The sequence below is a fragment of the Myxine glutinosa genome, chromosome 1 (genome assembly GCF_964187855.1).
Source record: "Myxine glutinosa chromosome 1, kmMyxGlut1.1, whole genome shotgun sequence".
NCBI classification, from domain to species: Eukaryota; Metazoa; Chordata; class Myxini; order Myxiniformes; family Myxinidae; genus Myxine; species Myxine glutinosa.
This window is the reverse complement of record NC_136261.1, coordinates 238,344,306-238,416,394: the sequence shown is the minus strand read 5'-3', so window position 1 is coordinate 238,416,394 and position 72,089 is coordinate 238,344,306. Positions and strand designations below refer to the sequence as shown.

Genomic DNA, 72,089 nt, shown 5'->3' with positions numbered 1-72,089 from the left:
CATGGAGCCAATATCAACGTTTGAGGAGTAGTCAGTGTTCGGATTGTAACTGAATGCAGCCTTCTCCCATGCAATGGCCGTCTGCCTGATGGTTGCCAGTTGTTGAGTCGTTTTTGGCGCTGTTCTTCTGTCTCCTGCTGTCTGGCCCTCGCCAGACGTTGTTGATTGGCGTTTAGACGTGCCTCTGTCTCATCTTCTGTCTCTCGCTGTCTGGCCCTCGCCAGACGTTGTTGATTGGCGTTTAGACGTGCTTCTGTCTCATCTTCTGTCTCTCACTGTCTGGCCCTCGCCAGACATTGTTGATTGGCGTTTAGACGTGCCTCTGTCTCATCTTCTGTCTCTCGCTGTCTGGCCCTCACCAGACGTTGTTGATTGGCGTTTAGACGTGCCCCTGTCTCATCTTCTGTCTCTCGCTGTCTGGCCCTCGCCAGACATTGTTGATTGGCGTTTAGACGTGCCTCTGTCTCATCTTCTGTCTCTCGCTGTCTCAATCTTGAGACACGTTCTTGATTGGCTTGTCGATGGAGAAAAGTATCTTCATCGGCTTCATGGAGTCTCCGATCAGCGATTTACCTTGCTCGGGAGGTTGAACGTGACAAATTTCTTTTCTTCGGTGCCATTTGCTTTATCACAGTCAGTCTTCCAATCACTCACTCGTAGACAAATTCAAAATACCAAATTCAAAATACTCGTAGACAAAATACCACGTTTACACGTGGTAAGAAACGACGCAAACGCACGATTGCAACTCTGCGTCGTGTCGTGGGCATGGCCAACGTGGCCTCATGCTCCCAGGTGATTGGCTAACTCGAGCTCGAGAGAGCCATAATGCGCTACGTTATGGCAAAAAATATGGATCTAAAGATGAAAGAAAAAAAAACCTATGTGGTGTGAATGGCAATGTTCCTCGCTGAAATGTGAAAAAACGCAATCGCGCGGCAAGGAACATCACGTGATCGCTCTGATCGAATCAGCGCGCTGCTCTGCCACGGCCTCAGATTCAGTGTATAATATTTCTCGCTGAAAAAAAATCTATGTGAAACATGCTACTATCTATGCTAAAACATGATAAATCATGCTAAATGCTAATCATGCTAAAATCTATGCTACTTGCTGTGAGTTTATGGCGGGAAGGAACATCATGTGATCGCTCTGAGCGAATCAGCGCGCTGCTCTGCCATCGCCTCAGATTCCCTGTATAATATTCCTCGCTGAAAAAAAATATGGATCTAAAGATGATGAAAGATGAAAGAAAAAGATAAAGATGAAAGAAAAAAAAACCTATGTGGTGTAAATGGCAATGTTCCTCGCTGAAATGTGAAAAAAGGCAATCGCTTTTCGCTCTGAAATACGTGCGAACGCGTAACTGAGTTAATGGCGGCAAAGAACATCACGTGATCGCTCTGAGCGAATCAGCGCGCTGCTCTGCCACCGGTCAGATTCCGTGCATAATATTCCTCGCTGAAATGCGCTGAGGTAAAAATATGGTAAAGAAATATTATGAAATAAATATTTTTAAGTCGGCCATGTTCTTCCCAGGCTCAATGGCCATGTCTGTGCCAAATATCAAGTATGTGAGCCTCTCCGTTTAGGAGTCTATCGGTAACATTACACACACACACACACACACACACACACAAACTATGTTTTAGATATATATATATATATATATATATATATATATATATATATATATATATATATATATTGTTGCGGATATGAGGACTGTATTTTTTTTGATTGTGTGTATTATTATTATTGTTATTATTATTCTGCGCCTCCTGCCTCCGGAGCTGTGTAAAGGTCAAAGGGCGTCCCATAATTAGTCCATAAAGCATCCACAGCACAGCCAATCATAGAATACCCCTGTTCAACAGTTATATCTTATTATGTGTTTTAGGGTAAGGCTGTGTCTCCCATGAATTGAAATACTCCATTGCACCAGTGAAAGAGATAGATTCCCTTCATTCCCACTCCCAAAACCTCCATTCCCCCTTTCGTCGATTGGAAACTACCTCTGCTCCAACAATTGCCGCCATTGACCACGAGGCAGGGTTGGGGAAGAAAGGCGGGTCCCCACCTCGTCATAGAGGGGAGGAGTGAGTCAGCCCCACTCAACCAACCACGAACAAGGGGTTGGACTTGGAGAGGGTGTGGAAAGAAACATCGAGGAGGTTCGCGAAGGTTGAGGGGTGGGGCCTATATAACCCACGGCAGGGCGTTTCCCAGCAGCAGACAAGGGAGATGAGCTTTGACGACAGAGAGACGAGAAGAAGTCCAGGGTTGAACTGCAGCTCGAGCCACCAAAACTGCACTCACTGCAGCTCGAGCCACCAAAACTGCACTTGCTGCAGCTCGAGCCACTGAAACTGCATTTGCTGCAGCTGGAGCCGCCGAAACTGCAGCCACAGCAGCGTGAGGCCTGGACGGCAGTTTGGAGCAGGGCCACGAAGGAGCGGCGGCTGCCCACGAGTCGATCAGCTGCAGAACTAGTTGGACCTCCCTATCCCGCCAGCCATCCACCAGCCACCCACCTGCCATCCCTATCATCATTCCCCGTGTAAGTGTGCTCGTAGTCTGTCTTTTGTCTTGTCCCTGGGTAGTAACAATAAGTCTGTATAAGCTAGTATTTTCACTGTGTCACCTGCGTCTCATGTGCTTGTAAATAAACGTGACTGCTGTCTTTTTGCTTATGTGTGTGAATCGTAAATAAATTTAGTAGTATTTCCAAACCTTTCTTTGCCTTCGTTTTCCTCTTTGCATTCGGTCGCTTTAGAGTTTTCCCGATTGAATAGCGGTGGCGCGATCCGGCCAAAGTTTGGGGCAAATCGGGTATTATTCGGGGAATAACTGTTCGGTCACGGTAATACCAACCGCTCGGTAAATAACATCTTTAACCGCGTCCGTAACAATTGGTGTCGAGGAGTGAGATACAGACCCGAAGCGCGCTTAACGCGTTCAAAATTACAAGCTGCTGGAAATTTGTGTTGTAAAGCAAAACCCGAATTTTGAAATCGCGCCATGGCTGGTCAAGGCGATCGGATGCCGGTGGGTGAGCTAGAGGAGGGGTTAGGAGTAACCCAGGATCAGAGGGACGAAGTAGAGGAGAACATTGGCAATGTGGTTGAGGGAGTATCAGACGCACAAAATGGCGTCCTCGCGCACGTGGGTGTAGTGGCACCAAATTTTGCCGCGCCCGCGACCGTAGCAGCGCCACTGGTGGATTTGAACCTTTTTATGATGCAAATGAAGGCCCATATGGAAAAGAATAGTGAGCAATTGGGAGACCAAATTAGAGGGTTGAAAAGCAGTATGGGACAAATGGGGAACCGGATGGATGCTCAGAGTGAGCAAATGGGAGCAATGAGGGACGAATTGGGGGGCAAAATGGGCGGAATGGGGGGCGAAATGGGGGGCAAAATGGGAGAAATGGGGGCAAAATGGGGGAACGGCTAGAAGCTAAAATTGAGGGGTTAGACAATAATCTTAAGGGATTAGACAAGAAATTTGAGGGGTTAGACAATGGGATAGAAGGGGTGAAAGATGGGTTAACGGGGGTGGAAAATAGAATGGCTGCCCAGGAGAATCAGTTAGAGGGGGTGAAAAATGGGTTAATGGGGTTAGAAAATAGGATGGAAGACAAATTGCGGGAAATAGGGGAGCAATCCGCCCGGGAAATCGAACAGATGGGGAACCAGATAGAGGAGGTGAGAATCGGGGTAGAAACCAAACTGGATGCTCAGAGGGATGAATTGGGACAGATGAGGGTAGCATCTACAAAAGAGAGGGAGGAGATGAAAGAGGAGATACGACGAGGTGTAAGTGAGGAGGTCTCGGGGGTACGCGAGGAGGTAAAGCGAGGCGAAAAGCGTATCGAGAAAGAGGTGAGGAATAATACGGCTAGGTTACAGCGGGGCATAGAGGGTCTGACGAAGGGAGTAGAACAGCTGACAGTGGGACAAAAGGAACTAGTGGACCAGGTGGAAAAGAACACGGCAATAATCGGGGGTTAAAAGCGACACAAAAAGACATTAAGAACGAATTAATAGCGACACAAAAGGAATGTCAGATGGTACATGAGGGGTTGACGAAGAAGTTGGAGGAGGTGACAGAAGTAATGGAGACAAAGGACAGAGAGGTGAGGACGCACATAGAAACGGTTAAAGTGGCGTTAGAGGAAGAGATAGAGGGGGCGCACAGGGAGATGAAGGAGGTAAAGGAAAAATTAGAGGAGGTGGAAGAAGGGGTGAGTGAAATTAAGAAGAGACGAAGGGAAACTAAAAAGGAAATAAAGGAGGAGGTGATGGAATTGGTACAAGGTCTGTGCTCGAATCGTGATGAGGTGCTCACTAACCAAATAAAGAGTTTGCAGGTGGCAGAGGAGGTGCGGAGACGAGGTGTCAAGGTGAGTGGCGATATATTCGGAAATGTATATGATGTGAGGGGAGCTTCAGTCGGCTTGGGGGTTGATTTAGACCCGGGTGTTCGTGAGGGACCAATGGTGAGGTGTATGACTGGTCCGGAGTGTGTGGAAAGAGGAGGTGTGCGAGAATGTCCGACTCTGGGGTGTGTGAAGAAAAAGTGCGCGCCAAGGAGTGAGTGTGCTGTCAAGAGTGAGTCGGTCGTAGCGCGTGTGCGAGGGGGCACATGGAAGCGCGGTGTGGTGAGTGTTACGGAGGAAGTAACGAAAGAGTGTGCACAAGAGGATGCGCGAGAAAGGTGTGTAACGGACGGGTGCATGGGGAAAGAGTGCGCTGTCAAGAGTAAGGGAGGATGCACACCTGTGGTGAGTGTTACAGAGGAAGTAACGAGAGAGTGTGTGCAAGAGTGTGCGCGAGAAAGGTGTGTAACGGACGGGTGCATGGGGAAAGAGTGCGCTGTCGAGAGTAAGGGTGAGTGCGCTGTCAAGAGTGGTGGTGAAAGTAGTGAGAGTGACACGGAGCGTGAGTTGGTTGTGACATGTGAGCGAGGATGTACACCTGGAATGGAAGGATGCACACCTGGAATGGAAGAGCGTGTGTGGGAATGCACACTTGAGTTGGTCGTGAGGCACGTGGTTGGGTGTGCGAGTGAGAGCACACCTGTGATTGTCACAGAGGAGGTGACCGAGGAGGGGGCGCGAAGAGGTGTGTTGGTGAGGTGTGCGAGCGACGAATGTGTGCCAAGGTGTTCGGTGGTCAGGTGTGTGACCAAGTCTGTGAGCGGAATGAGTGTACCGAGGTGTGTAAGGAAAGGTACGAGGAGCATGGGAACAGCTGGAGGTATGAGCAAGAAAGGGGTAGCGTATGCGTGTAAGCATGCAGGTGAGGCATCGACGGTAACCGGGTTAGCGGTTAGAACGACATTTAGCCGAATCGGGCCCTCGGTGCGTGCCGGGCTTCGCGTGCCGCGAGAACCAGCGGGGATCCGAGCCACGGCGGGTTCGAAAGGACCGCCGTACGCGATCCACGCTGGGCCTCGCTTTGAACGGCCGCGTCCGTGCTCCACTAGGCGGAGCGGGCAGCCCGATAGGAAGGGTCGTCATGGTGACCACTTTTTATTGAGACGTTCCGGCAGGTCGAGATCGGGCAATTGGATGGCTCCGCGCCGAGGTGGTGCGTGGGATCTCGGCACGGGTAAGCCCCCGTCCCTGCACCGAGTGCCGGACGCATCCAGCCGCCGGCACCAAAGAACCCGCGTTCATTGCTCGTCTGTACGAAGCCGGGCTGTAGACGTGAATTGGCGCACCGAGAGGATCTAATAAGTAGACGGGTAATGAGGTTAGTGTTTTGGACCCAAAATTAGAAAAAGGCAAAATTTGATGATTGGTACAGTGATTGGCAGTAATTGGAAAATTTTGGATTTGTTGGATTTGGTGAGCAAAATTGATAGTGGGACGCCCCCGATGTGGTGGGATGGCCAATCCACCATCCCTCACAGACGGGGGGGCAAAGGAGCACTAGTTTATGGGGTTGATGGCAGTGAAAACTAGCCCGGGTGGGTTAGGATATTGTGTGTAGGGATCTAGCGATGATGACATTAGGTAACGTTAAGATTAGTTAGTGACAAGGATACCTGTAGTGGGGATGCAGGTAGATTAGAGTGGATGATAATGACGTGGTATGTGCTTAGTTTAAAGGGAAGACGGGGAGCACTAAGTTAGCAGGGTAACAGGTAGATGAGATGATGCCGTGTGTTTGAGGATTGAACAGGTGTGATTGAACAGGTGTGATTGCACAGGTGTGCAACTGAACAGGTGAATGGAGCAGTGTTTGAGTGATAGTAGTGGTGATGTGTATTGTGATGACCAAATGGTCCAGGAAGAGAAGGAGGGTGCAGGTGGCACCAGGTGTGAGTGCACAGGTGTGCAACAACAGGTATGAGGAACAGGTGTATGGAATAAATGGTAGTGTGGAATATCTGGAGTATTAGAATGGATGGTCGTGGAGTGAGTAGGATGGAAACTATGGAGTGGAGTGGATGGTGCGAAGGTGTGAATGGGGGAAGAGTGGACCCCCATCACAAATACCCGGGGCGGGTAGTGTAAGTGTTAGGTAGAGGGTATAGGTAAATTGTGGTTGGATATTGGCATCTGTGGTGCGAGGTGAAAGAATGGTATTTGGATGGGTGCATTAGTGTTGTGGAAATGGCTGGGCGTGTAGCCTGTTAGTGTGTGTAGTTGGTTTGGGCACTCCACCACTGTGAGGATGTCGGCCAGGTGAGGCCGCAGGTGGGCTCTGGGAGCCGGTAGTTGTTGTGGATGGGGCCTGAGGATCCGGAGGACGGACCCGGGTAGCCCAGTGCCAGAGGGCACCGAGTGGGGTGACAGAGCCAGGAGGGGCCTTCCCCAGTTAGTTAGGTTAGGGTGAGGAGCTAGATAAGCTCGGGTGGCAACTGCAGTGGTGGAGGTGTGCAGGTGGGTAGACCTGCTGGGAGAGCTACACGTCACAGCCCAGAAATTGTGCAAGGGCACCGGGAGATGAATCGGGGGAGTGAGACCCCAAATTGAGCAGCACCACAGTTTGGGCAATGGGAATTGGTTATTAGAACCCATAGTGTAAGTGGCCAATGGATTGGCAGGGAAAGACCCCGGGTAGTGTAAAGTGTGTTAATGTCATTTAGAGGATAGTTAGGATTGGAGTCTCCTCGCACCATCTGCATCCACTCACCTGAGGTGACAGGTACTCCACACCATGCCAGGTTGTTTGATTATTTTTTATGATGCAAATGTTTGGATTGTGAGACGCATCATGACGTGGGTGTGACATTGTGCTTGATGTTCCATCTCTTCCTCCTTATGAGGATTGATGACGAATTGGGTGATGGCAAATTTTGGTTAGAGGGATTGTGGTGACGAATTTGGTGTTGGAGAAATATGGGGAGACGAGACATTAGCGACGAATTTGTAAATGTGTAGATTTTTGTACATATGGGGTAAGGGCAAGGGTAGTGTAGGTGACAGGGGGGTGACGTACGGTAGGGACGAGCTTTCTCACTTCGCCCTCCGTACGCATTTCGCCTTGCATTGCCTTATTGATGTGTACCCTTGTGACCTTACCCCTCGCTCATTTGTCTCTTTTGTCTCCCACATGACCTGTGCGCCATTGGGCGCCGAGGGGAGCGTGCGTGAGTCCTCCATTGTGCGCCTGAAATTCCCAGAATCAGCTGTCTGCATCGATGCACCACATTATGGACCACATGCCTGTGGCCGAGCACCACTGATGGACCCCATGGGTTGGGGCATGGCCCCTCTGCTGGAACCGGCCATGAGGGCCCAAAATCTTGCTGGCGGACCTTGGCCACAGGGCACCGATGCCCCACAGGTGAACCACACATAGTCGGCCCTGTGGGCCATAAATAAAATAAATAAAAAGGACACATTGGGTGCATTTTTCAGTCACATAGGCCGCCAGTAAGACAATGAAAGAAAGACAACATCTGGAAGAACAAATAATAATAGCCAGCAGAGGGAGCCGAAGAGCAAGAGATCACCTGCAGGGTTAGGGGTTGTTTGGTTATTTTTTATTGTTGAACATTGATGAACAGTGATGACTGCACCGATTGGTGCTTGGGGGTGTATTGGTGCGTTTTTGGGTGCTTTCATGGTGCGTCGATGTAGAGCACACTGTCTCCCCCCCAGAAAGAACAATTACAGGTCCTGGGTTAGTCTTGTAAATAAAAGTAGTGTCAATTGTAAATAATGCTCCCCACCGTCAGTGTGTAGTTTGAAGACCAATTCCGCAATTCGGTTAACTGTGGGCGTAAGTCTGTTAGGCAGGGTGCAATGGAGCAGCGGGACACATTTATTTATGTTTTAAAAACTGTCGCACTCAGGGTCAGGTTAAAAGTAGAGGGAACTACACCTACGTGTCACACTAAATAAAAGTTGTAGGCCCGGGTCATGCCTAAGAGGAGGAGGGTGCAGTGTTGCGGATATGAGGACTGTATTTTTTTTGATTGTGTGTATTATTATTATTGTTATTATTATTCTGCGCCTCCTGCCTCCGGAGCTGTGTAAAGGTCAAAGGGCGTCCCATAATTAGTCCATAAAGCATCCACACCACAGCCAATCATAGAATACCCCTGTTCAACAGTTATATCTTATTATGTGTTTTAGGGTAAGGCTGTGTCTCCCATTAATTGAAATACTCCATTGCACCAGTGAAAGAGATAGATTCCCTTCATTCCCACTCCCAAAACCTCCATTCCCCCTTTCGTCGATTGGAAACTACCTCCGCTCCAACAATTGCCGCCATTGACCACGAGGCAGGGTTGGGGAAGAAAGGCGGGTCCCCACCTCGTCATAGAGGGGAGGAGTGAGTCAGCCCCACTCAACCAACCACGAACAAGGGGTTGGACTTGGAGAGGGTGTGGAAAGAAACATCGAGGAGGTTCACGAAGGTTGAGGGGTGGGGCCTATATAACCCACGGCAGGGCGTTTCCCAGCAGCAGACAAGGGAGATGAGCTTTGACGACAGAGAGACGAGAAGAAGTCCAGGGTTGAACTGCAGCTCGAGCCACCGAAACTGCACTCACTGCAGCTCGAGCCACCGAAACTGCACTTGCTGCAGCTCGAGCCACTGAAACTGCATTTGCTGCAGCTGGAGCCGCCGAAACTGCAGCCACAGCAGCGTGAGGCCTGGACGGCAGTTTGGAGCAGGGCCGCGAAGGAGCGGCGGCTGCCCACGAGTCGATCAGCTGCAGAACTAGTTGGACCTCCCTATCCCGCCAGCCATCCACCAGCCACCCACCTACCATCCCTATCATCATTCCCCGTGTAAGTGTGCTCATAGTCTGTCTTTTGTCTTGTCCCTGGGTAGTAACAATAAGTCTGTATAAGCTAGTATTTTCACTGTGTCACCTGCGTCTCATGTGCTTGTAAATAAACGTGACTGCTGTCTTTTTGCTTATGTGTGTGACTAGTAAATAAATTTAGTAGTATTTCCAAACCTTTCTTTGCCTTCGTTTTCCTCTTTGCATTCGGTCGCTTTAGAGTTTTCCCGATTGAATAGCGGTGGCGCGATCCGGCTAAAGTTTGGGGCAAATCGGGTATTAGTCGGGGAATAACTGTTCGGTCGCGGTAATACCAACCGCTCGGTAAATAACATCTTTAACCGCGTCCGTAACAATATATATATATATATATATATTATATATATTGTTACGGATCTCGAAGTACGGCGCTCCCCTTACCGAGGGGGGGTTAATCCCCTCATCTATTAAGCTGGCCGTCTCCGGTCCTGGAGCTATGACTTCTCTTCCGGTCAGCACTGAATAGGGTGGTAGGCCAATTGTTCCTATCACCTAATTACCAGTGCCTTCCGGTAAGCGAGGAAATGAGCCCCGCCCGAGCCGCGGCTGTAATGGACACGCCGAGCGAAGCGAGCCACGACTCAGGCCATTAACAAAAGGACTAAACCCGATTATAGCGTTTGGCCAAATCGTGCCACAGGTACTCAATTGGGGACAGGATGCAAGCGATCGGATGAGAGGAACCAAAGAATAAGAAGGGTAAAGGAAGGAAAAATATGATTTATTACTATCTAAAAGAGGAAACGAAAGAAGGGAATATACAAGAAGAGGAAACAAAAGGACAGAGGGCAACCTTAGACACTCTTATACAGTCATGTGAAAAAGTAAGTACACCCCATGTAAAGTTTTGACTTTTTCAACATATTTCAACATACAGCTATTTGATCTTCATTTCAACAATATTGACAGATAAAGGTGATATAATATAACAAATATCATGAAACATTTACATTTTGTAGTCCATTGTATAATTTAAATAAACGTAAATGCAAATTTCGCATGTGGAAAAAGTAAGTACACCCCCACATTTATCACTACTTCAAATACCTAAAATTAGAATCAGGTGCACCAGCTCAGGTGCAAATGTTTGAACATCGTTAGAGAGGTTCTTGGAGGAACCTGTCTTATTTAAACCTCAGACATTTAGTTTGGTTTGCTCTTTGTTGTTGAAGTGTGCGGCGTCACCATGCCTAGATCAAAAGAGCTCTCTGAGGCCTTCAGAAAGAAGGTTATGGATGCCTACGAGTCTTGGCAGGGATTTTAAAAGATCTCCAAACTATTTGAAATCAATCATTTGACTGTCCAGAAGATCATTTACAAGTGGAGAAGATTCCAAACAACTGCCAACTTGTTCAGGCCAGGCCGCCCCAGCAAGTTCAGCCCGAGAGCAGACCGCAAGATGCTGAAGGAAGTCTCTAAGAACCCCCAGAATGTCATCACGGGACCTACAGGTAGCTCTTGCCACTGTTGATGTCAAAGTGCACGAGTCTGCCATTAGAAAGAGGCTGCACAAATTTGATCTACATGGGAGGTGTGCCAGGAGGAAACCTTTGCTGTCCAGAAAGAACATCAGGGCAAGACTAAAGTTTGCCAATGAACACCTAGGCAAAGGCCAGGCCTTCTGGGACAATGTGCTCTGGACAGATGAGTCAAAGGTAGAGCTATTTGGCCACAGTACCAGATGACATATTTGGCGAAAACCAAAGACAGCATTTGACCACAAGAACCTGATACCAACTGTTAAGCATGGTTGTGGAAATATTATGGTTTGGGGCAGATTTGCTGCATCAGGGCCTGGGCAGCTCACCATCATAGAATCCACTATTAATTCTTCATTGTACCAGAGGGTGCTTGAGGATAATGTGAGGCCATCTGTCAGATAGTTGAAGCTCCACCAAAGGTAGACCTTGCAATATGACAATGACCCTAAACATACCAGTAAATCCACCAAGGAATGGCTGAAAAGAAAGAAATGGAGGGTTCTGGGATGGCCAAGTTAAAGCCCGGGTCTAAATCCCATCGAGATGTTGTGGGGGGATTTGAAACGAGCTGTGCATGCAAGAAACCCCTCAAACATCACACAGCTGAAAGAATTCTGCAGGGAGGAGTGGGCACAAATTTCTCCCAGTCGAAGTCAGAGACTGGTAGACAGTTATAACTTATAAGAAACGCCTACTTGAGGTTGTTTCTGCCAAAGGGGGCAATACCACCTATTAGAGCCAAGGGTGTACTTACTTTTTCCACATGCGAAATTTGCATTTATGTTTATTTAAATTATACAATGGACTACAAAATGTAAATGTTTCATGATATTTGTTGTATTATATCACCTTTATCTATCAATATTGTTGAAATGAAGATCAAATATCTGTATGTTGAAATATGTTGAAAAAGTCAAAACTTTACATGGGGTGTACTTACTTTTTCACGTGACTGTATAATATGCCCAGGACAAACAGACAGACTCACACGAAAGGTAGATGGTAGGGGACGACGGTCCAGGCAGATGGTTCCAGGCTCCGGGTCCGCCGCGAAGAATGGCAGGCAGCTGGCGTCGTTGGCGCTCGACTGGACCTTACAAATGCGAGGGGCTGGAATGCGCGTACGTATAGCGTGCCGAACGCTCTCAAAACCATGGCAGTTCGTATCGAAAAGGATTGTCCCAAACGATCCTCTGCGCAATGTTCTTGTATTCGCCGCCTCTGCGCTGTTCTCTCGCATCTGCTCCCTGCGCATCTGCTCTCTCGTTCATCTCCGTGAAAAGGCTTTGCGCTCGCGCTTTTATTGCAAGCTTCACATATTAAGCCACGTCCGCTTTGCTCCGCCTACCGGTGAACACGCCTCGGCCCGGATTGGTCACGAGGGTTCATCAGTACCTCCCCCTGTGACGCGTTGATGGGGCCACGCCTGTGTTCCTGGCCGCTCCTCCATTTTTCTCCCACTCTGACCACGTGCGTAATGGCGGCGGGCAGGAACAAACCAAAAGGGAGCGATGCTGCTGGCAATGGCGGCTTGGGGCGAGCCATAGCTCCAAGGCAGCGAACGCTGCAATACGGCTACTGGCACTTTGGAGAGAGAGAGAGAAATTGGGGATAATTGAAGGGGCCTAGGTTATTTGATTAATACAACGCAGAGTCAAACTATTGGAAACAGATTCTCAACTGAAACATAGACTAATGAAATAACTAAAGAAGATCCTATCGTGTCCTTCGTGTTGTACATGGCCTAACTAGGGTGTAACCTTTACAAAGGGGGATATTTACAAGAATTATTATTTTACAAAGTGAAGGTTCTAAAAACCGTAACACAGCACCCATCTCTCCTCCAGGCACGTCCCGTGCCGACAAAAATTTTAACTTAATGTGACACTCAGGTGTCGTAACCCGCTACTATTAACCTTACCCTGAGTGCGACAGTTTTAAAACAATTAAGTATGTCCCACCTTCTGCATTGCATTCTATCTAACAGATTTATGCCCACAGGATAACCGAATCACGGAATTAATTCTCAAAACTACACATTGACGGTGGGGAGCATTATTTACAAAGACACACTATTTGGTATTTACAAAACTAAACCCAGGACCTGTTCTTTTGGGAAACAAAAGCAGAGTTTTTGGAAAGAGGAAAGGTCATGCACTGCACCGGTACACCATACCCACGGGTGCTCCGAGACCCACAATTGATATTGCAGTGCAATCTCAGAGCACCAAAAGCACCACCATAAAGCACCCAATAAAAAAACACAAAGCACCATCCAGTGCACAGTTATACAGTTCAAAAAGTCACACTGGCGTCCTCGCTGCACAGCCGATGTTCTGCTGGGGTCGATGTTCTGGGTGACTTCTTGACTTGCTGCCTATTTGAGAGATAACAAAAACACAAAAAGGGCACAAAAGCATCCACTTTTTTGTTTAATTACGGCCAGCAGGGGCCAACTAGGGTGGTCCACCTGCTTGGCATAGGTGCCACCTTTACCGTGGTCCACAAGCAAGATTCCCCAGCAGTGGCCATGCGTGTGGTCCATAAGTGGGCTTGGCCACAAACGTGTGGTCCATAAGTGGTGTACCGGTCCAGGCAGGCAGGCAGCGGAGGTGCGGGCACACAACTGCGGCGCCTGCACGCTTTCCCCTCAGTGCCCAGAGAGCACGGTCCATAGGTGGGGAAGGAAGACAAAGCAGAGTTAGCGGGGTGCAAGGCCGCAAGGGTACACATCAACACGAGGTAATGCAGAGGTGAAGTGCGCAGGAGAGCGAGCGGAGAAAGCTCGTCCCTACTGTACGCCCCCCCCCCCCCTGTCACCTAATCTACCCTTGCCCTTACTTACCCCATATTTACACAATTTACAAATTCGTCGCTACGTCTTGTCTTCCCCATATCTCCCCTAATTCCACATTCGTCAACAATCCCTCTAACCAAATTTGCCATAAAGCCCAATTTCTCATCAATCCCTCCTAAGGAGGAAGAGATGGAACATCAGCACAATGTCACCCCCACGTCATGATGCGTCTTACATTCCAAATGTCTGCAAACAACGGTGGTGTGGAGTCCTATCACCCTGGTGAGTGGATGTAGATGGTGCGAAGAGATTCCAATCCTAACTATACTCTAAATGACTTTAACACACTTACTCTACCTGGGGTCTTTCCCTGCAAAACCATTGGCCATCTTACACTATGTGGTTCTAAGAACCGAACTCCCGTAGACCAAACTGTGGTGCTCACCAATTTGTGGTCTCACTCCCCCGATTCTACTCCCTGTGCCCTCGCACAATTTCCGGGCTGGGTCGTGTGGCGCTCCCAGCAGGTCCGCTCACCTGCACACCTCTGCCACTGCAGTTGTCTCCGAGCTTACCTGCTCCTTACCCTAACCTACCTGGGGAAGGCCCTCTGGCGCTCTCACCCCCTACCGCCCTCTCTGGTGTCGGGCTACCCGGGTCCATCCTCCAGATCCTCGGGCCCCATTGAACAACTCTACTGGCTCCCAGAGCCTACCTGCGGCCTTACCTGGCCGACATACTAACAGTGGCAGAGTGCCCAACCAATCACACTCACTAACAGGCCACACGCCCAGCCAATTGACTCCACTAATGCACCCAACACAACACTTCCGTGCAACTACTCGCACCACAGATGCCAATATCCAACCACAATTTACCTACTCCCTCTACCTACTTTTAAACTACCCTCCCCGGGTACTCGTGAAGGGGTCCATCTTCCCCATCCACTCCTTTCGCACCAACCACTCCACTCCACGTATTCCACACTACTCACTCCACACCATCCATTCCATATTCCATACCATCTATTCCATACTCCATTCACTCCATGCTCCATTCACTCCAGACCATCTATTCCATACTCCATATACTCCATACCAGCTATTCCACACAACCATTCTTCGTTCACCTGTACTTGCACACCTTGTGCCCACACACCTGGTGGCACCTGCACACCTGGTGGCACTTGCACCCTCTTTCCCTCCAGGCGCATTCATTCAATACAATGCACAATCACACTTTTCACAATACTCTGCTCAATACACTTTCTTCACACACACTGCATCATCTGATCTAACTACTCCCTTCTGAAACTCGCGCTCCCCGTCTTCCCTTATACTAAGCGCTCCCACGTCGTTATAATCCATCTAAGCTATTCTGCGTCCCCTACTACCTGTACAAAAGTCACTACTTAAATCTAACGTTACCTATGGTCATTTCTAAACCCTAACATTATAACCTAACCCTCCCGGGCTAGTTTTCACAGCCATACCCCATAAATACTATAGCTCCTTTGCCCCCAATGATGTGAGGTGAATGGTAAAGCTACCTTTCGCCATCACTATCACTACTACCATCAGTCCATTAAACTGCGAGCCTCGGTGCGTCATTACATTTTCAAAGCTCGGCTTCGCAAAGCCGAGCAATGAATACGGGTGGTTTGTCGCCTGTGGTTGGGTCCGTCTGGCATTCGGTTCAGGGGAGGAGGTTTACTCAGGCCAAGGCTCCAAGCACCATCCCGGCGAGGGCCTTGCGCTCCCAAACGCGATGGCTCAGCCTTGCCCGGGTGGAGCGCCGCCACCACAAGGGGGCGCCGCGCCGACCCCTCCTCCTTCCTCTCGAACCGGGCCGCCCGCTTTGCCTGGCAAAGCACGGAACCGACAGTGCAGGGCGGAGCCCGGCGCGGATCGCGCATGGCGGTTTTTTTGAAACCGCCGTGATTACGACCCTCGCCGGTTCCCGCAGTACACAAAGCCCGGCACGGACCGGGGGCTCGCGTCGACTATCCGTCAGCCTAAACGCTGCCCTGGTCAGCGTCGATGCCCTACTCGCATGCTCACATCCACATGCGACTCCGCCCATACTCACAAATTCTCACGCGCCAACGCCTTTCGTACATCCCGCACACTTTGTCACAGCACTCGCTCGTGCATACCCCTTTCTTATGCACTCTGTTATGCACCACTCCTCTCGCACGCCTTCTTGCACACTCATCCTACTTGCACACTCCATTGCACACCACTCCTCTGTTATGTACTCCATAACACTCACGGGTGTGTACCTCTGCACATACCCACTCACGCGCTCTGATGTGCCCTTCCGCACTTGCGTCACAACCAACCCACTCTCCGTGTCACTCTCATCACACATACACTCCGACGTGCATTCTCGCTCGCACTCGGTTTCACTTCCATATTCTGTCGTGCACTCTCTCTCGCTCTTGGTAACACACTCGCGCTCTGACGCCATTCGTACACGCGTGCCGTTCACCTTCACATACCTTTTCCTCACATGCGCGCCATTGCCATTCACACAGCGCACCACGGACCTTTTACGAGCGCCCGGGTTACGCTGGAATCCCAAGCGCGCGAACATTCCTTTCGCGACAAACACTTTCCCGCAAAATCTTTTTGCACCATATACCACCTTACTCACCTTTGGGATGCTCCTCTCCACACGCACCTGCAAATCTTTATAAGGATTAGCAAGTACGGCATCAGGATGTGAATTCAGACTTTGTATGCATTCCATCTCAATCTCCGATTTAATTCCTCTCTCTGCCGTCTCTCCAATCCCAATTTCAACTATTTCTTTGCTTTTAATTGCTTTTTCCTCGACGGCCGCCTGTTCTAATAAAATAAAATTCTCCACTTCGGCGGTCGCCGGCTTCCCCATACCCCGAGTCGCGATCTCTATACCCGTCCAGTTACCTGCGCCTTGCTCCAGCTCGCTTCTCCCGTGCTCCTCGAGTCGCGCTACCCCATCGTGTACAAATGCGCTCCTCCCGCCCGACTAGCGGTCTCTCTCCCTCTCACACTCTTTTGTAACATACCTGGCTTTCCCCCTCGCTAGTCCCTCATTTACTTCCCGGGCTTGGCTTCCCAATTCCCCAATTTGACTTCCCATCCCATTTCTTAATTCACCAATTTGGCTTCCCATCTCAGTTTTTAATCCACCAATTTGGCTTCCCAATTGTTCACCCATTCTAGTTTCCATTCCCTCACTATCGGCCCTCATTTCTCCCATATCCTTCCTCAATCCCCCAATTTGGCTTCCCATATCATTTTTTAATTCCTCATTCCCCATTCGTATGGCTGCATAGATCTGCGCCATGAGGTCCTGCACATTCATTCCCCTGATTTGTGCAGTGGGCGCGGCTACCGCGGCCACGTGCGAGGCACCGCCATCTTGTGCTGCCGTGACCACGTGCGAGGCGCCGCCATCTTGTGCACCTGCAACCCCCTCTACTGCACCTTCTTCAACCTCCTCCTCTATCTCCCCCATCTCCTCCCTGGGGTCCTAGGTCGACTCTAACTCCTCATCTATCTCCACCACCGGCATCCGACCGCCTTGATCATCCATGGCACGATTATAATTTGGATATCATAATAAAATTTCGGCCGCTCGTAATTTTGACCAAATTTTTTCAGATGTTAAAAATTTGGTTCAGGCTTCAAATCCCACTCCTGACACCAATTGTTACGGATCTCGAAGTACGGCGCTCCCCTTACCGAGGGGGGGTTAATCCCCTTGTCTATTAAGCTGGCCGTCTCTGGTCCTGGAGCTATGACGTCACTTCCGGTCAGCGCTGAATAGGGTGGTAGGCCAATTGTTCCTATTACCTAATTACCAGCACCTTCCGGTAAGCGAGGAAATGAGCCCCGTCCGAGCCACGGCTGTAATGGACACGCCGAGCGAAGCGAGCCACAACTCAGGCCGTTAACAAAAGGACTAAACCTGATTATAGCGGTTGGCCAAATCGTGCCACAGGTACTCAATTGGGGACAGGACGCAAGCGATCGGATGAGAGGAACCAAAGAATAAGAAGGGTAAAGGAAGAACAAATATGATTTATTACTATTTAAAAGAGGAAACGAACGAAGGGAATATACAAGAAGAGGAAACAAAAGGACATCGGGCAACCTTAGACACTCTTATATAACACGCCCAGGACAAACAGACAGACTCACATGAAAGGTAGCTGGTAAGGGAGGAAGGTCCAGGCAGATGGTTCCAGGCTCCGGATCTGCCGTGAAGAATGGCAGGAAGCTGGCGTCCTTGGCGCTCGACCGGACCTTACAAATGCGAGGGGCTGGAATGCGCGTACGTATAGAGTGCCGAACGCTCTCAAAACCACGGCAGTTCATATCAAAAACGATCGTCCCAAACGATCCTCCGCGCAATGTTCTTGTATTCGCCGCCTCTGCGCTGTTCTCTCGCATCTGCTCTCTGCGCAGCTGCTCTCTCGTCCATCTCCATGAAAAGGCTTTGCGCTCAAGCTTTTATTGCAAGCTTCGTGTATTAAGCCGCGTCCGCTTTGCTCCGCCTACCGGTGAACACGCCTCGGCCCGGATTGGTCACGAGGGTTCATCAGTACCTCCCCTCGTGACGCGTTGATGGGGCCATGCCTGTGTTCCTGGCCACTCCTCCCTTTTTCTCCCACTCTGACCGCGTGCGTAATTGCGGTGGGCAGGAACAAACCAAAAGGGAGCGATGCTGCTGGCAATGGCGGCTTGGGGCGAGCTTTAGCTCCAAGGCAGCGAATGCTGCAATACGGCTCCTGGCACTTTGGAGAGAGAGAGAGATTGGGGATAATTGAAGGGGCCTTGGTTATTTGATTAATACAACGCAGAGTCAAACTATTGGAAACAGATCCTTAACTGAAACATAGACTAATGAAATAACTAAAGAAGATCCTATGGTGTCCTACGTGTTGTACATGGCCTAACTAGGGTGCAACCTTTACAAAGGGGGATATTTACAAGAATTATTATTTTACAAAGTGAAGGTTCTAAAAACCGTAACAATATATAGTTGAATGTAATAGTTTTTCACGAATTGCATTGGCCTGTCGAGCATCACCATCCCACATGTTGCCAAATTAAATATAAGAATAATGGTTTAATGCTGAAATTAAGTGATGCTGTAGACATAAGCAGGTTATCAAAAAGTGACCTTAATAATGCTGGTAAAAGCATTCTGGGTAAAATAAAGATGGCAGACGGCAAAGTCACGTATGCTATGGGACATACAGGGATAGTATATCCTGAAGTTATTTGTGAAGAAAATCAAACTATCCGTAATTCAGAGGATACTGCCTGCAGAATTTGATCATGCATGTATGTCTTTTATGTATTTGAGCAAGGAGTCCCTAAATGGTCGTGAACTAGCAAGGGAACTTGAGCATTTTCATGTGCAACTGTCTGTTGCTCTCAAGTAAACATTGAATGTATATAAAAAGTAATGTTGGATAATCGTACGATGATTTATGAGTAAGATGTGCAGAATTGTGATCAGTGGTGCAAATGTGGAAACAATCATTAATTTTCACTGGCAGCTTAAAAGGGTTTTGGGTACCAAAGGATCTCATGTTTGATGAATAGGCAACCCGTGTAGTCATTGCAAACATTGCTCCTGGAATGCTACCAGAGGGAGGGAGATTATTTCTTGAGAAAGATTGTGACATGTGATTAGACTTTGGTCTGTCATTTCGTGCCAGAATTAAACCAAGCCAGCATGAAGTGGAGACATTGCTCCTCATCACCAAAAAGTTCAACATTCTTGATCCAAACCACCAAAATATTCAAGGCTCAGCCATAAGATAAAAAGCTTATGGAAATAGTCTTTTGAGGTTTTAAGGGTTTAATTGATGAGGAATTTATTGAATGTGCGGAAAACCCATAATTCGAAAAGTACTATCGTGAATTGAAACACATCCCTCCATTGTAATTAGATCACACATCTTGGGATGTCACTTACTCGGTGTGTAATGATGCCCGTTTCAAATGTACTCACCAAATATGGGGTTCTCACACTCAAACGTACAGCAGCTTTTATTGGCCAATGATATGATGTGTTACAATTCACCGATGATTCACACTGCATAAAAGTGTGTGTGTGCGTGTTATATACATGGCTGACGCAAGAATGTACTAACAGGAAAAGTTACGAGCCCAATTCCTCTCTCTTCCAGGTATATTTCTGGTGTTCCGATAATTACATGAGTCCAGTTTGCATTCAGGAACAGAACTATTATGGTTAATAATTTCGAAATTGCCACTCTTTCGTCTAAATGATGAAAATTATGTTTAAAAGACTATTTGAATCACAGATTTCACAGTGGCAACGGCAGGTTAAAAGTGCCCGGTGAGCCGAACCGAATCAGTGTAAACACAAACACAGCACATGTGCAAAAGGCCTCATTAAGCATTCATACGCCATTTTGAAAGTCACGTATTGGCCGAGTTGTGACTAGGATATCATGAAAAGGAGAAAAATTGTCAACTGGTTGAAATGAGGAATTCATCAGTTGAAAAATAATGACACATGACACAAATGCAGGCAACTATTTTTGGGACAAAGCCATGTGGGAATTCTCATCACCTGAACTGAAAGATGTGGGAATGTACATGCAAATTGTAATTGACTTCCGCTTCCGGTTTTGCCAGCGAGGTTGTGTTTTTTCGAAGCTGTCCACGCTCTCCATGCTATCAACTTAAATAATTATTCCGTTTGTATTTTTGTCAAAACTGTATTTTTATTTTACGGTTTGTGTACCTACTGTGTGTCTCCAGGAAAATCTCAGTGTAAATCGTGCATACCTGTATAAAATAGTTGGTTATTTCCTGCTGCGTTTTTGAGGCCTGGTTTTTAAGTTTCCTGCCTTGAGGCCTTGTGTTCTCTCAGCGGTCGTTTGTGGTCCATTTACTTTCGTTATCTCACAGTTTTCCCCAGTCTTATTTTCACCCCATACTTCCCCGAACATCTTACCCTTTTGTTTAAAATCTTAATTTAAAAAAAATTAAATCTTTCCTTCTTTGTTTGTGTTCGTTCCTTCTTCGACCACGTGTTTCACCCCCATTTCCCCAGATAGTTTTCACAGTTTAGTTTTAAAATGTTTAAACTTTCCCCTGAACTGTTGTATTCTGTCATATTATGACACATTTTTCTTCTTCTTTAAAAGGTTGCTTTCGACTTATTCACCAAACTCTTCATTTCAAAGAAAAATTACATCTCTTACTTCCTTCCTACATTCCTGAAACTCACCTGCATTCCACCCCTCCTCCAACGTTTGCAAACGGATCTCTGACTCAAAAATCACAAGAAACTCATTTTGCAAGAAATGTTCGTTTTCCATGAATCGTCCAACACTTTCTAAAATCCAAACTCATCCCTCCCCTCATAATCTCCCCCATCACCCATCCCTTTCAAATCTCCCTCCTTGCCCCTTCCCTCCTAAACTCCCTCCTAAACACCCCCTCACCCCTCCTAAACTACCTCCTCCCTCCTCCCCTCCAAAACTACCTCTTCCCCTCCTAAACTCCCCCCTCCACTCGTAAACTCCCCTTCACTCCTCCCCTCCAAAACTCCACCCTCGCCCCTCCCAAGTTCCCCCCTCACCTCACCCCTCCCCTTCAAAACTCCCCCTCCCTTCTCCCCTTCAAATCTCCCCACCCTCCTTTTTTCTCCAATTCTCCCCTCTCTCCCCTTCTCCTCCAAGCGTCCTCCCAGGTTCCTCTCCATTCCAACTCTCACCTCCATCTCCTCCAACCCTCTTCCTCGCTCTGCCCCCCTAAAACAACACCTCACTGTTCCTCATCCAATCACCATCAAACCTTTTGTCCTCCTCTCCTTCCCTTTCTCCTAGCTATTCTGAAATCTCTAACACACTATCAACAGCTCTCCCTACCCCCTCCTCCTCCTCTTCCACATCTTACCCCTCCACTCCCCTGTCCTGTATCCGATGCTCCCCCTTCCTCTTCATTAACGGTATGAACCTCAAACATCCGGGGCCTTCGCTCAAACTTGACTGATCTCTCCATACAGGTTGCTTCTGACAAACCAGACTTGATCTGCTTACATCATGATGTCTCTGATTCCTTAATATCTCTCCAAGGTTACTCCCTCCACTGGTATGATAGACCTGAGCCTCGTCCTGCAGGTGGGGTTGCTATCTTTATTAAAAACTCTCTTCCTCACTCTCCCTGCACTGCCCTCTCTCCACTTCACCCACAGGAGTACCTCTGGATACGGCTTCCCCTTCTCTCCCACCTTTTGTTCAATGTGTGTTGTACCATCCACCAAACAGTGATGACTCCATCCACAACGCGCTGTCTGATAACATGGACCAACTTCTATCTACCCATCCAAACTCTCTCTTCCTCATAGGTGGTGATTTCAATTGTCGTCATGCCAGCTGGCTGGGTGTGGGTACCTCTCTCACCAGCCATGGCTTCTCAGCAAAGGACTTCTGCGACTCATTGGGACTGACACAATCTGTCCATTTCCCGACCCGGATCTCAGTCAACGGAGCATCTTCTCTTCTAGACTTGGTTATGACAAGCTTCCCTGAAAACGTCTGCTGCTCTTCTTCTGCTCCAATCGGTTAATCTGACCATATGCTTGTTAAAGTGGACATCTCTCTGGCCATTCCCAGAGAGCCTCCTCAGCGTCGACGAGTCTGGCATTTCACTCAGGCCAACTGGCACAGTCTTCAAGCAGCCATCAATTATCTGGACTGGTCTCCCATCTCCACTGCCTCTGACATCAACTCATCCAGGGAATTCTTCCAAAGTAAATTGCTCTCTCTCGTGCACAGATTTATCCCATCTCGTCTTCAATTGTCATACCCTTCCCTCCCGCCCATGGTGCATGGAATCTTGTGGTGAGGCTGTTGCCCTGAAACACCTTGCCTTCGCCTCCTGGAAGGAAAATCCAACGGAAGGAAATCTCATTTCTTTTCACAAAGCCCGGAACAAGTGTGTGTCTACCCTCAGGAGAGCCAGGAAACAATATCTCTCTACTCTCAAGACTGAGAAACACAACGGGGACCAACAAAAACAACAACAACCACGGTGCCCGAAAAAGGCCAACCCCTGCTTTGCGGGGAAAAATGGCCTCTAAAGGTGTTTTTTTTTTTTTTTTTCCTCAAGACTGAACTCTCAAGCCTGTCTCCTTCCTCTAAATCATGGTGGCATCTGGTCAAATCTGTTTCTGGTGTTTGTTCCCCTTCCATCTCCTCCCTTACCTCAAACGGCTACACAGCTGACTCCGGTCCGGATCAAGACTCCACACGTGAAAAAGCTGAATGCCTCAACTCTGTGTTTGCCTCAAAATCTTTTGTCCCAAACCCGTCCCTCTCTGTACCCACCATACCCAGTCATACCCAGCTGCTCCTGGACTCTGTGTCCTTCTCTCCTGACAAAGTGGAGAAGTTTCTATCAATCCTCGACTCTGATTCTGCAACTGGACCAGAGGACATCAGGGGTCCTAAAATCCTGCTCTGCCGCTCTTTCACAGCCTCTCTCTGTTCCCTTCAACCCTCTCTTTTGCTCAAGGTCATCTGCCATCTGCTTGGAAATCAGCCAACATTTCCACTTTGCACAAAAAAGGTGCAAAAACAGATCCTTGCAACTACAGACCAATCAGCCTGCTCCCAATTATCAGCAAAGTCATGGAATCCATCATTGCTTCGGATATCAAAACCTTCCTCTTCTCCTATGGCTTGATCTCTGATCATCAATTTGGATTCAGACGAGGTCACTCTACTCTGGACATGCTGCTTCTGCTGTCCCAACAATGGATGGAGGTCCTCAATGTCCAACAGGAAATTAGTGCTGTCTCCCTTGACATATCATGTGCCTTCGATATGGTCTGGCACCTCGCTCTGCTCACCAAACTCTCCTCCTATGGTTTCCATGGAAATCACCACGCACGCTTGCGGACTTCCTCTCTGGTCGTAGTCAATGTGTGGCCTTGAATGAGGTTCTCTCATCTCCCCTTCTTGTTCAGGCTGAAGTTCCCCAAAGGCAGTGTTCTGGGCCCTGTGCTTTTTCTGGTCTTCATCAATGATCTCTCTGACTCTCTGGAAAATCCTCTTTATCTCTTTGCTGATGATTCCACCCTATGCCGCTCCATTCCTCATCCATCAGATCGGCAGTCTGCAGCCTCCTCACTCTCTGCAGACCTGGACAAAATCACAGACTGGTCAAACAAGTGGAACATGTCTTTCAATCCTGACAAATCTCACGCTCTTACTATGTCTCTCCGAAAAGACCGACTGGACAACCCTCCAATCTACTTTCTGAACAATCCTCTCCATTAAGTTCTGTCACTCAAGCTTTTGGGTCGCAATATCTGCCATGATCTTTCCTGGGAAAACCACATTTCCAAGCTGGCCTCCAAAGCCAGTTGGCGACTGGGCATCCTCCGTCGTGTGAAGTCCTTCCTTGGCACATCTAAGCTCCTCACCACATACAAGGCTTTCATCCGCAGCTCAATGGAATACTGTTCTCCCCTCTGGGCTGGTGCTACTGCCTCACACCTAGCTCGGCTTCACGCTGTTGAAACCAAAGCTTTCAGAATCATTGGAATCTCCCGCGATGAAGCTAACTCCGAGGAACTTTCACTCACTCACCACAGGCAGGTTGGTGGCCTTTCTATCTTTTACCGACTCCTATCCAATCCTAGCTCCTCCAGCTCTCTCTGTGCTCTGTCCCCCAAATATTCCTACAGGTCGCACAAGATCTGCCAGCAACCCTCTTCTGGTGAAATTGCCAAAATCAAAACTCTGCTCACCTTCACACCTTTATTCCTCTTTACTCCCACCTCTGGAACAAAATCCCTCACTCTCTTCAATTCCACTCCTCCCTCCAGGTCTTTAAAACAACTGTTCACCACCATCTCTTATCTTCCCCCATCCAAAACCTTGATCTCTTCTACCCCCGTTAATTCACCCCCAGATCCACTTTTATTGAAATACCAACCTCTTTCCTGGACGTCCTTGCAGTGTCCACTGTCCATGTGTTTTATACCTATCCCACCTCCCCCCCCCCCCCCCCCGCCTTCCCATGCCTCCTCCCCCCAAGCCCCCTCCCTCCCACAGATCTCCCGATGTCCTTGTTCTCTGCTGTTGTACTTGTGTGCTTCCCTCTCTCTCCCTATTTTGTCTCCCCCTCCCTTTGTTGTATGTTTTGTGTGTCCGTTTTTTTTTTTGTGATCAATGTTAGCTCTTACACGAGCCTCGATCTTGTATACAAAAAATAAATAAATAAATAAATAAATCACGCCTCCGACATAATCTGTGTACGATATAGGTCAATACCCTCTATAGATTGTACACACCATGTGGTCTCAGTCGGGAATGACTCGGCATCATTTAAAACCATACGAGTTATCTTATGCCATCAGGATTGTTCAAGGGTGGATGACATGGACTGCCTTTACTTCTCAGTACAATGTGTTGTGGGGTCATTTCTAGGCCATTGCGCTGGCAAGGTATCATCCGAATGGACAATTTATGGAGAGACCTCATTCAGGTCACGCAACGGTTAGAACCCCTCGTGAGGATTGTTATCTTGTCACCTTTAGTGGAAGGAGCTGCTTTCAACAGCAGGATTTCTCCAGAATAACCTGCAAAGAGCAATCACCACAAGTTTTGGCCCAGACATTTCAGAACAGGCTTGAGGCCAGTGGCATGCGGTCCAGAATAGCACGTTAATCCCTCTAGCAGTGCTATCAACAGCAGCGGATGAAATGGGTGACATCACAATTGAAGGGGGACCAATGTGTCTTGTACTTTTCAACATTGCATCCATATTCTTCCTGGATTTATATGATGGACATGTTGGAGTTTGGAGATGTGGGGAGAGTTTTGTAAATTGCGACATTTAAATGCAGCACGAGTGGTTTGGGGGGAGCAGTCTGATGGTAGGGATTGGAAATTTAACTGAAGAGCTGATCTTGTCATAGGGTGGAGGGGGTTGGGGGAGGCAGGCAAAGGGAGGTGAGGGGGTAAGGGTCGGGATGATATGATTGGTATTAGATACATTGATAGGATCAATACATGTACAATTGACCCATCAACAAGGCACTAAATTAATCTTCATGGATGATGATACCTAACCACACTATGCACCTATTACTGTTGCCCTTCAGGACTACAACAGTCACATACAATGGCCTACATGATGTACAGAACCACACCCAATTGAAAATGCTTTTGACATCCTAAGGAAAATTTGTCGTCGCCAACTTCAGACAAGCACAGCCAATGAGCTTGAGAGAAGTGATGTCTCTTCCTAAAGCACCCTGGGTATCAGCAACACAATATTTTTCTGATATCACTTTATCTCCACAATCAATGACGTAATTACGTTGGAATTTGCTCCTTCCCCTTGCTGCTGACCATTGGGGTTTGTCTGTGCTATATCCTTTAAGTGCTGAATGTCAATCACGGACACATGCACACATTGCTTTTTTAAGTGTTCTCTCCACACTGAGAGCGGACACTCTTACCATTATGCCAGTGTCTGGTCTTCTTCAACCAGAATTTGCACTCGGTCATATTATATGAGCACACGTTTGGTACTTGTTGTGTATGATGACGTGGGCCTGTGTCAAATTCATATCAGGAAATGAGTGAAGCACTTCGAGGACAGCAAAACAGACGTTGACAAACCTTGCAGTGGCCGACTAAAACTGCATCAAATGAAGAGAAGGTCGAAGCAGAGATTAAATTAAAAAGCCTCAGGCCTTTTGTGAGTCATTTATAAATATATAATCAAAGAGAAAAGTTATGCTTTGAGATGGGTTGATGTTTAATTTTAGAAGAGTGGACCATTTTAAAATTATCATTGCAGGGATAGTCCAGGGCTGGAATTTGCAGGTGTAAGCAGACACAATGACCTACCTTTTTTTTTAAGGTAATAATTTTTTTTAAACAAAAAGATTCAAGCATGAACAGACTGGACTGCCAGGTTAATGTCACGTCTTTAAGGTACAACACACTATCCATTATGCTGTTTGCAGAGAATCAGAAAGTTTCATTGTCACATTATATTACATCCATCCCGAGGCAAAAGGAGATGCAAAGTCTGGTAAGCTACCTGTCATTCCATATTTACCTGCCAGGATGGTGGAGGTAGCACACTTGCCTTTGAGCCATCTAGTCTGGATTATATCCTTGATCTGAATATCAACCATTAAACTGGTACTTCATAGGCAAGGCGTTACATGCACAAGTGCATCATCCGTCAGACGGACGACATATATCTTATGAATCAACAGAAGAAAACAATCGAGTCAAAGAACAGGTTTTCGTTTATATAATAAATATATAGTTTGAAGTAAAAAAAGAAAAGAAAAAAAAAGAAAGATTCACCCTCAAAAGAAATAAACATCTTATGTGCATTGATGAAACGAGACAGGATTTGAACGAAACAACTCTCGAATAAGACAAAATGCTTCCACCATTACAGAATACGAGTCTGGTGTAAACACCGATGTAGAAATCCTCTTTCTTTAAGGCAAAAGTGGTACAGGTGTTACAGTACCTGCAAGGAATTTTATAGAAACGCAAGTACACGTGCAAGAGATCCTCGGACAAGCATCGACAGGGCATAGAAAAGAAAATCAGGGAAAATCGCTGTTAAAGGGACGGCCTTTTCTAGGATTGAAGAGAACCTTGTCTTTTCTAGCTCTGAGAGAAACAATTTCACAAACATCGAAAAGTGGATCTCATTCAATCCAGTCTGCCTTTCGAAAAACTTCAAATAAATACAGAACAAATCATTCTTAAGTGCGACAAAACTCAACTTGAGCAATATAAATACATATAAATATTTTTTATAATGCAATAAATATAACAGTTGTTAGCAATACATTGGTCACTGCACGTACACAAAAGGCACACCTTCCCAAGAGTGGTATTTTTGAACCAATCTCAGATTGTAGTAAGTTATCAGCTTAATAATACAGACTGCCAGTGTTACACACACGCGCACGCACACAATATCTCTCACCGCCTGAGAACACAAGGGGCTTTCGGTCCACAATGACTGCAAAATGGTGCTTTTTTAATCAAAGAAAATCCAAGAAAGAGCTGACTGTGTGGTCAAGTGGTTAAGGACTGCTGGCCTACTTCTCCACTGGCGTGTGCTCCATAGCTCACTCTGCTCACTCTTGCCAAAGCTCACTTGCTAAGCAAACTGAGTATGCCAAACGACCCTCAAATTGACTTTACTGAGGCCTAAGTTTGCAGTGGACTGCAATATGCGCTCGTTTGAGGTTTTGAATCCCAGCTCAACAAGAGAATTTACAGAAGAATTCGGAATGGGATGACATGTTATAGATTCCCCATTAATACCACAACTGTGTCATGTAAGCAGCAAATGAGTTCCTCCTATCTCGCACACCGTTCACCACTTTACTTGAATGGAAATCAAAATGCCCGAGTGTTTGACGTCACGATTCTTAAAATCAGGCTTGGCAAAATGACACAAATTTGGCCATAAGTTAACAATATTTTCTGCTTCTGTTTAAGTAACAGCAGTAACAGCTAACACTAAGACTGAAACAACCAAAACACTCGCTTGAGGTTAACACTGTAGCCAAACTATCAGTACTTCATAAAAAAGCAACATGTACAATAAATAATAAATAAATACATCCGCATTACTTGAAAATAAGGCACCATTAAGTACTGAAAAAAACCCACTAAAGTAAAGTGGCGACTTGACTCAAAAATACTCTTTCCCTCTTCTCTCCTCTCCTCTCCTCCGCACTCTCATCGCCACCAGGCTCCACTCTCCTTCCCCACCCTCACCAGATAAAACAAGAAAAATTAGTTACCCAGAAAATGACCCGGCACCTAGACTAGGCGGATGTACAAAATATTCCACCAACAAGGGTGTTTTTCTCACCCCAAGTCACAAGGTGAGTTTAGCAACAGTTGGCAAACCGTGACGTCAGAAGCCAGAGTCCAAGCTTTTCATGGCGCCATGTGACTTGTTGATCACCAACACAAACTCATTGCATCGAGTCCCTTTCACCCTGACATATAGTGAACCAGTTTTCTGTTTGGTAAAAGCAAAAACAGTACTGTGTCTGAATTATGATGCTTTGTACTAATGACCCTAATTTATGATTATGCTGTTAAAGGTCATCTACATATTACATATGCACAGTTTGGAGTGGATAGAAGGAGAGTAGAAAAACAGGTAAGGGGGAGGTGTAAGGGAAAAGATGGCATAAGAGTTTGGAAACATGGGAGAAACAAGGAAAGAAGCAATGACAGAGGAAGAAGAGTTGGAGGAAATACATTAAGAAGGGGTTGGGGGAGGGGAGAATCAAATTTTTCTCCATTTGATGTGTAATATGTTGATACACTTTAAAAACAATAGCTGTACAAAGAAGGCTTCGTTCCACACTCACGAGTAGCTTCAGCCAAGATCCAATCTGCAGGTTGAGATAGCAAATTGGGCTTCGCCCATAGTTTGATATCAAAATAGAATCTAAAATTAAAAAGTTTGACAAGCCTGCGCAAGGGAACAATTTCCGCTCTACGGGCAGTTGAGCAAAGGAGTCTGGAGGCCTACGCCCACAAAGCCATAATCAACTTTCGTAGAGTGGAGGTCTCAATGGTGGTTAAATCCCAATATAAGTAAGTCTATCAGGACTGTGCCATAGTCACAGAAAATAGCAGTGGACTATAATGTGATAAAATATGATTAGTATATTGCCACACACTTGTCATTTACCCAGCCGCCCTAGAAAGTCTTTTCCTTCTTCAATCCACTTGCCCAATATTCATGGTACCGATGGTCTGTGAAGAGTTCGACCCAAGTATCTAAGCAGCTCATTCCCCTTCTCGCTCGCTCTGAGCAGCAATAACGTTCAGTGGAAGACTTCAGTTCCTCTGTGGTGGTCGGCCGGCCATCTCAAGCAGTGATTCTCACAAAGCAGAGTCTCAGGGTCAGAGTACATTGACCCCATTATTTCATCCCTGTTGTTCCACATTGGGCAGCTCAAGCCACCAATACCGCAAACATCACCTTCTGGGTCTTTCACATCTAATAGGCAGAGAATACAAAAAATTAATTAGAGATGTTGTTAAACTAAATTATGATGCCATAATAGTCACTTGGTAAATTGTTTACATATTAGCAATTCAAGAATACCTTTTTGGAAATAGAGGTTATTTAACCGTAACTGCACTGGGACGGGGCCTCGGTGGCCCCCTCGACATTTTTCGCAATTTTTTTCCGCAAAAGGTGGGTATTTCGAATTCTCCTCTAATGACTTTTTTCGCTAGGGTCTTGCGCACATTTTGATACAACATACATCCGAATCGGACTTGCCGTTCAGGTGTCACATGACAATTAGTAAGTGTCATATGTCCTAAAATGCAATTTTTGCATATGTTTATGTACAACGAACGCATGTGAATAAGCGTTACATGCATTAGGACATTGATGGTGTAAATTAATTGGCCTGTAATCTCTTCTGAGTGTTTTAGCATGTTGTCCAAGACATACTGAATAATTGTACAACAATATAATTAGGCAATAATTAGACAAACTTACATATGGAAAAAATAAAAATTTTACAAATGCGTTCATTACATGATGATCTATGCGTGTGCAAATTTTCAAGTTCATCGGACCATTGACGGCCAAGATCAGTCAGGGAAAGCTAAAAATCATCCAGGGTTTAGATACTTATTATACCATGCCAAATTTGGCCAGATGAAATGTACCACAAAGCCACCACATCAACAATGTAAAAAATAAATAAATAATATTGGCCATCTTATCTTCTTATGATCCTTCCCCACCTCAATATCCCCATAATGGTTAAGTGACATGTCATGTGACTCACCGGCAGTGGTGTCTGTTGTGCACTTGTTTGTGTCTGCAGGTGATGTTACAAGTACAGGCACAGGTTTTGGTGTCTAGTACAAAATTTGGTTTGAGGCAAGGCTTGCATCTGCAAGGAAAGGCAGCAGAATAATGTTTATATGGATGGAAAACACAGCCAAAGGATCACATAAATTGAAGAGTATCATTGGCTGATATTTTGCACTTTTCAACATGCGATGTGACATTTTCAACATGCGATGCGACATTTTCAACATGCGATGCGACATTTTCAACATGCGATGCGACATTTTCAACATGCGATGCGACATTTTCAACATGCGATGTGACATTTTCAACATGCGATGTGACATTTTCAACATGCGATGTGACATTTTCAACATGCGATGTGACATTTTCAACATGCGATGCGACATTTTCAACATGCGATGCGACATTTTCAACATGCGATGTGACATTTTCAACATGCGAAGCGACATTTTCAACATGCGATGTGACATTTTCAACATGCGAAGCGACATTTTCAACATGCGATGCGACATTTTCAACATGCGAGGCGACATTTTCAACATACGATGCGACATTTTCAACATGCGATGTGACATTTTCAACATGCGATGTGACATTTTCAACATGCGATGTGACATTTTCAACATGCGATGTGACATTTTCAACATGCGATGTGACATTTTCAACATGCGATGTGACATTTTCAACATGCGATGCGACATTTTCGACATGCGATGCGACATTTTCAACATGCGATGCGATGCATTTTGGTACCTGCATTTACACTTCGTGTGCAGTGCAAATGACATCACAACAGGCTGGACTCTGTCGAAACTGGTCTTGATCAACTGCACATCAGAGAAAAAGTCATCCGATTTACAATAATATTTAAATCATACAATGCATACACCAGAGGTTGGCTACAATAACAGTTTTGCTCATTTTAAATGAACAATTAGCAAAAGAAAAATAAATTTCCTAACACTAAATAAGACGTTGATGTGTTCAAGGAATCAAGACAGTCAGCTTTAGAAGACTACCAGACTATGGCAAGCCACAACCTGTCTGAGCAGCACAGAGCAAGAACAATGTTAAAGAGTAAAATAATGTGGATTTGAGACCAGCAACTTCACAGGGCCTTTTAACACACAATGCCCTCAGAGGCAGACAGCGGAAATCCAACCCAAAGCCACCAACAACAGTACCAATTACTCGTCTCGTGCGATCGTTTAAAGTTGTGGTAATGGCCGCTGTTTGTGCCACCCCTACAAACGGACAAAACCTTAGCGCCGGCTATTTGCGGTGAGAATGTCGCCATGGGTGCAGACCTGTGTTTTTTGGTTGGGTGTAACCGTGGCACAGACAAAGCAAAAAAGGGGTAAAAAAACAACAACCCAAAACAAAACAAAAACAAACAACAACATTCAGCCACATTGGACAGTAGGTTGTGAAAGACCTCTGCTTGCTGGTCTGCTCTTAAAGCAAATACATGGCAAGTACCTTGTTTGAGCTGACAATGCTTATTCTTACCCTACATGACATCACAACTGCCGAAGGGGTTTTATTTTTTAAGATCAAGCGAAGGGTTTAATTCAATCATTCAGAACGACCTCCTACACCTACAACGAGGGAAATAAGAGTGAATCACGGTCAGTCGACTACCCTGAGTGACGTCAATGAGTGGCATGCCAGCTCTCCTGATACCAACTCAACATCCATGAAGCTTAGAACCCAATTCCTTAATACTGCTGCTTTCAGTTGGATTTGAACCCACAACATGCGGCATGGCAATCTTCATCAATAAGTCACCCCTGCACCTGAGTAAAAGGGTACCCTCAATGGTGAAACGAGTCCATTTCCAAACCCAAATTCCTCAACCACACGAGAAATCTTCAAACATCACCCAGAAATGATAACATTTACAAAAGGTCAAAAGCATTATTTTGTGTGGATCAAGCCATAACATCATACAACTCTTGGGGAGAAGGAAACACGAAGCATTATTTTGTGTGGATCAAGCCATACATCATACAACTCTTGGGGAGAAGGGAACACTAACCACCAACAAGCTCTTTCACTTAAGAAGCGAATACAACATATTTTCTGGAGTTTAAATCATGGAGCATGCGATCTACATGTACCTCAACAAAGCTTATCCCATTGTTTGCAACCTCACCATTTTTTCCTTATTTTTGGTTCGTGGACAAGACCCTTTGCGGTTTTGCACAGCTGTCCACATACAGCCAGGCATCCGACCTACAATTAACCACCCATGCCAAAAGTAGAATGCAAATCATTGTGTGGATTTCCGCCAGCTGTGCACCACCTCTGGAATAATTAGTACAGCTGAGTGTAGCATTTTATGTGGCTTTGTCATTACATGTAATGAAGGTGCCACGGTGGGCTCTGTGATGTGATGAAAACTGCAAGAGGTGCAAGTATTCATTTTTGTCCAGGCTGGCCTTGTGTCTGTGCTGTAGTAGCGAAATCGATCTTCCCACGTAAAGATCAATAATCAACATAGCTCGTACAACTATTGGGGACCCCTCTTCGTGGTGGTTGTACCCCCACTCCCAACACAAGTCGGGGGCCAAATCCTCCCCATTCTTCCCTGCTGCCCAGATTTGGCAGGACAGCGCGGCCATGGTCAGAGTGCCGATCAGTCCCCATGGACCGGCCCTATCCCTCTTATCTCTTTCTCCCTCTGTTTCTCTCTCTAACTGTCGTGGCCCTGACTTCGTGAAGGTGGGGTACATTATCCTGGATGTGAGGCATCTCTGGTTCGCTCCTGGGAGATCGATCGGCTGGGTCCGTGCCCTCAAGCTTGTTCGAGAGAACTGTCCGGGGCTATACAACAACAACATATCATTTGTTTTACATAACCCTCAAACTAGCAACACCTTCAATCTCGTCCAAGTTTTGTCTTTGGAAACAACATGAGTGACCACATGGTGTTGGTGGTGACCCCTACATGCTACAGCCCACAGAACAATTGATGGAGTGCCAAATAATTCCCTCGTTCCCAGCCACACACACACACACGTTTGCACAAGACTTGTTTGAACTTAAACTTTGTCAAGCACGCTTCGTCATCTTTCCTTCAAGTATCGGCACGTCATGATAAACAAAGTTGACACGAGATAAAGCGGGGTCGAAATAGCGTATCTTGTCATGAATCGAGACCGCTCAAGTTATGTGGGAGAATTGAAAACGCAATGCTCGTGTCTCATGCTGAGAGGCAACTTCCGGAGGTATCTGCAACAAATTGTGAAGGGGAGTGACCCATGCATTTTTTTGTTGACTCATCGTGTATCAATAAGCAAACATGCTCACCTCAATGCTCACGTTTCTACTGTGCACGGCGATGCACTCCCTCTGGTGGTCTGTGCAGCATCCCCCACAGCGTTGTACCGGCACCCCAGATGGCCGAAAGGTGAAAGAAGATTCGTGTGGGTACTCCGTGGCGATTTCAACAATGGCATCGCGTGGTTGGCATTTGGTCAACCGGATTGCGTCCTTGAGCTTCATGACTGTAGGCAGAACCGAGGAGGAAGAGTGGAGGTGTAACTTCCTTGTAGAACTTAACTTGCACAGTTAGACATACTTCAGATAGATTCCCCACCTACCAAGGAAATGGCGCAGCAAAAGCTGGGCACATAAAATCACCAGGATGTATGGAGTTTTCCTACAAAAAGGAAAGAATTAGGGTCAACGACTGATTTTATTACCTTTTTTTTGTTTGTCTAATTCAGCCGAAGACACGACCTACTGCCACGCTGATCTTTGTTTTATTTTATTTGTGCTGCTCTTGTGTTTGACCTTTTGCCCACTGACTTGCCATTTCTTTCTATCTACAACCTCGTGTGTACATAAAGTGTTCAATGATCACGCCAGGACACGAGGTTTCTTGCAGCATTTTGAAAAGTAGGTAAATGGTTAAATGTGTTTCCAGGGGGCAACGCACTACCCTGTTCAGCTTTGCTCGTCTGCCAAAAAAACGCAGCGTCGGCGCCTGTTCGCGCGTGTCAAGGGGAGTTGCAGACCCGGAGCGACCTTGGCAGTTTGGAATTCGGAACGGGTGCAGGAAAGGGGTGGGAGAGGGGGTGGGCGGGGGGTAGTGGGAGTACGTGCCGCAATGCCAATCTCGCCAGCACTCATGGCAACAGCAACAGCCCACCCGGCTCGAGCGCATTCCCATGGACATAAGCCTTATTGCGTGCGTGTACCGCTAAAGTCAACCAAAGTTGATTAAAAGTTTGGGGGAAAAAAAAATTAATGAAGAAGCGTAGGTGCCAAGAATTGTCACGAAGAGCATGCATGCGGAAAAGTATGTCTGCGGATATCCATGACGAACATACTAAATCTCAATTTACCAAATACAAAGCAGCATTTACAGCTTTAGCATGCTCGAGATGTGTTAATACAGACAGGTAAAGATTCATAACTGATCCAGATTGGCGACGCATTCCAATGCAAGGGGATGTGCACAAGGGCGATGAAACGCAGAACGGGACGGACATGCATCATGGAGCTGGCTGGACATGTACTGGTCCATCCCGCTCCATGATGCATTCTTTTTTGGAACCCTGGGTTACCCCATGAGAAAAAGTACTGCCGTACTGAGAAATACAAATAAAGGTGGAAATTGAACACATGGCGCAGGTACAGCCCTTCAGTTGGGACGCCAATCGGGCTGTTCCGTCCCTGCTCGTGCTCGTGCATCCTGGAGATCTTACTTTTCATTTAAACGAAATAAATAGTGTTCGCTATTGCGTCCTGTCACCATGACAACAATTAAACTTTCCTCCCTCCCTAGTGCTTAGCTATTTACTAAGACTGACATATATCTGCATCAAAGATGCCAGTGTCTGACTAGCAAGGCTATAAACAACATCAACCTCAGAACAATAACATAGTAACATCATTTTTTGATACAAGTGATGCCCTGATGGATTAAAAATTCCATTGGATAAACAAACAAAAAAATTCCCATTTTGGGGTCGAGTGCAAAAGACTCCTTTTTCCTCGTTAGAACCCTTTGCAGAGGACACAACAGCAATCCCATGAGAACCCATGAATGGCAAAGCTCAGACATTAAAATAAAACAAACAAGTTGCAAACTTTGTTTTTTCTCAAATTTTGCATCCCCTTCGATTTGGTCTTCAATTCTCACACAGCCTGTTATTCCTCCCCAAAGATCCTGGATGTAGTGCCAAATGGAAATATCTGTTACTATAGTGCAACACCAATATCCAGTCTCCTCCAACCCTTCTTGATTGGGCGAGACTATTGATTGGACTAGACTATTAATTGGGCTACACTATTGATTGGGCTACACTATTGATTGGGCTACACTATTGATTGGGCTAGACTATTCATTGGGCTACACTATTGATTGGGCTGCACTATGAATTGGGCTACACTATTGATTGGGCTGCACTATTCATTGGGCTACACTATTGATTGGGCTGCACTATTGATTGGACTAGACTATTGATTGGGCTGCACTATTAATTGGGCTAGACTATTGATTGGGCTAGACTATTGATTGGACTAGACTATTGATTGGGCTGCACTATTAATTGGGCTAGACTATTGATTGGGCTAGACTATTGATTGGACTAGACTATTGATTGGGCTACACTGTTCATTGGGCTACACTATTCATTGGGCTACAGTATTGATCCGGCTTGCTCCGCTAGTCCTTTGGCTTATTGAGATTGTTCATCGGTAACAGAAACAATACGTCACGTGGTCCAGGCAAGCAGGTGCAATGGAAGCGTGTCTTACGTGCGTAGACCCACCTTCGTTTGCTGAGCTCAGGGAATCCCACGCAGATACGCTCATCGTCTGCCAAAAAGGGAACAAACAACATGCGAACAAGATGAGTAACTTATATCGGCCACAGGAGGACGAGCAGGCCGCGGCGTCTATCTTTAAACGTACCTGTACAGCTGGCGTCAAGAGCGCCAGTAAGAAGTACGCAGGGAGCATAGTCCCACGCAACCGCTCGTAGTAGTAGTTTTAGTGCTGGTGGTAGTGGTCACAGCGGCAGCACAGTAAGTAGTAGCTGAAAGTCCCACAGGGTAGTACTAGTATTGAGAGAGAGGTTACCCTGCTCGAACGCGCATCATGTCACGAGCAGATTGGGTCTTCGACAAACCCAGCACGAGAAACGCAGGTGAGGGATTCCGTTCCGCCTTCACCTTACGCCGTCTAATTCAAGAACTAATGGATGTATCTTCCGTCGTGCTCTTCTTCTTCCTTGCTCTTGTTGATATGGCGATACGACCTTGCGAGGCTGGCGAGATGGACACGAGCGAGATGAAAGCCGCATGGAGCGCGCGCACGTTGTGCCTCTGCTTCTGTCTGTCACGCGCTTTATATTTGTGCGGCGAGCACCGCCGCCTGGCGGAGACGCACGCCGCGCATTATTCATTAATATGTGGAAAACGCCGTCACAGAATGCGTAAAACACGTAAAAACATGGACACAAACATACACTTCATTTTTGGGGACGTGTGCACTTGAAAATATGTATTCTTTAATCCATTGTGTATTTTCATGGGATTTATTGAAATTCCTCGGAAGTGGAACAGACTCAACTTTGATTTTGAACGTCGAGTCGAGGTCAAAGGGAGTGCACCGAGTTGGACGGTCTCCTGACGGTAGTCGGTGGGCGTTGTAGATCCCGGCATGCCTTGCACGAAGAGTTGACAAGTTATCGCGCCGACCCCCTGAAAAAAATTATAAACTCCCGCCAACTTGAATCGAACGCCAAGCCTGGTCAGCCAGTTCGTGAAGGGCTTGGGACAAGCACGCGCTACGAGCCGTCGACTCCAACGTTATGGGAATTGTCGTAAAGGGAGAGATTCCTAGTGTTAACTGGGATGAAATCCGACTGTAAATTACCGTCCTCGTGTTGTGCACACAGACCTTCACATCATAAAGATGTCAAAAGCATGTCAAGCTTTTCATTCTACAGTGAAGCAATATGTGTCCAGCATTTCACTTGTATACATATTACGTACATTACAGGTGCTTTGACGACAAAAGGAAAATAATATACATTCGTTTCCGGTAGACTTCAGACAACATTCCAAACTCCTGCCCTGTTTGAGGGAGGCTTCGGAGGGTGCGGAGATCTGTCCAGGATTTATCCTCAAGCCTGGAACATCATCATGGGTGTGTCTACTACTAATACTATTACGACTCGTATTACTACTACCACAACTACTATTGCTACTACTACTACAACTACTATTGCTACTACTAGTACTACTACTACTATATTACAACTACTATTACTACTATATTACTACTACAACTACTAGGTCTACTACTACTATTAGCACTATTACATTACTACCAATACTACTATTACTAATATATTACTACGACAATTACTATCACTACTACTAGCACCACTAGTACAACTACCACTACTACAACTACTATTATATTACTACTACTATTACTGCTATATTACTACTACAATTACCATCACTACTACTAGCGACTACTACCTCTACTACCACTACAGTTACTACTACTACTACTACCGGTACTACTACAACAACTACTATTACTATCATACTACTACTGCAACTACTATTATTATTATACTACGACTACTACTAATATATTACTACTACTATTGCAACTACTACTGGTACTACTAAAAGTTACTGCTACTATTCCAACTACTATTACTACAAAGGCCCCAATTAGTCCCGCCTATTTGTGGGGTCGGCTGAGGAATGTTTTTGGCCAAAGTCTTTCACGAACCAGCTGGCCAGACATAACGTTCGACTGAAGGTGTAAGGAATTTGTAATTTGTTCAAGGTGTCGCGGGTAACTCGCCAACTCTTAGCGAAAGACACCATGACATGTTTAACGTGTAGTAACTACAGTTCTGGTAGACGCAGACGGGTCCTCTAGCTCAAGGTCCTTCCAATGGACGACGCACGCATCAAGTGAAACACCAAGATGACGTTTTTATAGTTGAGTCGAGATTCGAACTCAGGCGAGACGGTTCAAACCTCTCAGCTATCCTGGCAGCCATTGTTTGTGTATAATGGCTCGCTTTGACATACACACATGCATCCTGTATATACTATATAGTACCGTACATATAGTAATAAGGCACCCACCCAATTTACAATGTTTTAATATGACATTTATATCATACACTCCTTTTATTTGTAAATACACTATATAAGGTATTGTACTTTAAAGTTCACACACAACTTTATATAGTGCTTCTTCTTCTTCTTAAGCTTGCAGAACGAAGCTGCAGGGTCGCATCAATGGCTGAGAGTGCTGCTGTGCTGCTGTGCTGCTGTGCTGCCTTTGGTTAGAGCAAGGCTTTGTACTTTGTTCATGGTGCCGGTGATAGCTCGCCTACTCTTCGCGAAGGACACAGTGCAATCTTTAACCTTCACCAAGTTCAGCAACAAATTCCGGCAGATGGGACGCCCAGTTTAGGGGTGTGAGGGGGCACACACACAATGATGAATCAACCTGACTATGAAACACCAGGATGACAGTTTATAGCTGGGTCGGGATTCGAACCCAGGCTAGGCAGCATATCAGGTGAGTGTGCAGTGAGTGCGCCTATATTATAGGCTACCATTTCACGCAATCTCGACCAATCAAATATTCTGCACGCGTTCCAGCCTTGGGGGAATATCGAGATTCAGACAAAAATTGTGACTCATGCAAAACGTTCTCCAACCCCACATATCCAAATCCAATTTGTTCAGATCAGTTACAAAATATGAAAGTATTTCTTTTTCCTCCCTTCTCGTTTCCCAGCGTCACACAACCTTTTGCGTGACGCTGACATAAATAATGTCTAAATGCCGGACAATAGTGATTGTGTAAATAAATAATGGAAATAAATAAAGAATAAATAATATATAATAAATATGTATATAATATATAATAAAAAAATAAAAAAATATATAATAATAAATAATAAATAAATGTGTAAATAAATAAATAATATATAATAAATATGTATATAATATACTGTATAATAATAATATATATATAATATATATTAATATATAATAAATAAATATGTGTAAATAAATAAATAATAAATATGTATATAATATATAATAATAATACATATAATATATTAATATATAATAAATAAATATGAGTAAATAAATAAATAATAAATAATAAATATGTATATAATATATAATAATAATATATATATATATATATATATATATATATATATATATATAATATATATTAATATACAATAAATAAATATGTGTAAGTAAATAAATAATATATAATAAATATGTATATAATATATAATAATAATAGATATAATATATATTAATATATAATAAATAAATATGTGTAAATAAATAAATAATAAATAAGTATATAATATATAATAATAATATATATAATATATATTAATATATAATAAATAAATGTGTAAATAAATAAATAATAAATAATATATAATAAAGATGTATATAATATATAATAATATATATAATATATATTAATATATAATAAATAAATATGTGTAAATAAATAAATAATAAATGAATAAATAAAATGTAAATAAATAATGTGACACAAAAAATTCATGATGATAAAACGACAAAAAAAGCTATTAATACTATACAAGCTTTAATTAATACTATACAATACTATACAAAAGTATGGGATTAAGCAGTTATGGATTACAACAAAAGTAACAATTTTTTCACCGTCACCATTCGACTCTCATACCATGAGACTGAGTTTGCAACAAATGCTTGAGAAATCGTGCTGCAAGGCCTGGGACAGTTTAAAATGCTTTGCATGAAATAATCAGCAAATATAATCATAATAGCACAAAAGTGCAGCAAATCGTGCAAATTTTGATCACAATGATTCCTTTTTAGTTTGGGAGTTTAAACAATTTACTTTCAAATGCAAACAGTGTGCAATAAAGACAGTGAGCAAAGTACAAACCGTTGAAATCTGCCAACGCCAAAACATTCCATACAAATCCAATTTGTTCAGATCCCCGTTCAGATAAATTAGCCAAAAATGCATCTTCAAAGGGTCCTTTAATTCGGAACTATGGAATGTGGTTAAAATATCGACTTAGAGTCCACATGACACACTTTGTAAATGCTGCAAATTTTTGCACTCACAAAGCAATCTTTTAGCTTCAACCACTAGAATGTAGGTATTTGGGAGTGGTTACCTGTGAACAGGGCCCTAATCGATCAGGGCACAAGATCAATCGCCTATTGTTTATTGAAAAAAACGATATTTACAAGATATTTACGACATTTCATGATTGTGAAATAAATGTATAATTAAGGATGGCATCGTGTTACAAAAAGCTGCACACCTCTGTGCCTTACAAATTGCAACCTGAATGTTGAACCGAAAGAATAAATTAATAACACAATTTGAAAAATATCACGTTCATTTTATATTCAAAATGACCGAATCCTATGAGTAATGCACACACACACACACACACACACACACACACGCGCGCGCGCATGCACGTACACACACACACACACACACACACACACACACACACACACACACACACACAAGTAGAAGAGGGCCAAAGACATTCGTCATAAAAATGGGCGAAACAATTACCAAAGAACACCTGCGTAGAACGAGGCTGATCCTGAAAACATACCTATCTTCAAGGAATATAATCAAAGCCATAAACCAACAAGAAGAAAAAGACACGAAATGTCATAGCCCACATGGTTTTAGTAATTTGTATAGCTTTATAGATTTAAAATAGAATTATACTCACCATTATGTTTTCCAATAAATTAGTTATATACACTACATGGCCAAAAGTATGTGGACACCAGAACATCACAACCATATGTGCTCATCGAACATCTCATTCCAAAATCATGGGCATTAATATGGAGTTGGTCACCCCCTTTGCTGCTATAACATCCTCCACTCTTCTGGGAAGGTTTCTCATGACATGTTGGAACATTGCTGTGGGGATTTGCTTCCATTCAGCCACAAGAGCATTAGTGAGGTCGGGCACTGATGTTGGGTGCTTAGGCCTGGCTCGCAGTCGGCATTCCAATTCATCCCAAAGGTGTTCAATGGGGTTGAGGTCAGGGCTCTGTGCAGGCCAGTCAAGTTCTTCCACACAGATCTCGACAAACAATTTCTGTATGGACTTCACTTTGTGCACAGGGACATTGTCATGCTGAAACAGGAAAGAGCCTTCCCCAAACTGTTGCCACATATATGGAAGCACAGAATCGTCTAGAATGTCATTGTTGTGCTGTAGCGTTAAGATTTCCCTTCACTGGAACTAAGCAGCCTAGCTCGAACCATGAAAAACAGCCCCAGACCATTATTCATCCTCCACCAAACTTTACAGTTGGCACTATGCATTCGGGCAGGTAGCGTTCTCCTAGCATCCGCCAAACCTAGCTTCATCCGTCGGACTGCCAGATGGTGAAGCGTTATTCATCACTCCAGAGAACGCGTTTCCACTGATCCAGACTCCAATGGCGGTGAGCTTTACACCACTCCAGCCGACGCTTGACATTGCGAATGATGATCTTAGGCTTGTGTGCGGCTGCTCAGCCATGGAAACTCATTTCATGAAGCTCCCGACGAACAATTCTTGTGCTGAAGTTGCTTCCAGAGACATTTTGGAACTCGGTAGTGAGTGCTGCAACCGAGGACAAACTATTTTTACGCACTCAGCGCTTCAGCACCCAGCAGTCCCGTTCTGTGAGCTTGTATGGCCTACCACTCCATGGCTGAGCTGTTGTTGCTCTTCGACGTTTCCAGTTCACAATAACAGTACTTACAGTTGACCGGGGCAGCACTAGCAGGGCAGATATTTGATGAACTCACTTGTTGGAAAGGTGGCATCCTACGATGGTGCCAAGTTGAAAGTCACTGAGCTCTTCAGTACGGCCCATTTTACAGCCAATGTTTATCTATACACAAAGAATTAAGTTAAGCACCCCCCCCCCCCCGTTTTTTTACAACCTCGCACATTACAAGTTTGTTGTCGTCAAAACAGTGTAATATACCCATGATATTGCTATATTTTCTGGAGAAGTGATATTATGGTCACATAAAAACATAACAATCATGCCGTTTTCAATATTTTATTCTGAATAATTTAAGGTGAAATTTTTTGGGAATTTTAGGCATATTTTCACCTCAATTTAAGTATGGAGCTATAGGTCCATCACGGACAGTGTGGATGACGTTTATGTTTTCTAACGTACAGTCATTGTTCTGAGAAGACCTCTAGCGATCTTTGCGTCAATAACGTGTGTAGGACCCACGTGATCGGATCACTGACTCAACCAATCACTTTTTTTCACTTTGATCACTCAATTTCATCAATGGATAATTGCTAATGTCATACCAATCATTATTTGATCTCACATACCTTAGAATATATGCCAATGTATACATATACACAAAGAATATATATTAGGGGGTGCTTACCTTAATTCGTTGTGTATATGTAGATTGCATGGCTGTGTGCTTGATTATATATACCTGTCAGCAATGGGTGTGGCTGAAACAGCTGAATCCACTAATTAGAAGGGGTGCTCGCATATGTTTGGCCATGTAGTGTACATCAACAAAATGGCCGTCACTCAGCGACCTTTGATCAGATTGCGAAAAAAATATGAAATGCAATGGCCGCCATTTGGCCATCTTTGTTCGGATTAAAAAAGAAAATCTTCAGCTTATGTATGCGCGCATGTATTGTCTTTGTGCCAAATTTGAACAGAATTGGTCCAATTATGTCCGAGAAATGGTTGGTGACACATTTAAGTAACAAAATGGCCACCAGTCGGCAATCTTGAATCTGATCTGGAAAATAAACTTACATCCATATGTAAGCCATCATTCATTATCTATGTGCCCAGTTTAAACAACATCGGTAAATGGATGTCCAAGAAATGGTTGAGGACATATTAAACATCAGGTTTTTATTACAACTAAAATGACCACCAATCGGTCATCTTTGATAGCATCGCGTAACAAAATGATGTGCATATGTATACCGTCATGCATTGTCTTTCTGCCAAGTATGAACAAAATCGGTTCATACATCTCGGAGATATGGCTGCTTAGTGATGGATGGACAGACGGACGGACAGATAGACGACAACCAATCCATAAGCCCTCCTTTCGGACTAAGTCCAACATGGGCTAACTAACAGTACCAATGTTCCAGCATAGCTGAAGAATAGTAAACTGATCACAAGCGGATATCAAAAAACTAGACATGAAATCAAGGAAATTCCTCACTATCCACAAAATGTTCTACAAAAATCAGTGCATCCCAAGAATGTACCTGCCAAGGAAAAAAGGAGTTGACAGCCTGATGGAACTCAATCAAGTGCACAGAGCGACGACTAGGATTAGCAGAGTACGTGAAAAGCTCAACAGACTACCGAGTACAATGTGTACAAGCATGAATACAACAAACTAGAAAATGTATCTCTCACTCACTTTGTAAAAAACTTTCAAAAACAGGTGCGAGCTTTCGGTGAAGTTTGGTTTCGATGAAGAAAACGATTGGTGAAGAATCACGTAAAAATTCTAGTGTCCGGATCTTCACCAAAATATAATAATTTCGTCCTTGCCACACACCCAACCCCTCCACCAAGTTTCATCCAAATCCGTCCGCAACTTTTTGAGTTATCTTGTTCACAAACAGACAAACAGACAGGAAGGTGTCAGGCGGCAGGTAGCCTGACATGTATGACGAAAATCGAGAGAAACAATAATTGATTGATTAATTGCACAACTAAAATGAATGAATGAATGAATGAATGAATGATCGTTGTAAGGCCATTTTCCCCGCTAGAGCGTGGGTTAGCCTTGCGGGCCCCATGACAATCATGGTTCCCTGTTTGAGGCAATGTTTTTTTTTTATGGCCGGATGCCCTTCCTGGCGCCAACCCTTAGTCGCCTCTTACGATGCGCAGGGATACGGTGTACCCGGTGTACCTATTCTAAACTGGAGTACACACAGGGATCATTAATCCCAGCAAGCTGGTATTCAATTTGCACGACCTCGGAAGGATGACGGGCTGAGTCAACCCCCCTGGTGTTCATTTAGCGATCGACAGGGATTACGAACCCAGGATCCGAGGATCCCAAGCCGGCACCCTAACCGCTAAGCCAACACCAGGCTATTTCTTAATAAGTGAATAGTAATCGTAAAATAATTAATTTCTTAATCAATTGACTAATAGCAAACCGAAACCACCACTGCTTCATTCGAATCTGTAACTTTTTGAAAATTAAATAATCACGTAATTAATCGAAAAAATAAATAATTAATCGATTAATTGATTAATCAATGAATCCAAAATACCCTTTATAGCCAAATCACTTGGTCACTACCATGTCCAAACATCAGCTTCCTAGCTCAAAGGATGGCCGAGATATCGCCCGAACAAACGAGATAACTTTGACCTTGACCTTTGACCTATATAGTCAAAAAAACATTGGCGGCCTCACTTTTGTCCTTCAGAATCATCCGGTAAACTTTGAAGATGATAGCGGAAAGCCTTCGCGAGTTATCGCACTCTCAGACATACAAACGAGACAGACCGACATGACGAATTTTTTTTCCAATTTTTGTCAAAACAAACAAACACACAGACAGGGGTGAAAACATAACCTTCATCCACCTTCGGTGGCGGAGGCAATTATGAAGTGGGTACAATGAATCCCCATTATCTTGTGAACCTTCTACACAACACGTTCTCATACAATGGAAGCTACGACTTGGCAGGTTTGTCTGTATTACACACCGGACAATCTTCCTGGATCGTTCCAATTTCTGAACATTCTCTGTTGACAAATTAACAAATGTGCATATCAGGGTTGGCAGGAGGGCATCGTGGTACACGCACTCACCTCTCAGCCACGTAGCCTGGGTTTGAATCCTGACTCAGCTATGAACTGTCATCCCGGGTGTTTTACAGGTATGGCGATTCATCAATGTGTGCCGTCCTTCGGATGGACATTAAACCGGACGGCCTGTCTTCCGGCATTAGTTGGTGGACGTTAAAGATCCCGAGGTGTCCTTCGCAAAGAGTGGGTGAGCTATCGTCAGAACCATGACCAAGTTCCAAATCCCCGCCTAACTACTTCGTCGAACATGAGGCCTGGCCAGCCAGTTCATGAAAGTCTTGGGCCAAGCTTCCTCCAGCAACCCACACAAGAACGTGGTTATAATTGTGACCGTTAAAGAAGAAAAGACCAAATGTACATATCAAATTGAAAAAGGAATACCGGTAGGTTGAATCAAGGACTGACAGAAAATAACCAAAATGCTATTCTGTCCATGAAACCTTTTCAATTCCTTTAAACATACAATCCTTGGTTTGTTTTTCCAGTCAACACTTGGGAATTCTTGCTCTTGCTCCAGTTCAATTTGTTATATACTAGGGCATTGCCCGTACGTGGGTGCCCGTTCCTTGCCAAAAAAAAAAAAAAACGCTACCCGTACGCTCTACCCCGCCCGTACGCCCGTAAACAAAAAAAAACAACGCTCTTCGCTTCCGCCCTTCGCTCTGACTGAATTGGGAGAAATAATGCGCATAAGAAATCGAATTACGTACCGTAATGGCGGTCAGCTCGTAACGCGCTCAGCTCCGCTCGTCTCACATCGGCCACGCCTACGCAACAAAGCGTTCTGTGATTGGATGCCGGAAAGCGTGCTGCCGGACAGTCTTCACTGTCCGGAAGTTCGCAAATCGCAGTTACGATGAATCGTTTTAATTTAATCGCAGTTTGAATTCGTTTTAAAACATAGTTTAACGGCAACATAGTTTTCCAACGTGAAATAAATGAATACGCTGTCAAATGTGCCGTCCGAGGCAGAGTCTGATCGCCACGTTCGGCACACGTGATAGCTCGCTGCTCTCTGATTGGTTGAATCGTTTTTTGGACATAGCTCGGTAAGTAATTGTCCGATTAATATGAAACCTTGAAAAGGCACATCCTCGGGTCCCCAGCAATATACCTGGCAAGTTTAAAGTATATCGGACCCGTGGTTGTCGAGAAACAGCGGTCACAGACACACAGACACACAGACACACAGACACACAGACACACAGACACACAGACACACAGACACACAGACACACAGAGATTACTGGAATTATAGATAGATAACTGCGCCCCAACACTTTTGCTCAGAAACCTGTTTTACACAAATATGGCCATGAATACTTAATAAAAGGGTCATCACCACCTGCTAAGAGGCAAACATCAAAAATCATTTCCTTTGTCTTGTTAGCATTAATGACTAAACAGAGACGGTCACACCAGTCTATAAACTTCTGAACTTCGTTCACATATACATGCTAATCATTCAGGAGGAACACACTAATTACTGTGTCATCAGCATATTGCATAAGCCTGGTGTTGCCTTCACGTTTATGTGGCTGGCTTAAGACTGGGTCTTGAGTTCATCCCTGTTGGCTGGGCCTTGAATTCATCCCTTTTGGCTAGGTCTTGAGTTCATCGCTGTTAACTTAGTCTTGAGTTCATCCCTGTTGGCTGGGCCTTGAATTCATCCCTTTTGGCTAGGTCTTGAGTTCATCGCTGTTAACTTAGTCTTGAATTCATCCCTTTTGGCTAGGTCTTGAGTTCATCGCTGTTAACTTAGTCTTGAGTTCATCCCTGTTGGCTGGGTCTTGAGTTCATCCCTGTTGGCTGGGCCTTGAGTTCATCCCTGTTGGCTAGGTCTTGAATTCATCCCTGATGGCTAGGTCTTGAGTTCATCCCTGTTGGCTAGGTCTTGAGTTCATCCCTGTTGGCTAGGTCTTGAGTGCATTCCTGTTGGCTAGGTCTTGAGTTCATCCCTGTTGGCTAGGTCTTGAGTTCATCCCTGTTGGCTAGGTCTTGAGTGCATTCCTATTGGCTAGGTCTTGAGTTCATCCCTGATGGCTAGGTCTTGAATTCATCCCTGTTGGCTAGGTCTTGAGTTCATCCCTCATCGCTGGGTCTTGAGTTCATCCCAATTGGTTCGGTCTTCAGTGCATTCCTGTTCGCTCGGTCTTGAGTTCATCCCTATTGGCTAGGTCGTGAGTGCATTCCTGTTCGCTCGGTCTTGAGTTCATCCCCATTGGCTGGGTCTTGAATTCATCCCAATTGGTTCGGTCTCCAGTTCATCCCTGTTGGCTAGGTCTTGAGTTCATCCATGTTGGCTAGGTCTTGAGTTCATCCCTCATGGCTGGGCCTTGAGTTCATCCCTGTTGGCTAGGTCTTGAGTGCATCCCTGTTGGCTAGGTCTTGAGTTCATTCCTGTTGGCTAGGTCTTGAGTGCATCCCTGTTGGCTAGGTCTTGAATTCATCCCTCATGGCTGGGCCTTGAGTTCATCGCTGTTGGCTAGGTCTTGAATTCATCCCTCATGGCTGGGTCTTGAGTTCATCCCTGATGGCTAGGTCTTGAGTTCATCGCTGTTGGCTAGGTCTTGAGTGCATCCCTGTTGGCTAGGTCTTGAGTCAATCCCTGTTGGCTAGGTCTTGAGTTCATCCCTCATGGCTAGGTCTTGAGTTCATCCCTCATGGCTGGGCCTTGAGTTCATCGCTGTTGGCTAGGTCTTGAGTGCATTCCTGTTGGCTAGGTCTTGAGTGCATTCCTGTTGGCTAGGTCTTGAGTTCATCCCTATTGGCTGGGTCTTGAGTTCATCCCTGTTGGCTAGGTCTTGAGTTCATCCCTATTAGCTGGGTCTTGAGTGCATTCCTGTTGGCTAGGTCTTGAGTTCATCCCTGTTGGCTAGGTCTTGAGTTCATCCCTATTGGCTGGGTCTTGAGTTCATCCCTGTTGGCTAGGTCTTGAGTGCATTCCTGTTGGCTAGGTCTTGAGTTCATCCCTGTTGGCTAGGTGTTGAGTTCATCCCTATTGGTTAGGTCTCAAGTTCATCCCTGTTGGCTAGGTCTTGAGTGCATTCCTGTTGGCTAGGTCTTGAGTTCATCCCTATTGGCTCGGACTTGAGTTCATCCCTGTTGGCTCGGTCTTGAGTTCATCCCTGTTGGCTGGGCCTTGAGTTCATCCCTGTTGGCTGGGCCTTGAATTCATCCCTGTTGGCTGGGCCTTGAGTTCATCCCTGTTGGCTAGGTCTTGAATTCATCCCTGATGGCTAGGTCTTGAGTTCATCCCTCATGGCTGGGCCTTGAGTTCATCCCTGTTGGCTAGGTGTTGAGTGCATTCCTGTTGGCTAGGTCTTGAGTGCATTCCTGTTGGCTACGTCTTGAGTTCATCCCTGTTGGCTAGGTCTTGAGTTCATCCCTGTTGGCTAGGTCTTGAGTGCATTCCTGTTGGCTAGGTCTTGAGTTCATCCCTATTGGCTAGGTCTTGAGTTCATCCCTATTGGTTAGGTCTCAAGTTCATCCCTGTTGGCTAGGTCTTGAGTGCATTCCTGTTGGCTAGGTCTTGAGTTCATCCCTATTGGTTCGGTCTCAAGTTCATCCCTGTTGGCTAGGTCTCGATTTCATCCCTGTTGGCTCGGTCTTGAGTTCATCCCTGTTGGCTTGGTCTCGAGTTCATCCCTGTTGACTTGGTCTTGAGGTCATCCCTGTTGACTTGGTCTTGAGGTCATCCCTGTTGACTGGTCCTTGGGTTCATCCCTGTGGGCTTGGTCTTGAGTTCATTCCTGTTGGCTGGGTCTTGAGTTCATCCCTGTTGGCTAGGTCTTGAGTTCTTCCCTGTTGGCTGGGTCTTGAGTTCATCCATGTTGACTGGGTCTTGAGTTCATGCATGTTGGCTGGGTCTTGAGTTCATGCATGTTGGCTGGGTCTTGAGTTTGAGCCCCTGTCGTGCTGTTAAATACCACCAGGTGGATTGACTCAGCCTGTCATCCTTTCGATGTTGGAAAAATGAGCACCAGCTTACTTCACACAGGGGGCACTGCATCAGCGGCACAGCCACGCCTCCAGCAACGATGCAACCAGGAGCCACAGGCTGCATACGAAATAACAGTAATAAATATATTTCACAACACTAAAACTACAATTGGACTTAAATTCCCCAATATGTTTCAAAAAGAAACCAAATACCATTTCCAGGAGACATTTAAGTGCTTCATGAGTTTTTTTGCCAATTTATCTGTTGGTGTTTATTCATTCCTCACCTGACAACCTCCTGCATACAGCAGCAGTAACAACAACAACAGCAGTAACAACAACAGCAGCAGCAGCAGCAACAACAGCAGAAGCAACAGCAGCAACCGCAGCAACAGCAGCAGCAACAGCAGCAGAAACAACAGCAGCAGCAGCAGCAACAACAGCAGAAGCAACAGCAGCTTGGTGATGTCCCTGCATCGACCCCAAAGTTCCTCTTCCCTCTCCCCCTCCCAGTGAAATTCAATACATAAGCTGGTAGATTGAATTTAACTGATGTTGATATAGCCCAGGATTTATGGGCCACAAATGGCCTTTTCCTGCATCCCCAGTTCCTTGTATAACATCATAAACACACTTGTATGCTCCGAAAGAATAAACACACCAAATATAGTTGCTTACAGTTAATGTGGCGTAGCTTCTATTGTCATACATGTTAGGTGGTACATGTTCTAATACATTATGAGGCCATGGGCATCAATTCATTATTTGGAAGTAATGTAGTTACTGTACCTGTAATCCCCCCACCACTCTCCTTTAGCAAAAATGGCCGAATATTATAACCCCTTTCCCAAACTCCATCATATAGTCCATACACCTTCTATTCCCTCCCCCGGTGCATGCGTAATAAATGCATGGCCCTTTACACAGGTACCTTAAGACCACGTCATTGACTGCTTTTGTTTGGTCTCGTGTTTTAGAGTGAGTATTTTATACCATCTTCATGTTGCAAAACTACGCTGAGGCATGACATCACAATGCCCATGACTTTGCCATGGATGTTACTTTGTCTGAGAGTTTTCCTTTGGAATCTGCCAGCCGACTCCAAGGGTTAATGAAGGGAGGATGCTGAAACACGACAGTGATTGACCTTGAGAACTGAACTCAAACCAGTAAAGTAGGGCAGGGATATTTTCCCACTCCGCCGAAGCACTTTGGTCAATGATATTACTTTTAAACAGTATGATCTGACAGTGATGTAACTTCACGAAAATTGGTCAATGCAGCCCTTGTGATAGGAAGAAAAGCCCTCCATTGTCACCAATGACTTTTTGCCTTCTCATGTTAGCTGACAAATGTCTGCACACAACTTTCACAAACCCAACATAGATATCATTGCTCACATGACTTGCCACATGATCATATTATTTGCATCCATTTCAGACTGGACTTTCTAATTTGACTCAATTTTTTTTTTTTTGGTTTGCTGTGTGCGTCCTGTGAAAGAACCAAAACTTGCAATAAAGGGAAGAGTAAACCGCAAAATGAAAAGTAAAGGAGTGAAAACTAATCCAGTCCAGCCACAGATTTTGCAATTCCAGTATATGCAATAATGAGCAGCATAATTAGCTCAATTCAACTTTCCTCCAGCTTGCAAAGGAAAATAACATTTGGCAATCTACAACCAGAGGCCAAGTTTGGCATACATACAGGGTGGCACAAAAGTCAGGAGCCACAAGGTTAATCTAATATATTGCTATGGCCATGGGTTTTGAGGTCTACTACAAGGGGAAAGCTCAGTTCTCCACCAAAGAACAAGGGGAAAACCCCAGGTTCCCAACGGTAAAACAAGGTTCCCAAGGGGAAAACAAGGGGAAAACCCAAGGTTCCCAACGGCAAAACAAGGTTCCCAAGGGGAAAACCCAAGGTTCCCAACAAGGGGTTCCCAAGGGGAAAACCCAGACTACCGAACCTGAGGCCACAGAGCATGGATAACTCTGCGACCCGACCCAGCGGGTAGCTAATCAACCGTGAATGCCAATTAGTCGACCAGGTTCCCCAGGATCCTCTGTCCGATTTACTGTTTACCTGTAGATGACGTGGTTTTCCAACCGGGTTTCACGCTCTGGATGTGCACTGATCTTTATCCGTCTTTGATCAGATTCACCCAAGTGGAACTGCCAGTGCGCACCGGATATAGACTGGAGCCAATTAGTGGGAACTGAAACGTCCCCCTAACCACTAGTATGGGATATACCAAACCAAATTAAGGAAATGACATGCACAGACAGATTAGAAGAACAAAAGCAGGGGGTTATTTACAAAAAGGGAGTGAGGAAAATTATGTGCACATTCAAGGCAATTGCTTTATTGTATGGAAAGCAGGGAAGGACATAAGACATGCAATTGGGGAGGATTTGTGTAAGTGTGGCAATGCCCAATAGGAAAAAGACACAGTGAAGAGCTAACCTGGTTAAGTATCCCTTTATTCCAATCTTATGAAATAACACAATGTTGGTGCCAAATCAGAATCACACTGTCAGATTTTATGAGAGGGAGAGAGGGTTTGAGGTTGTTCCACCCTCTACCTCACCACGGGAGGACCGTCATGCCATTCGCTTCCCTGCACTATGGATTGGGGAAATGGGAGAAAATCGTTGTTGTGCTCTTTTAGTTAGGGTCTAACCAATTGCCGATCCACTGCTCCAATCTCTCGCCTGGACCGGACACACACACTTGCTCGTCCACCTCCTGTCAAGAACACAGCTCTCCGCCAGCTCGTGTTTCATTCTGACCCAGACTCCAGACTTCATGTTTCACCCATACCAAGCAGACCGGGACAGCCTAATCACTCTTAATCACCACCTTATATGCATCTGGAGAGGGGAGGGGTAGGAGGAGGTCGGGGGTCATGCTCCCCCGCTTTTAGGTGTGGTTGGGGGTGGGGGGCGGGGGGGATAAGTTCACGCACTACCCCATTTAGCCCGATCGCAGCTTGTGCATTTGCCCAGCCGAGCCTCTTGCTGACGTCATCTTCGCTGACGGTTTTCTGTGCACACTTCGTCCTAATTGACTCTCAAGCCCTGCCATGGGCCGTAGCTCCATACTTAACATGGACCAGACGTTTTTGGTTGAGTGTTTGTGGTGCGAACGTGGGCTAGGAACCCGAAAGGTGTGGCAGGCAAGCAGAGAGTCGTGGCTATGTAGCAGAAGTTAAGGGGAGATAGTGCAGTTTTTGCGCCGTTAGTGAGGTGTTGAATAGGGAGGTACAAATGGTGTGAAGCCCATTACCGCCATCACACCACATGGCTGCTGTTGACAGTTCTGAAGGTAAAGTTAGAGTCGTGGGCATTTGTAGTGGTTGTGTGGTGAAGGTCTTAATGTATGGGGTAGTGGGTGGTTAAGCAATCAGTATCGAGCAGGGGTGGTTTGAGCGTGGTGATTAATAAAAATGTGAGGTGGGTTGCTGTTTCTCTTATGGAGGGAGGCAGTTGGGCTATGGTGGTGTGGAGATGGTTGGGAGTTAAATAGCGGTTAGTGGTGGTCAATGCAGTTGCCTATAGTGTTACTGACCCATTCTGATGCGAATGTGCAAACGAGCTGCACTTCCTTCATGGTTGGTTCTATGGGGACAGCGCTTCGTTTTAAAGCAAAATAAAGAATAAAGAAAAGGGGGGAAAATCCTTAGCTAATCCCACACATTAACAATGCAAATTGACCCATGAAACCCACTACACAGAAGTGAGGCCTATCTGAACGTTTACTTAAGAAATAACTAACTCAGGACTCTGTATGTTGGTTGACATTACTTCGGAGAGTGCTGGTTCACAGAACCGCAACATTGTAAAGAAGAAAGCTTGTTTGTGTGTCTGTGTGTTGTTGGTTGTTATCTCAAAGTGCAGGTTTCAAAAGGTGGAACGGAACCCTCCCAGGTCTCGATGTATCCACCTTCGTGTGTGTGTGTGTGTGTACTTGTTCATTCATTCGGACCCTGCAGGAACGAGTGCAACCAAACTTTGCATGGCCTACTCTTTCATCCAGAGGAATATCAATGGATATGTTTGGATTATAAATAAATAAAAATATTAAAAACAGATAATTGGCCTTCAGGCCTTGATCGGGTCTTGTGCTAATACACTGCTTGCATTGTTTTTCCTAGGAGCGATCGAGTAATAGATGTATTCTGAAGGTACTGGATTGTGAAGATCATATGTTGAGGTTATGTATCGTAATTTGTTGTCAACAACACAAATGTAATTAGCTGTCCACCTCTGAGCTGTCCAACCTGGGTTTGAATTTTGACCCAGCTATAAACCACAATCCTAGTGATTTTGCAGACAGGGTGAGGCATCAATTTGTGTGTCATCCACTGGAAAAATGTTAAACTGGGTGTTGCATCTGCTGCCATTAGTTGGTGAAAGTTAAAGATTCCACAGTGTCTTTCACGAAGAATAGGCGAGCTATCACTGGCATCCCGTCAGATTCCAAATTATTTATCTAACTTAAAAGGGACACTGCATCAGTGACACAGTTGCACCCCAAGCAAGTGATGCAACTCACAGCCATGCGCTGCATCTGAGAGGAGAAGATATCCTAACTGGGAGGTATGGAAGTTATAGTTATGAAATTGGATTGGCAGGAGATTTTGGTTCGAGCCGGATGCATATCCAGACTATCAGTGGGATATAAAATGTAAACTGTTCAGCCTGACGGAGGTATGCACTCTTCCTCTTGTCGGGCTAGTTTTGTCTTGTGTTGGGCTATTGGGAGTATCTGAACCCATAGCTCATGAGGCCGAATTGAACGAAAGGTGTTTAATAGTGAGACACATGTAGAATCGCTAATCGTGCGATGATTAACGTTTAAAGTTAATCTCCTATCGCCAAAGAGTGATTAATCTAATGCGCGATCAGAACCTAATCACAAGTGTTTAAGTAACAAATAAATGTTTACACTTCTGCGAAGGCATGTTTAAGAGTGTGTTTAAAACCCTAGGACACATGCCTTGGGGCATTCTATTGGGATTTCAATGGCAGCCGGGTCCACTGGACCCATGTCATGCATCCTAGGGGGCCTTCAAGCAAGAATTAGGAAAAAATGGTATACTTACAAGTACAGTTGTACTCCAATATTATTTCTTCCACAGTGCATCATATGGAACATGCGTGTCTGTATGCTTCCGTGAAACACTAGGGAGAATACACTCCAAACTGCTATGAATCCACGAGCTTATGTATTTTGTAAATTGTCGCCTAAAATTGTGGTAGTCCAATAGCTGTATGTTAGATCCCGGGCAATGGTGGGTGCCTTTGTGGGAGGAGGGAGGGGAGTTGTGGAGGTGGGAGGATGGAAGGAAAGGGGCGGGGTGGTAGGAAGGAGGGGAAGGGTAGAAGTGGGAGGAGTGAGGGAAAGGGGCGGGGTGGGTGGATGGAGGGAAAGGGTGCAAGTGGGAGGAGGGAGGGAAAGGGGTGGGGTGGGAGGAGGCAGGTAAAGAGGTGGAGTGGGAGGCGTGAGGGAAAGGGGCGGGGTGGGTGGATGGAGGGAAAGGGTGAAAGTGGGAGGAGGGAGGGAAAAGTGGGGGGTGGGAAGAGAAATGGGAAAGGTGGAGGTGGGAGGGAAATGGGTGGGCTGGGAGGAGGGAGGCGAGAGGTGCAGGTAGGAGGAGGGAGGAGAGAGGTGGAGGTAGGAGGAGGGAGGGGAGAGGTGGAGGTAGGAGGAGGGAGGGGAGTGGTGGAGGTAGGCGGAGGGAGGGGAGAGGTGGAGGTAGGAGGAGGGAGAGGGGAAGAGTGGAGGTGGGAGGATGGAGGGAAATGGGTGGGATCGCAGGGTACAATTTTTTAATGTAAAATAAAATTGATGTCTCCATATTCCCTTGGTTTCTTTGTGATTTATGTAGAAGTTCTACTCAGGGCCTTATAATACTCCAAAACATAAACAGGTGTTCGGCATTATAGAGCAATTTTCTCAATGAAATCAATCCTGTAAATTAATTAAATAAAATCGAGAAAAAAATTCAAGAGTGCTAAGATGTCTCTACTATTTCTATTCTGCTGATTTTTATGACTCAGTACAAGTACTTACAACAACTGCTACTACTACTGAATACCACTATTACTATTATTACTACTACTACTACTACTACTATTACTATGACCACTAGTACTACGACGACTACTACTATTTTAACAACCACAATCGTTCCCACCTTCTTGTTGGCTCAGCTGGGTAACGTTTTAGCCCTAATCTTTCTCAAACCGATTGGCCAGGCCTGCATTGGACTGAAGGCAATTAGGAACAGGAACTTGTAATTTCAAGCTGCTTGTGAGAACTTGCCTACTTTTCACGAAAGACAGATGGGCCGGACGGCCGGAGATCTTTATACCGTTGGCAGACATTGGCAGACGTTGGTAAACGGGACGCTAGTTTCATGTCCATCCAAGGGATGGCACACACATTTAGTCAGGTTCACAATGCTTTTTCGTTCAAAATTTTGGTAGATTAGCAAAACTATACATTTTTGGAATATTCAGGGCATGAGGAATCCAAAAATTAATGTTGGCATTTGCGTAGACACCTTTGCGAAAATAACACTCAGGACAGTGATGAAGATCTGTAAAAGCATATTCCTGAACGGTATAGACCTCGTAGATCCTGTGTATGGGACTTATAGTTCAATCTGATACTACCTATAACTTCCTATAACAACCTATAACTTCAAAGGACTTGCAATATCATGTATTATGTAATACAGTTATATCACAAATATAAAGACAATGGTTTACAATTACCTTTGTTTGTTGCTTTTCTATAATCCTGAGCACTATTTTGAGGCCTTTATTGGATTCCTTGACCCAGAACACATAGGATCAGCATATTTAATTAAGTCTCTATGTTGACTAGAAGCCGAGATGGCGCAAAATATGTATTTTATGGCGGCCATTTTCAAAATCCAAAATGGCGGCCATGCAGGTGTCTGTGCAAATGCCAACATTGATTTTCAGATTCTCCATGCTCTGAAGATTCCAAAAATGTACAGGTTTGCTAATCTCCCAAATTTTTGAAAGAAATTATATTTGTTAACATAGTGAACCTGACTAATTGATATCACCCTGCTGTGAAACACCAAACTAACATAAGAGTTTTTACCTAGGTCGGATTTAAACCCAGGCTAAACGGCTTAGAGGCGAACGCGAGTAACTCTCGGCCATCCTGTCAGCCCTCTCCTTATAAAATGGACTTCCATGACTTTGACTTGAATTTTTTTTCCTTTCGTCCCCCCCCCCCTGTATGCACAGTGCTTCTGCACGTATATTCACCAATGAAACCACATAAAGTTGTTCACACACGTTTGCACATCTTGCCATTTAAGCATCAAAGCCAAGTGACATTTTGGGCACAATGAAGTGGGAGTAGTGTCTCATAGACATATATATATATATATATATATATATATATACATATATATATATATATATATATATATAAATATAATTATATATATATATATATATATATATATATGTGTGTATATATATATATATATATATATATATATATATATATATATATATATATATATATATATATATGTATGTATATATATATATATATATATATATATATATATATATATATATATATATATATATATATAAAGATACATATACATATACTGTAAGTTCAGATGTTAGCTCAGCTCAGCAAAATTTACCCATCGTTTGATAATGTTCCAGCTCTGTGAGACATGGTGAACTTTTCAGAATGATTAATGAACATTATTGTGTGATTTTGGTTTCCAACTTATGTGGCTGCACAGCGTGTAAATGAGACCACAGACTGGTCATCCGGCTGGTAGAAATGTGTCACTTTCTTTGCTCAGGTCCAAGCATGGGGAGTGAACCATCTTGTGAGCAAACATGCGATGGAAATTTCCAATGGGATTCATGCAAACACCAGCGTTTTACAAAGTCACAACAGGGCAATGCAAAGAAGAACTTGGCGTCTTTCGCTACTCACCGTCTATCGATTTTCCTTTGGCTCACCGAGACTTCGCTAGCTATTTCACACTGAGTGGACGTGGCTTGGCATCAAAATCGCAAAAGGTTTCTTGTGCATGAATGCTGCCATCTTCGCCACGATGCTGGGCTAAGTTTTACCACATGTCTCATAGACATCTATATTTAACGAGACGGCAGAACAAGACATTCGATTGCATTTTCTTTATTTTACAATGTAGCGATTAGCAGATTCGATCTGATTTAATGCGACCTTCACCACTGAAATGTCCAAAGACTGCTTTGGGCTCTACTAGCAATCTCGATCTACAAGATGGAACTGATTAAACTTATAATTGACATTATTAGTGTGTTGCTTCGACGTTTTTGAGGACCCTTAGTCTCACCAAACTAAAAGAGACTATGTGATCTGACATCTACTGAACACGAGAATAAACTCTGTAAATGTAAAATTTTCTGTCCAGGATGCAAAAACAGGAACACATATTGGAATTGTTTTTAAACATACTAAATTTCCTTGATGTTCAGTAATACGAGCTGTTCAAAAGGTTTTCGTAGGAATATAATAACCAATCATCGGGAGAGGTGAGCCAATGTTTGTTTTTCAACAGAAAGTATATGTATTGTTACGGTTCTCCACCGCCCCACTTCCCCTTACCAAGAGGGGATTAATCCCCTTGTTCTTTCTGGGCTTGACGGAACCGAGACTTGAAACGTCCCTTCCGGGCAAACGCAAAGTAGGGTTTCGGGACCAACTCTCGCTCGTACCTAATTCCCTGCGCCGCCACGGAAGCGAGGAAGCAAGCCTCACACGAGCCACGTGTGGTTTGGGTACGCCGAGCCGATTGAGTACCACGTGGTCCTTGCAGTCTTAGTTAGTGGAACCCGATCCGAGCAGTTCTATTCGTACCACGCTTAGCCAATGAAGAAACCACAGGAACGATCGAATAAAAGAAAGGAAGAACACAGGTTTAATTATTCCCACACGTATGTACAATGATCGGGGACGCAGAGACACAGGGCAGCACTTAATCAATCTTATCTTATCCCCCGGACTCAGGCCCGTCACACTCACACAGGGAATTGCAGATGGGTTGATGTTCAGCCAACGCGTCGACGTGGTCATCCAGGAACGGCCCCATCTGGCTCTCCACGGTCCCAGCACGTCCTGCGAAGATGGCAGCAGGTGATGGAAGGAACCTCGTAGCGTGTCTCCCGAACAAAGGCAGATGATGAGGTGGAACGGCAAATGCGGGACTTTCAGCGTGGCTGGCGATTACACAGCCGTTCTCACTCGCGCGACTTAGTGCACCGTATATGGATCGGCCTCAAACTCAACCGAGCATCACTTATAAAAGCGCGTATTTCGGTTCATGCGCATCTTGCTTCGCCCGCGTATCTTTCACAGTTCTCTGACGCTCACAACTCCTCTTCCACGATTACTCCACGTTGGTTATTGTGCGCGAGCTCTCCCTGGGCAGTCCTCATGTCTCTTTGCTCATCATTCCTCCCGCGCTAGTCCTCCTGGGGGCTTTGTGCGATGGGTTATATAGGTATGCCCCCGAACCTTCTGGAACCCTCTCAAACCTTCTTACCACGCCCTGTGACGCAGCGCCGCCGCCACCACCTCTGAGCCCTGATTGGCAGCTCATGCTTACCGTCAGCGCTTCTGCCGCTCCGCCCCTTCGGCTCCGCCCCGACCCTCCTAGCCTGCCTTGTGTTAATTTGCCCAAAATGAACCAAAGTCAGCGCAAAGGGGCATGAGGCTAGGGAAGCTGGAAAGTCGGTAGAAATAGGGCCTATTCTCCTGACTCTACTCAACGCAGAACTAACAATGGAAAAGGACTAAGCTCACAAATACTAAGACATAACTACACTATCGCGAGGCTACATGTTGCTTGTGTGACTAACTATGAGGGGGAAATTTTAACCTTTATTATACTCACTGTACAAACTCAAAACCGCAACAGTATATATATATATATATATATATATATATATATAATTATATATATATATATAATTATATATATATATATATATATATATATATATATATATATATATATATATATATATAATTATATATATATATATACATATATATATATATACAGTCATGAAAAAAAGTAAGTACACCCCATGTAAAGTTTTGACTTTTTCAACATACAGCTATTTGATCTTCATTTCAACAATATTGATAGATAAAGGTGATATAATATAACAAATACCATGAAACATTTACATTTTGTAGTCCATTGTATAATTTAAATAAGCATAAATGCAAATTTCACATGTGGAAAAAGTAAGTACACCCTTGGCTCTAATAGGTGGTATTGCCCCCTTTGGCAGATACAACCTCAAGTAGGCGTTTCTTATAACTGTCTGCCAGTCTCTGACATCGACTGGGAGAAATTTTTGCCCACTCCTCCATGCAGAATTCTTTCAGCATTTATGTTTATTTAAATTATACAATGGACTACAAAATATAAATGTTTCATGATATTTGTTATATTATATCACCTTTATCTATCAATATTGTTGAAATGAAGATCAAATAGCTGTATGTTGAAATATGTTGAAAAAGTCAAAACATTACATGAGGTGTACTTACTTTTTCACGTGACTGTATATGTACAACGTTTGGATATAAAACAATTCCTAACCCACGAGGCGCCACAGATCAAACACATGTAACAAAACAATTGCAGGTGAGACTTCCCTTATCTGGTGCGTAGGGTGAACGCAAGGCTCAAAACAGATCACTTCAGGGACCAGGTGTGGGACGATTCCAAAGCCAACATGAGCACAATGAAGATGGTGCATAGTGTAGAATGCCAGTGATGTTCCACCTCCTCCAGCAGGCATCGTGACCTCTGTCTTCTAAACAAGGCCTCCTGGGGGTGCCTTTGGTCCTCTGCCTCCACCAACATGGGGTGAACCCAGCTTGGGTCAATCAAAGACAAAGCCACACTTGGTCTACTCCAACAGTTTTGCCTGTCCTTTCACACAAAGCTTTCTGCAATTAACTCAACAAGGAGGCCTCTACTTCTTTATCACTCGGTCTTTCCAGATCCCTCCATCCTCAAGCGAGGTCTGTCTCGATCTCCCTCCTCCTGGGCAGAGTTCCCCGCTCTGGCCGTCCCGCCCATGGGAGTGGCGATTATAAAATAAATGATCCACCACGCGGTGACCCGGGTTGCCCGGTGATTTTTGACCATTTTACATAATTAATTAATTAATTTTAGGGGGAGTGTAACCCGGGTTCGCGTGATAGGAAAATCCTTTGTGTCATGGGGCAACCCGGGTCACCGTGTGGTGGATCAGATGTAGATGGCACTTACATCTCCACGGCACATTACGCCACCATGGCTGATACACACTGGCCAGACAGATTGTGATGGCCAGACAGATGAGCAGTTCTCGAAGTCTCACATGAGGAGTTCTCACCTACTAGTCTCACCAACCATGGTGTTCACGCCCACATATTAAGATCTAACCTGTCTATAAATTGCATACACTGCCTCGTCAGTGTCACATGTAACAAACAACTTAACCTGACAGGTCCTTGTTACTTGCAATCTAACAGCTACTCGAAACACATAGACCATACTACACTTTCTGGTCTAACTATGGATCCCCCCTTCCACTTAACAATAATATATATTCTTTACATTGATGCTAATAAGGGTGTTGAAAATGCCAATAAAAAGTGATTTGTGGTCTACACTGTTCAAGTATATAATTCAATTTAAATAAACTAAAGGTTTTAAAGGTTGTAGAAGAAAGATTTCAGAAGTTTACCGCTGTGGATGCAGCATCTTTACACCACTTTATTTAATAATGTTACGTTTGTGGGGGTAGCTAATGAAATACCTTAGCCCAGGTAGGATTGTATAGGGTAGTGTGCTCCGAATGTCATGAAGAAGAAGAAACCTTCCTGTAACTAAGTAGGCCCAGATGTCCATGTAAGTGTATATTTGTCTCCATGTGAGGGGTGGAGCTATGCTAATTAGTTAGGGTATAAAGGTAACTTTCCCAGTGTGTAAATTGCCTCTGTGGTTTTCCCTTCGTTCCTTATGACACACACCACCAGCCATGCGATCAGCGCCAAAATTAAATGACAGAATCGCCAACCGGATCCGAACACTACCACTGACTCCACCCAGCCGAGTCATCTCAAGGGGCATCAAGAAGGGCCGTGAGGCACCGCCCCGAAAGGAATGATTAGTTGGAGCGATGCGATGGCTTTCGTTGATTAGAGTGCATGCAATATCATCATAGAACGTTCTAGCGCCAGGGACAAAAAGGCAGGGCCTGCCATTTTCCCTCTCTTGGTTCTGGGTTTCATAGCGAGCAGACGCACATTTACTAGCTCTCTTTTTGTCCCGGCTGGTCACAGGCGATCGCATTCGCGTGCTCTCTCTGTCCCGGCGTTCGTGGCAGGCGGTTAAATTTTGCATTTGCATATTCATTCTCAATCTCATTCGCATTCTCATTCTCTCTCTCTCTCTGTGTCTGTGTCTATGTCTCTGTCTCTCTCTCTCTCTCTCTGGCCTTCATAGCGAGCAGACGCACATTTTCTATCCCTCTGTTCTGGGCTGCGCAAGAGCGGACGCAACTCTCTCTCTCTCTCTCTTGGTGTTGGCTTGTGGCGGTTGCACTTGGTGCCGTGTGCGCCTGAGAGGAACATCGGGGCTCAGTGCAGCCGAGCAGTAAGGACGAGGAAGGAGCTCGGGCCTGTTCACTTCACGTTGGTGGCTGGCGGGGACCGCGACATCATGCCAAGGTGTGGTTTCCCGCGCAGAGAAGCGGGGACTCGTTCGACGACCGGCAGGGTTCGAGGGCCGCTTGAGGAGACCAGAACTGAGTACCAGCTAACATTACACACTACATTTTTACTTTTATTTATTTCTCCCTGTGTCTGTATTCGAGTCCGCATGGAGGGCCCCTCAGTTAGGAATTTAGTGTCATTGGTTTTTATTGTATTGCATTTATTTTATGAAACCATTATTTGTTACATTTTCAATTCCTGTGTCCTGTACGTTTATTTGTTGTGGGAATCGGATAACACCCGTCGTGGCCGCCCGTACAGGTAAGGACCTCACTGCTCTCCACTACCCCCAGCACGTGTCACTACCGCCATAGATGAGTATACACCTCGGAGTTAAAGCTCGGTCGGCCATCCGTCTCCCTGCGGTGTTCACTACAGAGGAGACATGCGACAATACATTACATTAGTTCATCATGTCTGTTGTTTATGCCCTTTATGATGTCACTAAAAACAGTAACTTTCCTGTTTAGAATGACTTTTCAATTTCGTTTGATTGCTGGACAGGCAGACTCAAATAATTATCTCACTCTTCTCTGTGCATGTGCAATAGGGACAAATTCAAAGCCAAAGTAGTGTTAAACAGTGGGTTTGATTTCCGATTAATGTTCAAAATACAACATTCAATGAAAATTAGTTGTTCATCGATTTATAAACTGACGTGGACAGACAGACAAACAATGTGAACCAATTGTTTAATCCCACTTTTTGCTTTGCGCATGTGTGGTAAACATGATCACTTTGCGCATGTGTGGCCCATAAATGCTCAAAACTTTCAAGTAATAAAAAAAGGAGTCCTTCCAGAGTAACTGTCATCTCTGATTGATTAAGGCATTTACTCTCAAAGTAGTGTTGTTGAAAGTTAGAATTTTCATCTGATAGTTTTGCACAATCAGAAATAGGTATAAAAAGCACAATTTACAATAATTCAAATAGGCACAATTTGAATTCATTCTAAAATCAGTGTAATTTTCTTTTGAAAAATGGTGTTGTTTAAGATGCAGTCCCCATAAAAAATTACAATTTAACTGTAGGTGAAGGAGAGCTATGGGCCTGACAGTGTTCAGCATTGTACCAATTACTTCGCAACAACCTCTTGAAACTAGCACCCGTCATACCACACACAATATAACAACTACAATGGGAAATACTTAAGTCTTCCTGGTCCACTTTAGCTTAATAAGCCTCTATTCCACTTTTTGTCAAGGAATTTACTACTTTGTCAACTCAAATTCACCGATTGCCGATGGAGACTTACAAAATACCATGCTTTGAGCCATGGACAGTTTTGATGCAATAATGTGGCCCCTTCCTGTGGGGAATGTGGTAGGGGAGGAGGATGGGGCGTTTTAGCACTTAAAAAAAGAAACAAAAACTTTCTTTCAGACCCTAATTTAAGCAGAGGATGTGAAAAATTATACTAACGGCTCATTCGATGACTCAATCATTGAGTAAAATTAGGGTTAAGAATCAGGAAAGTTTTTGCAATGTATGTTGGCTCGCTCATTCGGACAGGATGGTGCAGACATTGTGCACTTACTTTTCAGCTGTCTTTTCTCGGTTTGATTCTTGGCCCAATATTATAAACTCATGAAGGCTAGGCCAGTTATCTCCGGAACACTGAGCAAAATAAAATACAAATCCCTGCTCAAAAAACTGTTGAATGTTAGATCAGGCCAGCCACTTTGTTCAAGACTTGGCCCAAATGTACATGCTCGATATTAGTTGTGGCCAAACCCACAAGAAGATGGAATTATTTGGGGCCATTGATGTAGGAGTAGGAGTAAGAAGAGTTGGCTGGCTGAATGGTCAACTGGTATAAAGCTACACGGGGTCTATTAATAAAAGCATAGACCATTGCATATTAACAAACAAATCGGCATTTCATCGAGTTTATTTCATAAAGTTCATTTCATCGAGTTCATAAAGACAGATTCAAATTTAAGAAACAGCAAAATCACAGTATAATTAGCAAAAAAACGCTCAATGTCCAGGGTTATTGTGTTAACCAAAAGATTCAGAAACAAAACCTTTATCGTTTATCACCATCCAGTAAATTAGCAAATTTTGTCCCCAATTGTTGGATTCCCACACGAGAGCAAGCAGGTGCAGCTAAGAACACGTGACACTCCCATTGAACCCTCTGAAGTTTATGGCATGATTTTGGCTCAAAACTTTGGCCTGTAGCCAGTGAAAAAGTCCTCTGCGTAATCTGCAGAAGCACAACGTGGGACTTGTTCACAAAGTGAAATTTCTGCAGCCTCACAAAATGCATTCCTTGAAAGGAAAGTCATGTATTTTTTCTTCAACCTTTGCAGCACATTTTACCTCTCATAAAATAGATCGTGTCAACCTTCTGTGTTGAATAGAAAAGTTAATTTGCAGTGGCGTTTATCAAATTATCAGACAAATGTATCCAGCCAGAAGAGCTTTGATTTCAAATCTAACTTTTCTCTTCAAGAGTATTCTGAATGCTTCATAAGACATTCTAAATGAACGGATTTACAAAACCCTGCTTTCCATTCACTCAGATAATTACAAAAAGAAGAAAAATTATTGGAGGTACAATGGAATACAGTACTCGTCTCTGTGAAGGCTAGTGTCTGTGTCAGTGGGAAAAATATAAAATCGACATCATCAACTAAAAGTTAATAACAGCTTGTTTACCACTGGTGTTGTTGGTGTTGTTGGGCTAGCGGCTAGGGTGCCGGCTTAGGATAACCTAGGATCCTGGGTTCGAATCCTGGTCGATCGCTGAATTAACGCCAGGGGGGTTGACTCAGCCTGTCATCCCTCCGAGGTCGGCTAATTGAGTACCAGTTCACTGGTAATTCCCTGTTTGTCGTTAAAGGCGGCAAAAAGGGTTGGCGTCAGGAAGGGCATCCGGCCGTAAAACATTGCTTCAAAAAGGGGACCAAAAAAACAACAACAACCACGGTTCCCGAAAAAGGCCAACCCCCGCTTGCGGGGAAAAATGGCCTCTAAAACGGTGGTTTACCACTGTAATTCGAAACAAGGTGTGGATGAAGCTTCGAGTGTTAGCCTTTTATTAAAGCAAAAAAAATTAAACTGAGCAAAACTAAACTGCTTTTTCATCTGCGAAGGAGACAATGAGGATAAAAATATGAAAATGCATTATTTGGTCATAGTTGCTTAAAGGGATAATAAAACAAGACAAATGTCTTGAGAAGTAAATTGCAGAAACGTTTGAGTTATTGTGCCTGCGAATGGAGAGCAACGCGGAATGCTATAACAAGTTTGGAATCAAATTTTCACATGGAGAAAAGAATAGGCAAACACAATTTGGATATGTAAATGCATTTAGCAAAGAAAAACGTATTTAAAGGAATAAATAAATACTCATGGCTGAATAATCTGCTTATAGACAAAATAACATTTAAGTTACCATAGTATGAGACGAGGAATCAGAAAGTAGAGCTGATATGTTTAAGTTTGGATATTGCAATATATAAAACATCTAAAACCCCACACCTGGTTGTGTGATTGTTAGAGCGTCTGATGGGGGAGGGAAGTCGGTGGTTCAAGCCTTGGCTGAGTCATGCCAAATAATGAAAAGATGGTATGTGCTGTTTCCTTGCCTGATAATCAGCATTTAAGAAGGATAGAGCATGGACAAGGAGCCATAAGTTGGCAATCATATCACAAGGTTTGGTGGGCCTAATAATCTCCTCCATTGAAAGATGCAGGAGGAGACCATTAGGCCCACCAAAGCCTGCTTGTCCAGACAGTATGCGTAAAGGCAACTCGTATCATCTAGAAAAACAGCTACAATTTGGAACACACCAAGTCTGTCTTGTTAGGGATTTTTTTTTAAATCATCATTCTATTAGATTGAAGTATATGGGAAGGTATATCCTGGTTGTAAATAGTCAAACAATGCTTTTACAGTTTGCAATAAATATTTGAAGATGCAACAGAGCAGATAAGCATCGGTGGTGTGGTTTAGTGTTATTTGGACCTTGTGAGGCTGTAATGATAATGTTGTACGTAAAAATATTATAATTAAGCCGAGCTCCCCTATAGGATAGGGGGAGTCTTATACCTGTTATATGGTTTGCATCTACAATTAGTGCCCCCAAGTTTTAATGGTACCCCAGAGTTTATTACACCCCTAGAAGTTCTAAACCACCATTTAGGTTTGTTTTTTTTCTTCCTTTTTATCTGCCAATTTCCAAGCTGTATCTTGAAGCCAGCTCGGACCTTCAGAATTACATTTTGCATCAAAAATAGGAATATAAAGCATGTGGGGTTGACATCATTTTTTTTACTTTTACCTAATTGTTAAGGTCATAATCTAATTATTGATATTTAAACATTTTTCACCATAACTCAACAAGGATTGTCCGATCAGAACAAAATTGCCCTTTCGAGATAGCCTAGAGTAAGTCACAATTAGGTTTAATTTCATCATACCCCTCCGAGTTAAAGGTCAAAGTCTTACACCTCTAGGAGTACTAAACCACCATTTAGATTTTTCTGTCAATGTATGAAGACTTTCAGAATAAATTTTGCATCAATAACACTGGTCAACAAAATTTTACAAGTTTTATGGTTCTGGTATATTTTGAAGTGATTCTAACCAACATGAACCTGTAGATTTCGATTATGATATCAAATTTTCACTAGCACATCCAGTTTTTGAGAACCAGTATACCATAGGAATACCACTTCATTTGAAATTTACAAACCTCTTGTTGACTCTGAGGAGGTATTCTTACCACCACTTCATTTGAAACTTGGTTTGATGAAGAACTTTGTGAAGGCCAAGGATCAAGATGGTGCTGGCCTCCACTCCTTGCTAATGAAGTTCCAAGGCATTGTATCTGAGGCCAAAGTAAAGGCGGGTGTTTTCAATGGTCCTCAAATTCGTCTTGTACTCACTAATCAGGACTTTGTAACGAGACTATCTGAGCTGGAAAGCGTTGCTTGGGATAGCTTTGTGGCTCTTGCTAACAATTACCTTGGAAATTTTCGAGCATCAAATTATGAAGAGCTTGTGGACAAGATGTTGAAAAGTTACCAGGCGCTCGGTGCTCGAATGTCACTCAAGATACATTTCTTCCATTCTCATCTGGACTTCTTTCCACAAAATCTTGGCGATGTCAGTGATGAACATGGAGAAAGGTTTCACCAGGAAATTGCCATCATGGACACTTGATATCAAGGCCGATTCAATCCAAACATAATGGGCGACTACTGTTGGACGTTACAGTGTGAAAGTGATTGCTCCTACAAACGCAAAAGTAAAGTTTAGAAGCACTTTTAATGTGATGTAAATAAAAACTTAAAGTTCATATTATTTTTTGTGATATTTTATAAAGTTCATATTATTTTTGGAGATTTACATTTTTATGTGATGTAAATAAAAACTTAAAGTTCATATTATTTTTGGAGATTTACATTTTTTATGTGATGTAAATAAAAACTTAAAGTTCATATTTTTTGTGATATTTTATAAAGTTCATATTATTTTTGGAGATTTACATTTTTTTATGTGATGTCAATAAAGACTTTAAGTTCATATTATTTTTTGTGACAATAAATAGACTTATTGAGACTTAATCAAGAAATTTGCATGCTCTAAAGATTTCTTCCACACTTATGATGTACTACGTCAAGGTTACATGACAGCGAAATTTTAAGGTCAGATTCGGATTCGTGGGTACCAAATTAGTTAGAAACAGTTGAAAATAAGTCAGAACCAATTTGGCTGTTGGCCAGTGTAATGGGAACAGTATGTCGGGTTGACCTAACATTTTGACCTTGACCTATTTTAAGTCATGACCTAATTATAGACATTTTAACATTTTTCACCACAACTCTACCAAGATTTTTCTGAACAGAATGAAATTGTACTTTCTAGATAGCCTAGGGCAAGCCTCTGTATGCTTAATTTACATCATACCTCTCCGAGTTACTGGTTGAGAAGAGTGATGGAAATGAATGTAGAAGGAAGTAGAGGACGGGGAAGACCGAGAAAGACTTGGCTAAAGATGGTCGAAGAAGAAATGCGGGCAAGGGGGTTAACAAGGGGAGATGCAGAAAATAGGGCAAAATGGAGAAGATTGTCATGGGGACCGCAAGGCAAACCCCACTCTTGCAGGGAAAATGGCCTTAAAATGCCTGTTGTTGTTGTTGTTGTTGTTGTATACCTCTCCGAGTTAAAGGTCAAGGTCAAATGGTGGTGTGAAAACAATAACGCATTTTTGTCATCGCTCACTTTTGCCAATGGGGAATCTCAAAATCCACTTGGCCTTCCAAGATGTTCTTGCATCATAATAGTGGACCTACACTGTAGTTGTGCATCTGATATTTGATTAGTGTCCTTGACCTACTTTTATGGATTATGACCTAATTAACAAAGAAAATAAAAATTTTGATCATAATTTGAGTAATTTTCCTCAGATTCTCATGACGTTTGAGTTTTATGGATGGATTGTAGAAGGGGACACTTTTTCTTAATCTACAGTCTATCCTTAAATGTTAACGGTCAAGGTCATATGGTGGTCCGAATAAAATATGGTCATTATAATAATAATAATAATAATTCATTTATTTTGTATAGCGCTTTTCAAGTAGCCCAAAGGCGCTTTGACAGAGTGGAAAACATAATGCATAACAATACATGAAAACCACAATTACAAAAAGACAAGAATCAATTGGGAAATATTTAAAGCAAAAGGAGGGAGAAGGAGAAGAGATAGTCAGGGGTTAAATGCTGTGGGTTGAATGTTGAATGCAGTGTTGAACAGGTGGGTCTTTAGTGATGTTTTGAATGTGGTGAGTGAGGAGGAGTCTCTGATGGTGTGAGGTAGTGAGTTCCAGAGGGTGGGAGCAGCGATGGAGAAGGCCCTGTCCCCCCAGGATCTGAATTTGGTCTGGATGGGGGGGGGGGGGGTCAGGAGGTTGGTACCAGCAGAGCGGAGGTTGCGGGTGGGAGTGTGTCTGGAGAGGAGGTCAGCCAGGTAGGATGGGGCCAGGTTATGGAGGGCTTTGTATGTCAAGAGGAGGATTTTGTACTGGATTCTCTGGGGGATGGGGAGCCAGTAAAGCTTGTAAAGGATGGGGGTGATGTGGTCACGGGTCCGGGAATGGGTGAGTAGACGGGCAGCGGAGTTCTGAATGTATTGGAGTTTATTGGTGATTTTTGAGGGTGAACCATAGAGGAGGCTATTGCAATAGTCCAGACGGGAGGTGATGAAGGCGTGGATGAGGGTTTCTGCAGCTGTGGAGGAGAGGGATGAGCGGAGACGGGCAATGTTTTTCAGGTGAAAGAAGGCTGACTTTGTGATCTGTTTAGATCGTGGGCACAGAGGGAAGTGCAGGGGGAGAGGCAGGGGGCCTACCCTTGGTGATCACTTTGTGGTCGCAGATATCTAGTTAGTTGTGCAGTTGTGCAAAAATTTCCTGTTAAGCAATTATGGAGTAGTTATAGTGAAACAACTAAGTGCATAAATAGACAGCATTAAATAATAGCGAATGACTTAAAGGCTATGTCTTGCTCCGACATACTATGCCACAGACACAGAATGTTTGTTCAAGTGCAGCAGTGATGAGTAACTACACAACAACAAAGTATGACAATAACATGTCAAAATCAACCAGGAAGTGTCTTGTAGAATTCACATCATTATCCAGACAGAAAAAATCTTGGTTTGCTCTGTCCAGGGTCTGAGCAAAGATAAAGTTCAGTGTTTTGTCACAACTAATTCCTCAAAAATTACCAGTGTAGCCGACACTAGTCACGTAAAAGTGAAACTTTAATTTCAAGAGAAACCAAGGTTGAGCAATCAAGTGATTCATGGTGATGTTACATGGCAGACTGCCCTGAAATTAATCCTTCTGTACCATTGCTTGGTTGTTTCCTTAATCCAGAATGATCACACAATCAAGTTATTGTGACCTGCAAAAACAAGGTTTGTGCCAAAAAGGTTGATTGATGACAACAAATGGGGTAAAAGGCAGGGAGTGTTATAAAGCTTCTTAACCAGGGTCATAGGCCTCGAGCAGTGCATGACCAGTTTGTGCTTTCATCCCTTGTGGAAGTATTGATGTTCCTTATAGAAGTATTCATGCACCAAACTCTCCATTGCTGACTTTAGTTGCATTTAAAGCATGATGCATATTAAAGTATGAGGAGATATGCAATGTGAAATGTGAAAAATATTATTGCATTCGACCAAAATGGTACAGCAGGATTCTATCCTGAAAAATAGATATTTTTCTATTCGAAATCTATAATCATGGAAGAGTGAGGTGGGAGAGGGTAAAAAGGCAATGAACTAACGGTGGGCCACAGTTGGATACAGCAAGCAAGATTAAAAACAAACAGGAAAAGAGACACAGTGGCCTAGCATAAATAAGAGGGTTGGGTTAGAGAGCTAGGGTTAAACGGGTCAATAAAGATTCCAGGTAGGGAAGAAGGATGACAGGAGATGGTAGTGCATGGCTTACTTGAAGGCCTGGAGTGAATTGCCTGATTGAACTGTCCGTAGAAGGCAGTAACATAAATAGGAGAAAACGAGGGAAGAATGGGAAGAATAGGTTCAGGAAGGCAGAATCAGAAATGGGATTGAGAAATGAGGTATCAAAGAGTGGAGGTATGTGGAATGCCTGGATTTGCCAAGAACAGTTACTTGAATGAAAGGTATGAATGCTGGAGTTGCTGAGAAAGTTTTGAAGGCTGAGAAACAGAGGGAAATAGACTGGAGGACAGGAGAGAAAAACAGAGGATGGCCTAGAGGTACGCACACTCGCCTCTAATCTGTCTAGCCTGGGTTCAATTCCTGACCCGGCTATAAACTGTCAGCCCGGTGTTTCACAGGAAGGGTAATTCATCAATATGTGTTCCGTCCCTCGGATGGACTTTAAACGATCGTCCCGTCTGCTGGCATTCGTTGGTGGAAGTTAAAACTCCCATGGTGTCCTTCGTGAAGAGTAGGCAAGATATCGCCTGCAACATGGCCAAATTCCAAATTCCTGCCCTAATTTGTTGAATGTCAGGCCTGGCCAGCCAGTTCGTGAAGTCCTAGGCTGAGCTTCGCCCGGCCGACCCCCAATAAAAGGTGGCTTAATAATGGCCATTAAAGAAGAAGAAGAAGAAGAAGGCAGAGCAGAGAGCCCAGTGACCTGTCTGCGATGTGATGCTGTGATGCCAGCCCATTTCTGGGTAATTTCTCAAGGATTCTTTGTAATCTCTCAAGGATTTCTCCCAGCCCATTTCAAAAGGAATAATGGAGGATCCCAGACTATGGCTAGCTCTCCAGGCCTGCTTGGCTATGTGGTCAGCCCAAAAGCCTAGAAGTTCAAGAGACTGGACCTCTTACAGTGGCTGACGATGGAAATAAATAGGTTTGTTTGTTTCTATATCCTGCCAGAGCAACAGGGTGAGACTGAGACTTTTCAGGATTGAAAGAGACGTTTCACCAAATGAATCAGCATCTAATTAATTTCAAATAAGCAGAAAGTGATACAGCTCCTGTCTGCCGTGAAGTGAAATAGGAAATAATGTATGACATAATGTGGAGTCATCTGCAAAAACTCAGGAAAGTTTTTCCTGAGCATTGGAGTGGTCATTTATGTATATGAAGAACAACTAATACTAAGTCCAGCACTTCCACTTGGGGTACTGCAGAGGAGAGGAGAGGTCTCCATTGAAAACAACACATTGAGTATGTGAGGGGAGGAGGTCTAGCAAAAGTCCTCACCCATTGCTTGAGAGTTTGGACCTCAAACAATTGTTGTGAAACAGCAGCAGCATTTTCAAAGTTGGGTAACAAGGCCAGAATAAATAATGATGGTCAGAGATCAGGCTCTTCAAAAATGGAAAAGATAACGTCCACTGCAATTAGGAATTCCATAAGTTTGCTTACAGTTGGCATGGAGTGCTGTTTG

General features: G+C 44.3%; 1 protein-coding gene and 1 long non-coding RNA gene across 3 annotated transcripts; one reads left to right on the top strand and one right to left on the bottom strand.

Moving 5' to 3' along the window:
• Positions 1 to 26,871: 26,871 nt before the first annotated feature.
• On the bottom strand, positions 26,872 to 36,843 carry LOC137435299 (vascular endothelial growth factor A). 2 transcript variants are annotated; one of them, XM_068128972.2, is made up of 7 exons: positions 36,402 to 36,843; positions 36,260 to 36,305; positions 34,082 to 34,140; positions 33,789 to 33,985; positions 31,230 to 31,303; positions 30,448 to 30,555; positions 26,872 to 29,639 (listed from the first exon to the last, which is right to left on the bottom strand). In XM_068128972.2, the coding sequence occupies exons 4-7, from the start codon at positions 33,981 to 33,983 to the stop codon at positions 29,618 to 29,620; spliced, it is 399 nt and encodes a 132-aa protein (XP_067985073.1). In that variant the 5' UTR covers positions 33,984 to 33,985; positions 34,082 to 34,140; positions 36,260 to 36,305; positions 36,402 to 36,843; the 3' UTR covers positions 26,872 to 29,617. The 2 variants fall into 2 exon arrangements, with proteins under 2 accessions (XP_067985073.1, XP_067985063.1); XM_068128962.2 differs by lacking the exon at positions 34,082 to 34,140 and having other exon boundaries at positions 36,402 to 36,828.
• Positions 36,511 to 50,267, top strand: LOC137435307 (uncharacterized). Its single transcript, XR_010986038.2, has 3 exons — positions 36,511 to 36,636; positions 45,461 to 45,576; positions 49,643 to 50,267. It is a non-coding gene; the product is annotated as an uncharacterized LOC137435307 (long non-coding RNA).
• Positions 50,268 to 72,089: the final 21,822 nt, after the last annotated feature.

Bases quoted from the DNA above. Each gene is read 5' to 3' on its own strand.
- LOC137435299 (XM_068128962.2), bottom strand. From the start codon at position 36,449: ATGCTCCCTGCGTACTTCTTACTGGCGCTCTTGACGCCAGCTGTACAG. The intron at 36,306-36,401 runs GTACGTTTAAAG...CCTTTTTGGCAG, and splicing joins TCTTGACGCCAGCTGTACAG to ACGATGAGCGTATCTGCGTG. The intron at 33,986-36,259 runs GTGGGTCTACGC...TTCTGCCTACAG, and splicing joins CCTGAGCTCAGCAAACGAAG to TCATGAAGCTCAAGGACGCA.